Raw genomic sequence first — 72089 nt, 5'->3', positions numbered from 1 at the left:
TAGTACAGTGTCTTAACCACAGGATCATCCTTCCTTTCCTTTCCTTGTGCAACTAAACAACAGTAACTAACTTTTTTCATGTGTGTACTTGTTTGGTGCATTGAACCCCAAACACAGTCCAAACTTCAAATGTGAAATATTACAGTTCAACTTACAGTCTGAAACTCTATTAAACAGAGCTTTAAATGGATGAATGCACTATAAGGTGGGTAGAAAGCTGGCTAGATTGTCGGGCTCAACGGGTAGTGATCAATGGCTCCATGTCTAGTTGGCAGCCGGTATCAAGTGGAGTGCCCCAAGGGTCGGTCCCGGGGCCGGTTTTGTTCAATATCTTCATAAATGATCTGGAGGATGGTGTGAATTGCACTCTCAGCAAATTTGCGGATGATACTAAACTGGGAGGAGTGGTAGATACGCTGGAGGGGAGGGATAGGATACAGAAGGACCTAGACAAATTGGAGGATTGGGCCAAAAGAAATCTGATGAGGTTCAATAAGGATAAGTGCAGGGTCCTGCACTTAGGACGGAAGAACCCAATGCACAGCTACAGACTAGGGACCGAATGGCTAGGCAGCAGTTCTGCGGAAAAGGACCTAGGGGTGACAGTGGACGAGAAGCTGGATATGAGTCAGCAGTGTGCCCTTGTTGCCAAAAAGGCCAATGGCATTTTGGGATGTATAAGTAGGGGCATAGCGAGCAGATCGAGGGACATGATTGTTCCCCTCTATTCGACATTGGTGAGGCCTCACCTGGAGTACTGTGTCCAGTTTTGGGCCCCACACTACAAGAAGGATGTGGATAAATTGGAGAGAGTCCAGCGAAGGGCAACAAAAATGATTAGGGAACTGGAACACATGAGTTATGAGGAGAGGCTGAGGGAGCTGGGATTGTTTAGCCTGCAGAAGAGAAGAATGAGGGGGGATTTGATAGCTGCTTTCAACTACCTGAAAGGGGGTTCCAAAGAGGATGGCTCTAGACTGTTCTCAATGGTAGCAGATGACAGAACGAGGAGTAATGGTCTCAAGTTGCAGTGGGGGAGGTTTAGACTGGATATTAGGAAAAACTTTTTCACTAAGAGGGTGGTGAAACACTGGAATGCGTTACCTAGGGAGGTGGTAGAATCTCCTTCCTTAGAGGTTTTTAAGGTCAGGCTTGACAAAGCCCTGGCTGGGATGATTTAACTGGGAATTGGTCCTGCTTCGAGCAGGGGGTTGGACTAGATGACCTTCTGGGGTCCCTTCCAACCCTGATATTCTATGATTCTATGATTAAAACTTACCGGTAATTACTCCAAAATTTTCAGCTCAGGCTTATAATGAAAACTGTCTTACACCCTTAACTATAGAGTCATTAGTATGGCTCCATAATACATAAGTGACCTAGAAGCATGTTAGTGCTGCCCTAGGACAAGTCTAAGTCATACAATGGCATTTTCCCTGAGTAGGTGTATTTAGCTCATTTAATCGAGGATTTGATTGATTGCACCTCTCTTTTTGGCTAGCATGCTTGTCAGGGATATAAAGGGTTGACAGTGTATTAGTCATTTGCCCAGAGAGAAAGCTTTCGTAATGAACTGAAAACCTGAAAATTGTGTTTGTGTTTGTTTAAGCTTTCCTTTTCTTGTACTAATGAAATTTATGCAAACACCACATAAACGGGTGAAACTGATAGATGTTGTGGTGTGGGATGCAATAGGGCAAGGTGTTAAATAATTTATTACATGTCAACTTAAAAAAAAAAAGCCACAACCTTTTTGCTTGCATGTTATTCTGAAATTATCCATGCCAGGTAAATTAATAGCACATGGGAGAAACAAAGCAGTACAAACTTGTCACTTCTATATTATTTGTGTGTCCTCCAGGTAATGGCAAATCTGAACATGATAGCCCGAGAGGTCTGTACACAATAAACATTGATTTCTTCATCTTAATAAAAATAATCATGCAAGCTGGGGGTGAGGGGAGAGGACATGATGACTCATAGAACTGGCAATGGAATAAAGGATACATTTAAAATGTGTTTGGCACAGAGCCTTAAGAATGAGCGATCTTGGAATCTGAACTTCCCTCCTTTCACCTTTAAAATAGTGGTCTTGATCCAAAGTCCATTGAAATCAATCGAATTGTTGCCAAGAAGCTAACATCATTCTGGGATGTATTAGCAGGAGCATTGTAAGCAAGACACAAGAAGTAATTCTTCTGCTCTACTCCACACTGATTAAGCCTCAACTGGAGTATTATGTCCAGTTCTGGGCGCCACATTTCAGGAAACAAGTGGACAAATTAGAGAAAGTCCAGAGAAGAGTAACAAAAATGATTAAAGGTCTAGAAAACATGACCTATGAGGGAAGACTGAAAAAACTGGGTTTGTTTAGTCTGGAGAAGAGAAGACAGAGGGGACATGATAACAGTTTTCAAGTACATAAAAGGTTGTTACGAGGAGGAGGGAAAAAATTGTTCTTAATCTCTGAGGATAGGACAAGAAGCAATGGGCTTAAATTGCAGCAAGGGCGGTTTAGGTTGGACATTAGGAAAAACTTCCTGTCAGAGTGGTTAAGCACTGGAATAAATTGCCTAGGGAGGCTGTAGAATCTCCATCATTGGGGAATTTTAAGAGCAGGTTGGACAAACACCTGTCAGGGATGGTCTAGATAATACTTAGTCCTGCATTGAGTGCAGGGGACTGGACTAGATGACCTCTCGAGGTCCCTTCCAGTTCTATGATTCTATGAATACTCCCAGTGACTTCAATGGGTTTTGCATTAGACCGTGAATGAGGCATACAGGTTGGAGTGCAAGTTGCATTGCGGCTGCTTATTCTGTATCTTTCTGTGGATAAATGAAGAACTTCAGCTTCCAGAGATGTCAAAGCAATGAGTTTTGTGAGCACTAGAGTCCTGATTTTCTACTGCTTTGTACCTTGTGTAGGCTTTACACCAGTATGCAATGGGCCCAATTCTCCTGTCATGCTTGTGTAAACCTGAAGTAACTCCATTGACTTTAACGTCAACTGGCGTGAAACTGGCCGAAGTGAGTCCAAGGAGTATAAAGTGGGTGTAAAATGCTACCAGAATTTGAATTCTCCATTCTTTCACACCAGTGGCAGCCTTTAACCCTACTTTGTACAGGTATAAGTTACTATACAAAGTGAAAGGCAGTGGTGGAGAATCAGGCCTTAAAGGATGAATCCTGCATTACAGTTCTAAGAATAATTGATTGTTTAGCTTACTGGGCCAATGGGAAAAACCCCAACAACAACTACTTTTTTTTTTTTTTTTAATTTTAGAGGGGTCAACCCGAAATGAGAAACAGTCAGTTCTCTTGGTGAAATAAAAACAAACAAACAAATTTGGTTTGAATTGACTGAAATGATTCGTTTGACTTGAAACAAAACATTTAATTGCATTTTCAGGTTTTCAAAACTTTTTATTAAATTCAGGCAAATTTCAAAACAAATTATAATCTTGAAACTAAAAACTGAAATACTTTGTTTTGAAAATGTAATGAAACATTTCAATTTTTTCTCAATTTTTTTCCCCAGATGAAACTATTCACCAAATTTGCAAATAATTTTGATTGACTTGAAACTGCATTTTTTTGGTGAATAAAAAACTCATCTGAAAAGTTTCACCCACCTTTACCTATGAATAATTCACATTTGCCTGCCACTGCTGGCAGTCACCTTGCTGGCTGGCTGCTGCCTGTGGGTCTAGTACTCCTGCTGCACGTACAGATTTGAGGGATCTGGCAGGCTGTCTGCCTCTGTGAATAGTCATCACAAGGCTGGGAAGGGGAGCAGGCTGAAACCTGAAGATGTCCATTAATTTGCCTGGCCTCTAGTTAAAGGTGTATGGTTCACACTTAAGAGATGCATTCCGAATGCATCCGATGAAGTGAGCTGTAGCTCACGAAAGCTTATGCTGAAATAAACTGGTTAGTCTCTAAGGTGCCACAAGTACTCCTTTTCTTTTTGCGATTACAGACTAACAGGGCTGCTACTCTGAAACTTAAGAGATGGGCTCCCAAAATGCCCCTCATGGATTTGAGTCCTCAGTGGGCAGCAAAAATAGTCTTCCACTCCTGGCTAAAAACTTTAAAAGCTTATTGCACAAAGCCTTGGGCACCAGACACCAAATTGCTGTCTTTAAATTTTATATGTCTGAATTTATACTGAATAGTTTTTAACAGGATTTTTACCAGTAGGTTTATTGTTGCCTAGATCTCAATGAATGAGAGACCATCTTCTAAACTAAAATAATCATTTTTTCCCTTTTAACCATATCTCAACTGAATCTTGTCTGGCTGGCAATGTGCAGATTTGAATATAGCAGGGATCAACATGGACAAGTAACCTATAAATATGTTAACACACATAGGGTTACATTACAAATTATTATGAGAAAGCAGCCATAAATCCCTGACTCAGAAAAATACTTACGCACTTGCTTGATTTCAACAGCAATCCTGACATGTTTAAGATTAAGCACTTATTTAAATGCTTTGCTGGACTGCTGGGTGGGGGGGGGCAGCGGGGGGGGGGTGTCTAAATTATCTGTCAAATAACGACTCTATTCATATACTGATGTTTTAAACACAGGACAATCCTATCTCCTGAAAATATGTAATATGTAAACAATAAATAGCCTTTGTAAGTAATTCTGGGCCTCCTTCTCAGACTAAAAAAGAACAACATAAAAATAAATAGCAGCCTAGAATACATATTTCGCCAGAGCCATTTCTTAAAAAAAAATCTAGAAGCCACAATTTTTGATTTGTTCTGAATCTGGCAAAACAGCATTTCCCATCTCTAGTAAAAATTCCTATGAATTTTTTGTTAGTGCATATGTGCAATAGGCACTTTTCAGAGTTAAATACCTTGGCCAGTTCACATACCCGTTTCCTTTCCAACATGCACACAGAATATCCAGTTATACCAATGTTCAATGTGGACATTTTGATCTACTCTTTCTCCTACTGAGGTCAATGGGAGTTTTGCCAATGACCTTAATGTGAATAAAACTGAGTACACAGATTACAAAATATAATATAGGTTTCAGAGTAACAGCCGTGTTAGTCTGTATTCGCAAAAAGAAAAGGAGTAGCTCACGAAAGCTTATGCTCAAATAAATTGGTTAGTCTCTAAGGTGCCACAAAATATAATATAGTTTACATCAAAACCTGACATTAAAAACCATGTGAAGTCTCCAGCTTCTATTTTGTTCCACTCTGATCACTTAAAAACATTCTAATGGACTGTTTCAAATTATATTAAAAACATCTATTGTTCCTCAGCTGATTTCTTGCATGCCAGTGCTTATGGAGGAGTTTAAACCCCTTCCAAAACAAACTGTTGCAGTGATTTAAGTGCTGGAATCAAGAGTGACTGCGCATATAGCATCAGTTCTTGCATAGTTCATAAATATTTAAAATGCTAACATTTACTGTGCAATCACATATAGCAACTGCACAGGTTAATATTTGAAGAATAAATTTGTGCATATAAAGAGAGAGGTCAGCGACTCTTGTTTATTTGATCACATTTTATTTTCCATGAGTTATGCAGACAGAAATAGCATAGGAGAGGTAAAGGAAAAGGAGAGACGTGGGACAATAGGATCCAATGGTCTTTCAAGAATTAAAACAAACTAGTATTTTATTGCAATAAATCATTTCTCCCCCTCTGCCCTGACCATTTTCTTTCTTACTAATATTTGAGTGGACTTTATTCCTTGGAAAGGTGAGAGACTGATGCCTCTGGAGACTGAAATCCTCTATCCACAGAACATGTCAATCACGGGCAACAATATAAACAGTATAAATCTTCCCATACTGTATTACCCTACCAATGTACCTAAACCTTGATGGGGACAAAGGGTGCATAGGAGTGGCAGAATATCCAGTCTCTTTGTCCATTCAGTCCTGGCCGTTCCACTGAGACTGCCAACAAGGGTATCAATTGATTTTTAATTTTACACATTTCTGGAGTGTTTGGTTAGTATTTTTTAAAAAATAAGTACTTTTTTGGGGTGGAGGGGTAAATCGCAATTTTTAATGTTAACTATTGTGGCCTCCCAACTGTATGAGAAACTATACACGTGTATATAAAAACTTGCTGCTGAGGGGGTGGTATACAGCTTTTGATTGCTGTGAATTTTGGTTCTGGGCAATTTGTGAAATGTTATTCCTGTATGCAGTGTAAGTATAAAGAAGCAAATCTTGTTCCTATTTATATGTCCAAAGTCTGCAAAGCAACAGTTAGCACACGGTTTTGCTGAACTTGCCTTGAGAGAGAAAATGCAGGCTAGAAAGACCATTCATCCCCTCCAATGTGCCTTATGCGTGTTTTGCAGGGGTACGGGAACAATTTGTATAGTGGGGGTGCTGAGAGCCATCGGACCAAACTGTAAACCCTGTAAACAATGGAAACCACTTCAAGCCAGGGGATACTGCCACCCTCCCAGCACCCCTAGTTCCAGCACCTCTTGTGTTTTGTGGTGATTTTCTTCACAAGAGCGCAAAGGGGAGGCTGGGGTTGTGGGAAGACATACCCAACAGGCCTACAGCTTCTTGGTTTCATGAGCCCAAAGTGGCAGCGACAGCGATCGCTTCTAAAACCCATGCACTGAGGAGCAGTTAAGCCTTGACCACACTGGTGCCACTCATCTTGGGGTGACGAATTCCGTTCCCCGATCCTCATAGAGATTTACTACGTAAAGAGCTCTTGTTTGGACTTTGCACAATGGTGAGAGAGCTATTACACGTACATGCTCAGAGGGCCAGTGTAGCTTCAGCAGGCACAAATTTGGCTTCCTATGCATAATTTACTGTACTTCATCAAATGCAAGTCCACCCTTGTCTTCAATGGCCTGATCCTAAGCCCTGATCCAATGGGAATCTTTCCATTGTCTTCAATGAGTTTTGGATCGGGCTCTAAATTCTTTGAAATGCCACGTCTATGTATTCGCTTACAATAGTCTTGTCTCTTACTTAGAGAAAGTTTTCATGTTCTCCAGCTCAGTTTCAGGGGTTTTACAAAAATGATTCAGTCCAAGGAAAAGAGATAAAAACATTTTACATTCTTCTTTTACTCTAGATTAAAGAAATTAAAAATAAATGTTGTTCTGGATCCAATCCAAACAGAACAATGTGATAATTTCTTAATAAAGATGCATACACACTTAATAATAAATATAAACCTGATCTTCCAGTCCTTAGGTAACCCTCTGAATGAAGCAATGAGCATTTCACCCAACTAAGGACTGCAAGATCAGACCCTTCATTTTGTTAACAGGGAATCATTCACGTAACTCTTCCAATCAAATAGTACAATGAACTACAATGAAACAGGTGTAAGCAATTAGTGGTCAAGTCCCACAGCCCCTTATACTGGAGAGTTGTCCTTTGTCACCCAAGGAGTTACAGATTTCAGTAGGACTCGGTGTGAGTAAGGATTCCCCCAAGTAAGGATCTCAGGATCAGGTCCCCAAACAATTAATAAACACACTGTGGAATAGAATGTAAAGGCAGAGTGATGAATTCTAACCTGCTTTACACCTCAGACAGTTTTGCTGCAGTGAGAGGTCTTAGAATTTGTAAAGGCAAAATTTGGATCAATATATTGACATGTATAGGAAGTTTAATTTTTAATAAATTTGTATATAATCAGTTTAAACAGTAACAATAATTAGTTATGTCTATTTTACGTAACTATATGTGTGTATATAGTGGTTTAATTTATTATCTGGTAAAAAGAAAATGCCAGGGTAGTTTCCACATTATTTGCACATTTCATCTAATGGTTCATCCCTAAATAACATATTCTTTTCTTGCCCTCACCATATCCATTCTGGCAAGAAATTTCAGCTGGAATTGCTTTACTGCTGCAATCAGCAATTATCAGCAATGAAAAATCATTCCAAACAATGATACAAGATGAGCTGAAATTGTTTGATTTTTCATAATATCTATGGGAAGAAGGGGACACTTGCACTTGATAAAATAGCAAAGGAAGACATCTTTGTGGTATCTTTCTATCTGTATTATAAATATATACACACAGTGAATATTTCATTTAATACATATTACAAATTTTAATTAATAATGGATATTTAAAGTGACTTGACTGAAGCAAATACTCACCAGCAACCACACACCACATCACAGAAACACTAACCCAGGAACCAATCCCTTTAACAAACCTCATTGCCTACTCTGTCCCCATATCTACTCTAGTGACACCGTCAGAGGACCCAACCACATCAGCCACACCATCAGAGGCTCATTCACCTGCATGTCTACTAATGTGATATATGCCATCATGTGCCAGCAATGCCCCTCTGCCATGTACATTGGCCAAACCGGACAGTCCCTGCATAAAAGAATAAATGGACACAAATCGGACATCAGGAATGGTAACACACAAAAGCCAGTGGGAGAACACTTCCATCTTCCTGGACATTCTATAACAGATTTGAAAGTAGCTCTACTTGAACAAAAAAAACTTCAGAAACAGACTTCAAAGAGAAACAGCAGAACTAAAATTCATTTGCAAATTTAACACCATCAGTTTGGGTTTGAATAGGGACTGGGAGTGGCTGGCTCATTACAAAAGCAGTTTTGCCTCTCGTGGAATTGACACCTCCTCATCTATTATTGGGAGTGGACTACATCCACCCTGATCAAATTGGCCCTGTCAGCACTGGTTCTCCACTTGTGAGGTAACTCCCTTCTCTTCATATGTCAGTATATTTATGTCTGCATCTGTAATTTTCACTCCATGCATCTGAAGAAGCGGAGTTTTTACCCACGAAAGCTTATGCTCAAATACATCGGTTTGTCTTTAAGGTGCCACCGGACTCCTTGTTGTTTTTATTGGCTAAAAATTCCAACATTATAAGTCACGCATTTGACTAGAAGCAAAGAAGCATTTCAAATTAATCACACATTTCAACAAGTCCAGGCAGGAAACTGACACAGATCAGTTGCCTATTATGATGAGAAGTTTATGGTTCTCTCTCTTAAGGCACTTCATAGAGTTTAGAATCTGAGGCCAGAAGCAACCTGTCTGACCTTCTTCATCCTCACTTCAAACACTGCACAAGCCCTGGCAAACATAAACTACACACCCAGTCTCACATGTTGGGCTCAACCCTGCTTTATTCTGGTAAAAAACCCATCAATATCCCATCAGGATATCCCATCAGGAAGTTTTACCTGAATAAGTGCACAACTCGGCTCTTTGACTAAATGTAGGGCATAGAGGGAAAATTGCAATTGTAAATCCTAATCCTACTCTCTACTCTGTATGTGAAAACAGCTACATGATGCTCTGTCTGGCCATGGGGGCAGGGGAGATATATAGTCCCTACTGCATCTGGTGCCTTGTGTATCAGTCACCAGCCCCAGACCGGAGGATGGGGCACACCTACAGAGGTTTTGTCTACATGTCACGTTTGTTAGGCCTCATGGCCAAAGCTGCTAAATGTATTATATTTTGTCTCTTCTTTCTAAATGCTGGACAGGTAATCTGCCAAATTCAACAGCTAAACTGAAAACCTTCCGAAATTATTTAGACGCTCTACTGCAGGGATGATTGGACAGGCTGCCAATTCTAAAGAGGCCCTGATTTGGTGAAGGGGTCTGGTTTCTGACTCAAGCATGGAGCCTCCATTGCTATAATCAGCAGTTCAGAGGGCCCTGAGAAAGTACCAAATCACAGACTCCCTGTAGCTGATGACTCAGTCCCACCCACTTCTCTAGGGAGTCGTCTTCCTCCACTACATTCTAATGGCGGTCCCATGAAAATGGAAGCTTGACAGCCTGTACTGTACCTTCACACTCCCACAAGGCGTAGCAATGCAAAAGCAGAGCTGGCAAGCCCAGCATAAAAGTGGTCAAGCTGGGCTGGGGAGAGGAAGTTTATCTGTGTTGGGTTTTTACATAGTGCCCCTTACCTAACATCTGAGTGCTCTCAGCACCTCCTTGCACAGACTCCTTCTGTCGGACTCCTGCAAAGTTCCAGCCAGAACTAAAAAGTTACCTTTCCCTGTGTAGCTCCGCGGAGAGGCCAGCCTAGCCATGGGGGTTAAATTCCCACTCTGATACCCTTGTGAGTGTAGGGCTATGTGATACCAGTTGCAACCCCCTTGTACTTGTTGGGGTAAATCAAGCCCTGCATGTGTGATAAACTATTAATATTTATCTTTAACTGCACACACACAAAGATTTTTTTATATTTAGCTCCGCTCAAGCTTCACCATGTGGCCAACAAGTGCCTTGGATATTGTTTCCAAATATAATTACATAAAGGGTCATTTAACTGGTCCTTCCCTTTTGCCTGAAAGAAAGACTCCTAGCACACCCATCAGCTTTAACCAGGTCTGTGATTGTCTACAGAGCAAAGACCTGCATGATGGCAGCCTTTAACATCTTCCAGCATAATAACACCGTATCTACAACTGGCCTTTCTTCCCTTGAACCTGGCAAAACATCACTTCAGTCTAAATCCTGAAAACACAGACCTTCCAAACAAGTTCAGACAGCTATATTTTATAGAATGTCATGAAAAGAAAAAATAAACATAGGTATGATATAATTACAGGGTAATAAAACTATAAACACTATCAATACATTAATTTTATATTTGTTTTTTTCATGCTTGGTGTACCAGCCTACAAATCTCCTCTGCTTTTGTACTGAACAAAAAAAGATGTGTTGACTATTAAAAGTCTGGTTGTCTTAACTTTTTCATCCATAAAACTAACTGAGGCAGGTATACAAGAAAAACCATCATTCAGGGAAACTCATCCGTAAGAAGAATAAGTGAAGTATATCAGCACAGATAAAAGTGCCCACATGATCTATAAAGACTTCATCAACCCAAGTGTGAAAAAGCGCTGCAGGAAGAGAAATGCTGATTTTAAATTAGGGATGGCCAAATTGGGTCAAGTAACATCAGAGCCATCTCCCAATTCCGAACCCACTGCCTGTTTTGTAAAAAGGTGCTTTGCGGAAATGTTCAGATAAATGTTTTTTTTTTCAATGTACAGTTTCTGGTCAGGACCAGAGAGGTTGAAATATCAAGAAAGAGACTCTCCTCACAGTATATCCAGACCATGGTGACAAGCCATTTGCCCCAGAATCAGGGTGACCTAGCAGGTTAGGGGAAATGAGCGTACGCATCATTCCTCTGAAGGTTTCGAAGGGGGAGGCAGGTCAGCTAGGCACACCACAAAGTGGGTTTCAGGAGTGATTTGCCATCTGACTACTTAAAGAGAGGATCACATTCAGGCATGGGTAGTAGGCTGTAGATCCTCCCTGAAGACCTGAAATCAGGTAGGTGGGTGCTGGGGCCCACTGGCAGAAAGTTGGGGATTGGGAAGGGTGGGACCTAAGAAGTCTGTTGGAGGAGGCAGCTCCTGGGGGGATCAAGGACAGACTGTTTCACAGCTTGAGGGGGGAGAGGAAGGAGATAACTTGAACAAGCTTCAGATAAGCCTCCAAATGCTTGTCCAAACCTATCACAAACTCTGAACCTCTGGAGATTAGCTTATTGCTGATTCAAACAAGCTCGGCCAATGTCATCCCTCACATAACTCCACTCAAGTCAGTAGATTCACATCAGGGATGAATCTGTCCCACTTATTTTGATATGCTTAATTTATAATACTTGCCCCAAGAAAAGGAGCATAGGACTCCTCCATATCCGGACATATAATGATATCAAACAGAAAATTCATGTGTCGTTTTCTTGTTATAACAAATGCAAAGCTGCCACAAGCCGCTCTATCCTTTATTTAAAATGATAGTTCCTGAATATGAAAATCAGCAACCCAAAAACTACTCATGCCACCTATAGAAGGGCTATAAGTAGATTACACATCACTGAGCTGTAATAGTATGCCTACAATTAACTCTTTGCTACACTGATTTATGTGCATTAAAAGTGCATTGTAATTTTGCAGAAGACATCTCTCATGCCAGTTTGAGAAAACATATTACAAATGATTAAATGGATTCAGAATAATGTAGAGATTTACATATTTGCCAAATTAGAAGTAATTTTTGAATAACTGACAGCTAGTAGAGAAGCTTTTGAATGACAGCAAAAGGCAAAAATCCCTAAATAAAATAACTAATTTTCAGAGCACAAAATGTTAAGGATTGCATTGTCAGACATTCAATGTCATTCCATCTGGGATAGCAGACCAGTAGAGCAGCAGATCTAGAGCACTCTAGAGATCTAGAGTTGCTCTTCCACGTAATTGTTAGATTTGTGCAAATCCAGAGCAAAGCACTACATTCAGTATATGAATAAAACTTCCAATAGCTTAAATTGCCTGTTTCTTTAAGACATCTCCCAGAAAACTAACCCTCTGTGAAAATGTCAGATCATCAGGTGGAGCCAGGACAATCTATATCAGCTGTGGATCTGCTCCCAGATATCTTTGATACTCATTCTGCTTTGAGTTGCAGTCAGCATGGTCTTCTTTTTCTTACACTGCATCATGACAATATTACATCACTTAGTGGCAATATATGAAAAAGTGTAGGTAAAGTGGTGGAAAATGTGCTGTTAAGCTATACATTTCTCTCTCTCCCTCCCTCTCTCACACACCCCCTAAACTAAAAATATCCCAAAATGTCACCAAGAGCAGGACTGCAATACTCTTGTTTAAAATTAGCCTATTTGATAATGAGTTCTATAAAAGAACTGTACAAATTATAGTTCTCTTCTATCATCCACATTCAGAGCAATTATACTTCATAGCCTTAAAACAAAACCTAGAGCATAATGAGAATTATTGTCCATTTTCATAAGAGATCAGTGGAGGAAAAAACAACAACCTTACCTCCAGCGAAAATCCTGGAGCCACATAAGAATGGGAATGAGAAGCTTTTACTCATTTGAGAATTCTTCTAATAAGAAAAAGTTCTCAGAATCTAGAAGCTAGTTCCTCCTCGAAAAATCAGCACAGTGAGGAAAGCTGTAGCTTACTGCATGAATCAGCCAAACATCTGATCTCTAAGGATAGTAATGTTTGAAAATAAATGCATCTGGAATCTCCTCTGTGAAATAGGAAGTAGAAAAAATAATGCTCAGGAGCACTTAAAGTAGTAGAACTGATTTGTTAAAAGCAGCAAATAATGAACACTAGGCAAATAAAATAGAATATTTTAATAAGAACAAAATGAAGTGCTAGGAACAGCAAACAACAACACTTTTTGGTACAGAAGGAAAGGACAAGGAAATTGCAGAATTATGTGTTCATCAGATCCTTGAAAATAATAGTTGCACAAAAACAATTGTGTATTGTACCTACTTTAAACAAGACATTTCTTGTCAACTAGAATGCTCATCTCATATTACATCTGAATAATGTTAATATTTAAAAACAGACTGACAAGCACCAGGAAATTCAAATCAAGGCTAAAACTCCAGGACTCATTCACATTATTACAGCAAAATAAAAGCCCAGTTGAGCTCCTCCACCCACAGACTTATTCTCAATGTAATACACCTTGCACAACTATGGCACTATATACAAATGGTAAATGACAACTGACAGCTATCATATAAACAAATGACAGAATGCCAAACCGAACTTCAGGCTCCCTACCTTGTAACACTGGCATCAAATAGATTGAAACATATTTTTATGCATTGTAGATTTAAAATAATCTTCTGTAGAGTTTATGAAAGCTGCACCAATTAACCCAAGTTACCAAGAAGTCTGGTATTTAAGAGCTTTTCCGACACGTTGGGTAGCCAGATGTTAAAAACCTGTGTAACAGAAACCACACACCCTCCCCACTCTAGGAAATCCAAGCTCAATGCTCAGTGATGCAAGCACTCCATTCGTGCATCTCTTATTGAAATCAAGTGTGTGCAGGATCGCACTATTTGGTTATCACTTGTACATGAAAAAAACCACCCCTCCAATTCCATGTTCCCCACTCTATTTGGATAAATAGGTCTGTATGGTATTTTATACCCATTCCAAACTATCATTTTTTTACTCTATACAGTCTATTATAGAATCACAGAAATGTAGGGCTGGAAGGCACTTCCAGAAGTCATCAAATCCAGCCCCCTGCACTGAGGAAGGACCAAGTAAACCTAAACCATCCCTGGCAGGTGTTTGTCCAACCTGTTCTTAAAAACTTCCAGCGATGGGGATTCCACAACCTCCCTAGGAAGCCTATTCCAGAGCTTAATTACCCTTATAGTTAGAAAGTTTTTTCCTATATCTAACCTATATCTCCCTTGCTGCAGATTAAACCCATTACTACTTGTCCTACCTTCAGTGGACATGCAGAATTACTGATCACTGTCCTCTTTATAATAAGCCCTCACCATATGTAACGCTGAGGCAGGGAAGGTTAAATAATCAGCCAACGGGGTGACCTGGAAGCAACCCTGAAGGACATATCACAAGGGTATTGCAGTGGTAAACAGGAACATTCCTTGTTGATAGTTATCAAAGCCAGGTCAAGTAGACTCGACTCTTTAACATGTTTGCCTGTATTGCTGGAGGAATCAACAAAAGATGCTAAGTGTGTCTGTGTATACACACCAGCTTGTCCGATTTCACTCAAGATCAGCTCCTGTATCATATCACAACACTGAGATATATTTACAGTGAAAACAATTATGAGTTTATACCAAAGATCAAGATTTAAGATAGAGTGAGCAAGGATAATGGAAATAGAAAAGTTACATAGAAAACAAAATCATACTACAATTCCAAGAGACTAAGCTTAATTTTAATAGGCTAACCATATATCTAAAGAAACTTATCTCATCCCAATGTCCTTTGCAGTGTTTCCAACCAAGGCATGGCTGAGATTCTATTTTTGTGAATGGAAAATGTGCTGTTCATTTACTTCCTCAGTGCAGGATAAGGATAAGGATAAGGAGGTGCCTTCTTTGCCGCCTATATATACTTCTCAAAGTTCAACAGTCTTTGCACACAGGCAAGCTTACCGCCCCGTACTCCATGGCTTGTTCTTTTCCTCTTTACTTCTTTCCTGTTGAGTCCATCTGTAAATGGGGCTTCCATTGTGTTGGCTTACAATGCTTAATCTACATGGCTGACAGAGAGACAGGTGAATCAGCATCCTTTGTCTGACCAAAACCTGTGTGTCAGCTCTGCCTTGGACACAGACTTTAAAACATATTTTCAGTGCATATACACAACTCCTTAAATATCATCCATCCATTCATCACACAATGATCATGAAGACAGGCAACACACCTTTCTCAGAAGCCATGTGGTCCTTGCCTGCATCTTTAAGAAGCCACATAGGCTTCAAGAAGAGCATGGGGAAGATGCAACTGCAGAAGAGATGTTACTGCTCTTTCAACAGGCACAAACTTATGGGAAGATTTCAGTCAGAAACAGTGTTTTTCCCAGAAATTGAAATGGGGGCGTTTTTCAAAAATACTGCGGGGGGGGAAAAGGGGTGAGGACTGATGAGGGGTGAGACTGTTAGGGAGAAGGTGGGCTGTATAGCATCACAGTAAAAATGTTTCACAACCATTTTATTAGATTTAATTCATGCTTTTAAATCATCACACAAATTAAAGTTGGCTGCACAATCCTACTATGAAGCACAATATCGACATCCTTCTTGATTTCTTCTTGTCATTTTGGACAACTTTGTTAAGGGTCTTCTCAAATGCACTGCATTCATTTTTGGTGGATTCTCATGTGTCCAGTACTTCCAGTCCTTCACGATATGCTCATGATCAGGCAAAAGGCAATGTCTTTCAATTCTATTCAATGAGGAAAAAGAACGCTCAACTGTAATTTGCTTACGTTTTCAATGGATATCTCTCTGATACAAGCATAGCTTCCATTGCTGAAAAGAGATCTACTACTGTTGTAGCAGATGCCTGGATGGCATTGGTTAATGACCCAAGTGGTTTTAACAACAGACTTACAAGAGAGAATGGTGATTGACTTCTCTGAACTTAGTAGCAAAAGTAGTCCACCAGCCTCACTACTTAGATCCGTCCCATCTTGGTAGAGACTCTCCAAAGCCAATAATAATGGTTGCAGTATTTTTAAGACAGCCAAAGGTTGCTCATGAGAAACCCAGCAGGTTTTGAACTTCAGTCCCAGTGCATCTTCTATATTTTCCAAGACATTCAATCCTTTTGGACTCTTGCTGAAAAAAAAGAGTAAAAAAAAAAAGAGTATAATGAAGACATTAAATTTATAGCTTTTTAAATGCCTTTTGAAGATTCGGCAGCTTGTACTAGTGCTCGTTGGAGTAGATGGCCTCTGCAGTGTATATAGAAGAGATTAGGATTATACTTTTCTCTGAGCAAAACTTGTACTGCACTATGTCTTCCAGAGAAGACTGCAGCTCCATCAAATGCACAAGCAGCCATCTCTTTGGGGTTCAATTTGCAAGCATTTAACTCTTCCAAGACGTGGGTTGTTAGAGATGCAGCCGATGTCTTCTATAACCTGAACATCTACAAATTCATCTACTGGCCTACCACTGACATCAAGATAACGTACGCGACTTACTACTTGACACCCAATTGTATTGGTGCATTCATCAGCCATGTATGCACATTTTCCGAATGCGGTGAGAGTTCTTCACTTTTTCAGTGGCTGAGTCTTTCACTGTTGCGCTGCATGCTTCTAACCAGTCAGTTCAGTTTCTTGCAGAAAGGTAGTGACCATTTGCTAGTCTTGGTGAGAACCAGTGTCCAACTTTACAAATGACAATGCACTTAATATTGGCCTCCAGTTTGCAGTGTGTGATATCTCTTGCTTAAAGAGAAAGTATGATGTGACATACTTGTTCGCATAAACTGTGTTGTGTCTCCAGCATTCTTAACAGCCTCATTAAGTACTTCTAAAATTGGCTTTGATAATGACGGGTTCATAAGACTTTCTGCATATTGATGCAGTCCAGAGGATTGGTGTTTTGCAGCCTTTTCACATAGTTTGTCAACATTGGCTTTGCTTATCGGTCTGGCAAACCAAGCTCCTCCACTTTTACTATATAAATCCATGGTATGCTCTCATCTTGAATACTGTGCACAGTTCTGGTTGCCCCATCTCAAAAAAGATATATTGGAGTTGGAAAAGGTACAGAGAAGGGCAACTAAAATGATTAGGGGTATGGAACAGCTTCCACATGAGGAAAGATTTAAAAGACTGGGACTTTCCAGATTAGAAAAGAGAGGACTAAGTGGGGATATTATAGAGGTCTATAAAATCTTGACTGGTGTGGAGAAAATGAATAGGCTCCTTCACATAACATAAGAACTAGGGGTCACCCAATGAAATTAATAGGCAGTAGGTTTAAAACAAACAAAAGGAAGTACTTCCTCACACAACACACAGTCTACCCATGGAACTTTTTGTCAGGGGATGTTGTTAAGGCTAAAACTAGAACAGGGTTCAAAAAAGAACTAGATAAGTTCATGGAGGATAGGTCCATCAATGGCTATTAGCCAGGATGGGCAGGGATGCAACACCATGGTCTGAGAGCCTCTGCTTGCCAGAAGTTGGGCATGGATGACAGGGGATGTATCACTTGACAATTGCCTTGTTCTGTTAATTCCCTTTGAAGCACCTGACATTGGCAATTGTCGGAAGACAGGGTACTGGGCTAGTTGGACCATTGGTCTGACCTAATATGACCGTTCTTATTTTCTTATGTAAAAATTAATATACTAAAAATATTTAGTACACCACCAAGCCAGACAAAATTGATCACTTGAGCAACACAGCTCTGTCTGCTGGATACCTAGGCAGAGTAGGTAAGTTCATGTAAATACAGTCTGGTCCAGAAGCCTACCCGCCACCCCTGGCTCACCACTAGCTGTCAAGGTAGAGCTCATTCAGACCTTGCTTACAAATCATAATTTGAAATCATAAAGCTGGCCAACATTGCCAAAACGAGTGCTCCAACACCGTCAGAAAAACAACAGCTGTGTGAAGAAGCTAGTCTTTGTTCATACTTTTCAAACCTATTATACTTGCACCTGAAAAAGTATTTTCTCATACACCATATATGCTTTTAAAGTGTGTATTAATGTTTAAATTTCAATTCAAATTTCCAAGCAATGATGAAACTGGCAACACTGCATGCAACTAGTTGAGCACTGGGGGCGGGGTGTTGGGGAAGTTCTGGGGCGGTGTAGGGAAATCCCTGGTCAGAAATCTTCCTGGAGCCAAGGAAACTATGTCATACAAAGCAGTTGCTCCTCAGTTTTGCTTGCTCACCAAGCCCAACAGCTCCTATCAGGAGGAGATGGGGCTGCCATTGTGTCTGGGGTACAGGGATAGCTTGAACAGAAGTTGCTATTCTGCCTCCCTCTCTCCACTGGGCTGGATTTTGCCAATCTGCTAAGTTCTGGCACCCTCTGCATCATATAGGAGAGGGTAGCATGGTACTGAATGATAAGAAAGGAGAAGAGATTTTCACAGGAATTGAAAAGCATTTTGCACCAAAAATAAACTTTCCAGCTCAAAGTTACAAGTTCCACCCGATAAAGTGACTATAAAGAGAAAATGTCTGTGTTCCCAGACAATTTAAAAATGGTTTTCACTCCTTATGGGGCTGTTCCTTGCTCCCCTGCACAAGTGGGTGGGCTCTGACTCCACCCTACATAAGCGTCAGCCAGTGATACTGAGCTGGCCCATGGCAGGGTGTAGGCTGCTGCTGGTAAGAGGCATCTGCAGATTCCCCTTTACTTCCCCTCAGGAGCAGTCACATTTCCTTTCTTCAGTGCCACTCCTTGCACAAGGCACAATCTAGCCCTTGAAGAACGCATTTTTCAAAATTAAAGAGGGAATTTCTTTACTTAGAGACAATCTGTCTTTTCTCCTCCTCTAATTCAGACATTTCAGTTTATCACTTAGGTTCAGTTCTCTATTAAAGACTATGACATGATGATTACTAATCTGTTGGTGAGATCTAGCCCAAGGCAGGTGAAGGTTAAGCTGTGGACAAAAAACCTTTTTTGAACAATGATCTCCAGTCGCAGAACTCCACTCTGAACAAACAGAGACCCACATTCACCAAGAAGCAAGTGAACACACTAAGCAGAATATAAATTTTAACACTGAGGTTCTCCAGTGAGACTCTTCCATCAAGTAGAATTAATTCATAAGAGATGGGAGAGTAGTCAGAAAGAAATATGTTTCCCCACTTCTAATGGCTAAAGTCAGATGGGCAGTTATCAGATGTTAAGTGAGGGCTCAAACACCTACCAGCCCGTATATAGATCTTTTTTCCAATGAGTCATTTCCACTCCCTTCCCCAGGCTAGAGTCCAAAAATTTATCATTTTTAAAAAGCCATGGAACATTGCCAAGTAAAGAATTAAAGCAGTCCACTCCCCAAAACGCAGCCATCAGCAACGTGAATAGTCCAAAGTCTAGCAACTGCACTAATTTGGTCACTTGACAGCTGGAGAGTTTCCAGGGACTAATAAGGGACAGTCATATCCACTAAAATGTACGAAGGCAAAAACTTTGGCTACTGTGAAATATTCCATCAATATCTTTAATCTCTCAAAATCCAGAATACTAGTGCTGATTCCCTGGGACTCATAAAATTATGCTGATCCTCTGCACCTGAAAGAGTCATTCCTTTCACTTTTTCCTCCAGTTCAAAAGAGATATATTTAATCAAAGCGGAGTCTTTTCTTAACCACGATCCAGAGATTATACTGCAAAACACTCAGCAAAATCTTACTTTTTTCTTCCTGCTTTGGTTTGATTAAGTCTTTCACAGCTCACAATGCACTCACCAGCAAACTGTCTGTCACTAGCATTGAGGATTCCTTTGAGGTGGCTGAAATCTTGGTTCTATATTGCCAGATGGATGTCTTCTGCATAGACAAAATGCCTGGCAGTTGTGGTAAGTGCTAGGAAGTAAACAGTGTGTTTGCTTCATGAAAGTGGGCTGTCAACCCGGCTTGGTTGAAAACACTGGAGAGAACTTTGGGTGAGATAAGCTTCTTCTTTAGACAGGAGTTCTTCTTAAGACAGTTGTTAGTTAAATTTAATCTCTAAAAAGTGTGTTATGGTTTTATTTTATATGTAACCACTGGTTTCCAGTACTATCACTTGAATCTCTGTTCTTTGATAATAAGCTTATTCTTGTTTTCACTTTCGCACTGAGAGACCCTGGCCTCAATTTTAGTGGTTTCTCAATCTGTCAGCTGATCGGGATGAAGGTCATATATATATATATATATATATATATATATGTGTGTGTGTGTCTGCACACGTACACATGTGTGCACATGTGCTATGTGTTCAGCAAAGTGTTGGTTGCAAGCTGAACCTTTTAAACTTGTGTGTTCTTCTGTTCCTTTGGGAACAGCAGGTTTGGTAATTCTGTGAGTGTTTGGTGGATAAGGGGCTGGACACGATGGGAAGCATTGAGAGGACTTGGGGGTTGATGTGTAACTATCACGTCCTGTACAGAGATAGTGAGGCCTGCAGAGGACTGAAAGGCAGCGTTTGTGTTGCCAAAGGCTGTTGGTTTCAGGGAATTGACCCACAACAGATCCAGACAAGAATCCTTCATGCTAAGGACAAGTGGTAGTAAGGTGCCTCACAACCCTGGGTTATCCCTGGGGACTGTCACAACCATGAGGCTGTCCTGCCCAACATAGCCCCTCCTGACATCAGGCGAGAAGTCACCCTGCAGAATCTGCTCCTTAAGGTGCAAGACATGCCATATTTACCCCTCTTTAAAGATGTGTTTAATCCACTGAGCCACTGTCTCATGTCAAGGCCTCCTACTTGAACAGTTCCTCCAAGGAACCTTGATATTGCCTCCAGGCAAGAGCAAGCTTCAAACATTGCTGATGCCTATCTTTTGACAGCTCCAACAGTCCAGCCTGTGGTTTTGACCTTCCATGTCATCTTTGGGTAAAGCTCAATGGTTTCTGAGTGATCAAACGTGCTGCTAATGACCATAACTGGGTTTTTTGTGACTCCCCACTTTGCGACTGTGACCAGTTAGAAGATGCAGACCACATACTTGCAAGCTTCATCCATTGGCAAGGGCTGCCTGGTTCTCTTATGGATTTGCACAATATCCTTTCTTCAGCTCTTAAATGATTAAGGCACTTAAACTAACACACTTGACTCAGTCATCTATGTAGATACAATTGTAATATACATAGCACCGTACCAATAGCCCTCAGCTTCTCCTTACCTGTGATGATGGTCTTTTCTCAATGGAAAGTTTCCTTTAGAGGGGAAGGTCTTGCAGAATTCTACTGCACTTCTGCTGGCAGTAGAACCAAGAAACTTGTCAGAAATCAGGGCCTGCAGCAGAGCTAGTTTCCAAGCATTCTCACCAGTACAGCTGGCTGCACCTGGCTGCCTAATTACCCACACCACCAGATTAGCTGCAGAGGCAGCAGGCTGGCTCTTAAATCAGCAGCAGCAGCTTGCAGGCTTCTCAAATAGCGCCCCTCCCCAGGCCCTGGTGTAAGGGTATGGCCAGAGAAAAGGGATGTGGTTGGGACATCCATATTTTCCAGGAATCCTTGGCTTCCATGACAGTCCTTTGGGGCAACTGATGTAAGCGGAGTTGCCCAGAAGCTACTTGAATTTATGAGGGAGGCTCATCTGGAAATCAGACAAACCAACAGAATAACCATTTGCACCTCTGATATTTGCACCTCTGATATCTGATATTTCAAGCCCTAGACTGATCAAAGAAAGTAAAGACAAGTGTACTACTCATGTAGGTAAAACAAGTTCAGTGCTCTTAATTCCCAGACTAATTTATTCCTTAGATTGCAAGAAAACATACAAAGGAAACTGCGTTTGAACTAAATGTATTTAATTGTTGCCGAGTTACATCTGCACGAATTCTGAGTGGATGATATGAACCAACTGTATATTATTTTCAAACACACCCAGAACACAAAAATGACTGGACCGATTTCACTGAACTTTTCTTTAAAAAACTGCCTCTATGCAAAGAGCAGGGGTGAGAATCTGGTGCCTGTAAAAAGTTGAGAGCAGCATTAAATAGGGTCTACACATGGAGGATTCCCTGCCACAGGAACAGAGGAAGACAGCTGTTGTCTGTCCTCTGAGAACTCCATTGCAAGCTCTGAAGTACGGAGGCATGTTGAGGACAGAGCTGGGGTTGGAAGGCATGTGAGTGGCAGGACCAAAGCATTCAGCACTACAGAGATTCCAGACAGCACTGCAGCCCATGGGGCAGCCTAGATAGGCTGCCATAACTTGGACAAGGCCCCGAGGACTAAGGTATTCCAGGGCTGTCCTGGTCCCCTGAGCAGGTCAGAATCAGGAGGGCACAAGCTGTCTCAAAGCCAGCTTCATTCTCCCTGGGCTGCGAGTTCTGTACTGTGCCTCTTAAAAGGTGCAGCACTGACTTTCATCTGAGATATGAAAAACTGCATCCAAAAATTTTGTTTGAGAAAGTTATGGGTAACAGAAAAAGAGGAAGACTCCAATGAAAGCTGCATTCCAATCTTAACCCCCTTGTCTTTTGCTGTTAATATACTGGTGGGAGCTCACCAAATACTACTCAATATTACAATATTTATTGAATTTTGTCTTTTTTCACTTAATAATTAAGTCAATGAATAATTTTAGTTTTGCAATACTATTTATCTGATACATTATTTAACACATATTGGCAATGGTCATTGACCTATTTATGCAACACTGGTTTTGTGGTATTTGACCAGCTCTGATAATGAGATGAGCATCAACATTAATGCAGTTTAAACAGAGAAATATGAAAAAAAATTATGTACTTGAAATATGATGATGAAGGCATACTAGGTTTGAAAAGAAGTTGGCACAAATGATAGATTCGTACAGACTAGGGGAAAGCTGGTTGTCAAATAATGCAAACCAAGGCAAAGAATGCTGAATACTGTCTTAAATGTTTTGAATTGCTTGTTTGGACTTGCACGAGAAATTTGAAAACTGGGATGCATAGTCAGTATGAAGTAACACTCAGACTAGGTGCTTTACCTCCTCCTCCAGCACATTTCATCATTTTCTATTCATTGTAATTTTTAACAACCTAATGACAGGCAATCTTCAAAGAGATACAGAAGAACTTTGAGAAATAGATTGGGTACAAAGAATAGATTGCATACAGTCATGGATGCAGGGGTGGATTAAGGCAGGATCATTGAATCTGTGGGATCAGGGCCTGGCCATGTGAGGAGGCTGAACACAGGAGTGAGTCAGTGAGGAACAAAAAAGATTTTATGCTGGGGGGCTGGGAGGGGAAAATGAAGGACTCCAATGTGGGGAGGCAGATTGGAAGGAAGAGTTCATTTCAGTGGCCAGGAGAGGAATATTAAGAAAATCTGGGGGTGTAATGTTATTGGTCTGGGGGCTGAAGTTTTGGTTATCTAGATCCTGTTTAGCTTTAAGCAATGGCATACAGTTTATTTGAAAATAAATGTGTGAGATTTTAAATGTTAAAAGGTGTAAGATAAATGCAAGCACTAGTGAGTAAATACTCTCTAAACAGATGGACAGAATCATCTGAAATACAGTAAAAGGAAAAAAAGATCCTGAATAGTGAATATATTGACTTTCACTTTGACAAATACATTAAAGTAACACCCTAGAAATAGAAATACTTCGCACTTCTATAAGACTTTCACCCGAGTATCTCAGAGCAAATTACAAACATTAACAGCAGCTCTCATTCCCTAGTACAATGCAGGGGAATGTTTACACCCAAGTAAAATCTATTTGCAGTGGAATTTTTTTTAAATCACAGAAATATTGCTTTTACCAAACCTAAATTCGATCCCTACATTGATTCAACTATGGCCCTTTAATCAAAGGCTGCTGGAAGCTCTTTGCACATCAGAGATTTGTGTATGTGTGACAGGGTAGGAGATGGAGGCAAAAAAGCTGAGCTAAAAGATAGTCTGCTTGCTTCCTAAAAACACACACATGTGTACATCAATGTTTGCCTCTCAAGTGAACTGAGGAGCTTTTGCTGGCTGCAAGTCTATAGTGAAATTCACTTCTGTGCCAACATAAGGCAAAGGGGTGAAAATCACCCATGCCATACATCATTAGCAAAACCAGATAGTTTGCAGTGGATCAACATGTAAAATATATGTGGGAATAATGGAAAAATTCTGTCATTAAAAGGTAGCCTAAGCCTGTTCACTTCTGCATAAAAAAGCAAATGTGATAACATTGTTCCCTTTAGAAAGGAAAAGCCCTTATATTTTACAGGCTCATAGAGTTTATCAGTGGTGACTGGCTTATTCCGTCCCAGCTTCCAATGAATAGATGAGGAAGAGGTGAAGAATTATCAATTCTGGAGATTATAAATTCACAATCAATGGAGAAAAATGTAAAAACACAAGAGCTAACAACAATAGGCTGTGTACATCTATCCATTATTTGGAAAGGCAACACAGTAACATTGGGCTTTCTTAAGGGACTTATTGTGCTCAGCCCTACACAGGTGCACAAGGTTAGGTGAGGGGCCAAGGACCTCTTCAAATCCTGAGCGTGCACTGATGACCTGCAATGGCCACTGTGCCCAAGAACTGACAATGCCGATGCTGGCACCAGAAAGGGGTATGGCCAAAGTCCTGACCCACCAGTGCATCAGCCAATGAAGTTGACTTGTGATAGGGAGGCATGTATGCCATGCTCCCCCACCTCCACTCCTGGCACCGTGACCTGATGAGGCACAATGTCTATGAGAGCTCTTACTTTGCACTGCCTCCTGCCATGGCCTCTCTTAAAGCCACAACTGAGCTCTAAACACATATGGATACTGAGAAAGGCAGATGGACCAAAACCAAAACTGTTTTTCCAATCCCCTCCCACAACCTGAGAGACACATCTAAACCAAGACCAGGGATGGTCCCATTAGATCAGGGGTGCCCCACCTCATAAAGCCCACAGCCAGCTTCAACACAATATACTAACAGCTGATTCATCAGTGTTTTGTCGTCATGCTTACATCATTTTAGTTTACACAAGTGTGTAAACAGAGAATAGTGTACATAGAAACAACCTGTCTAAATACATGCTAAACAAGCTGAACTTAAAATATACATCAACACAAGTTACTTTATATCTTATTAAAATATGTAGAATCTGTTGGCCCACACCAGGTTGTGCTTAGGTGTATGTGGCCCTCCTGTGTAATAAGGATGGGCACCACTGATTTAGATGACCCCAAATAAAAAATTATAAACCCGAGCTATGAAGTTTTGTGGTTGAACTCCACTGGTTGAATATTATTCATCTACTACATTGATGAAAATCACAATTATTCATTAATTTATTAGAATATTATGTGATGAATAAATGGTGGTGATTAACGACCATCTTCATCAAATAATGTATTCAATGTTGATCTCTTCTGCTTTGGACTCGGGCTCTTGTTTTGTCCTCTTTACTCAGAAAGCCTTGTGTTGTGTGGAAGGTGTCATGTATGTTCAGGGAATTACAGATTTGGCCTTCAAGAGGAGGAGATGGAGAATACTTTCAGTGGTTCTGACTCATTTTATTTCAAGAAATTCAGGGTCTGATCTTGCAATTTCTCCAAAACTCTCTTTGACTTCTGTCATAAGTATAAAGGGAAGGGTAAACACCTTTAAAATCCCTCCTGGCCAGAGGAAAAACCCTTTCACCTGTAAAGGGTTAAGAAGCTAGGATAACCTCGCTGGCACCTGACCAAAATGACCAATGAGGAGACAAGATACTTTCAAAGCTGGAGGGAGGGAAAAACAAAGGCTCTCTCTGTCTGTGTGATGCTTTTGCCGGGAACAGAAAAGGAATGGAGTCTTAGAATTTAGTAAGTAATCTAGCTAGATATGCGTTAGATTCTGTTTTGTTTAAGTGGCTGATAAAATAAGCTGTGCTGAATGGAATGTATATTCCTGGTTTTGTGTCTTTTTGTAACTTAAGGTTTTGCCTAGAGGGATTCTCTATGTTTTGAATCTGATTACCCTGTAAGGTATTTACCATCCTGATTTTACAGAGGTGATTCTTTTACTTTTTCTTCAATTAAAATTCTACTTAAAATCCAAGGGTTTGGGTCTGTGTTCACCTATGCAAATTGGTGAGGATTTTTATCAAGCCTTCCCCAGAAAAGGGGGTGTAGGGTTTGGGAGGATTTTGGGGGGGAAAGACGTTTCCAAGTGGGCTCTTTCCATGTTATATATTTGTTAGATGCTTGGTGGTAGCAGCAATAAAGTCCAAGGGCAAAAGGTAAAATAGTTTGTACCTTGGGGAAGTTTTAACCTAAGCTGGTAAAAATAAGCTTAGGGGTTTTTTTCATGCAGGTCCCCACATCTGTACCCTAGAGCTCAGAATGGGGAAGGAACCTTGACAACTTCCATGGGAGCTCTATACATGTCCTCATCTCTTTCCCTGCAGCGTTCTCATCCCTTTTCCCCACAGCAGAATAGAGGACAATTATTGTCCCTGCTTTGGTCTGAGAAAGAACTACATGATGGGGCCCCCAATTTTTACTAAGGCAGTTAGAATTAATTTATGATAATCTGAGGTATCGAGAGGGCAATTGGAAAAGTCAAATCTCCTTAATGGCACAACCCAGTGGACTCAGAAACATGCCAATTAAGGAATGGTCCTGATTATCAGAGGCTCATAAGAATACATTGTACTTAGAGATAATTGCCTGTTTCATGAATTATTGTAAAAAATAAGCATAGTACAATCCATTTGACTCCCTGAGTAATAGACACCCGACAAAGAAACTGTACTTTCACAACTCTGGGTGCTTTTTCACATTCTGATTGAAAATTGATTTAGGTTTATGAAATTAAAATAGACTAAGTCCTTTGAAGTGTAATAAAATAACTAAGATAGAGTTGAGGAAGCTGAAATCACACACTAGTTTTCTTGAGCAGATTAGCAGACATTTGAAAACATGGATCTGTACCACAATTATGCCTATTATTGATACACATTAACAGAGCAGAAGAACATGCCATAACAGCTCTGAAGAACCTTTTATCAGTTCACAAAAGATCAGTTTTATACAAAGGAAAAAATATGCTAAAGAAAAAAAGGAACTGAGACTAAAGCAGAGTGAAAAGTGAACATTTTTCATTGTCTATTCATTTGAATTCAAAAAATGAATTTCTATCTGATTGTTTTCACTACCCTTTTTATATTTGCTTTCTATGGACATTTGAGCAGTCATGTTTTACTGGCACTAATACTCAAGAAAAATATATATTAAGCTCCAGTATCTGAAAATGCATGATGGGCAAAATTCAACCCTGTGCAAAGATCCAGCAAAAGGCTCGTCTATTACTTATGCCCCACATAAGCCCTCAAAATAGGGCTAAAGCAATACATAGACCTGTGGTGCACAGGGATGAATTTTACCCTGACAGAAAATTTTCAATTATATATTCTATTTCAATATTCAAAATTTGCAATTTGTGTGTAGTAGTTAGCCACTTAAGTCATTAAGCAGAATTAATTCCATGAGACCCGTGCTGCTGACCAAGCATGCCAGTTTTGAAGCTCAGATACCAGAGCCACAATGACTGGCTTGCAAGCTATTCATGTAGCAGAACAGATGTTTGTAAAGAAATTTGTGACTAATTTTATTACATTACTAAACTGAAGCACTCTATCAATAGAATGATACCAAAGTCAACTTGTACATTCTTTTAGCGTTTTGTTGTCATGCTTACATCATTTTAGTTTACATTCATTCAATAGTACATTCATTCAACGTCCCAGAACTAACTGAGTTGACTGGTCTTTATTTTTTTAAGCCTTATAGTAGCATCTTCAACATAACAGAACTGAAAGTAAATTACTTTCATGCCAGTCTACATGATTATGTTTACTGTCTTGCCAAATTACTATTTTTATGAGGACAGAGTGGACCACAAGATGGCTTTACTGTTATTCAACTATTCTCAGTATTAGTCTGGGTAGGGTAATATTAAAAAACTAAATGAACTTGGAAAGCTGCCTGTTTAGTTATAGATTTAGGCTCCAGTCCTGCAAAGAATTACAACCATGTGAGTAGTTCCACTCATCTTACTCTACTACCCTGGTGTCTCAATGGGACTAGGTGCTTGGAGTTAGGGCATGCATTGTGTTTTGGTCCTTAGCCCCCAATCCAGCAACCCCTGGCTCTAGTGAGTGATTCTTATCCATGCAAGCAGCCGCACTAACTTCAGTTAAAGCAGAGGCAAATGCTTGGGAGTTTTGCCATCAACTATAATGAAGCCAGGATTTCACCCTACAAATTTCAATTTAGGATACAACTCTCCAAGCCTCTACTTTGAAAATACCTGTATTTTATATCAACCACTTTATTAAGTTCAACTGACTCACCCTTTTAATACATACATTTGATTAATTTCAGAGATTGGGATTTCCCCTTTCTAATCCCCATTTCATTAATTTATGCTTACATCCTTTATGCTTACATCCTTGTTTTCTCAGGTGCTTTGTGGGTTGTTTTTTTCTGAGGGCTGCAAAGACAATTTAATGTGCCTATTTTCTGTAATCTTCTGAAATGACACAGCTGAGTGAAATTTTGCCCCAAACTAACAATTTGTAAAAATAATGGATTTTGTAAAAACAAGTTAATAGAAATCTTCCCAGGATTGTTTTAAAACTGAATTTCAGTGGAGATGGTTTCCTTTAAAGAAAAGAAAAGAAAAGAAAAGAAAAGAAAAGAAAAGAAAAGAAGAGCAAGGATTCTCTTGCAGAGTATCTTGCAGATACCAATCCAAATATTGCAGCATTGTGCTAGTCAAATATGTGAAAACATAAAAGCAAAAAATATTAACTAACTAAAAGCTATATAAAAGTGAAACTAACCAGTTTCATTTATCAAGCTGAGATATGCAAAAAGAAAAGAAACAGCCTAAATGATTAAAAGTACCTCATTTTAAAAAAAACTCTGTTTTAGTAATCTAAAGGGGTATTTTAAAAACACAGATACAGAAGTTATATGATTTTTAAGGTGACAATATTCCTTTAATATGTAGCATAGTGAAGTTATGCACACCTGAAGACTGAACATCATAAAAAAGGGCAATGACTCTTAAAACGTTTTCACTGTTACAGCACACATATGTACTTAGGGATTAAGAACAGATTTCTGTATTAATTTTAAATTCTAAAATGTAGTGGGTAACTTGAATGGGAATATTTCCCCAATATGAAATAACAATATTTATCAGAAATAGGGAAATACACAAACTACTATCTAGAAAAGAGCAGTAACTTACCTACTAATATCTAAGGTACAAAATTCATGCCTACAGTGTGCCTTATTTAATCTAATCAAAGCATAACTATTTGTTGTACACAGCCTAATCAGCACTGGTAAGTAAAGAACTGAAAATTAGTAAAGCACTTAAACACATGCATAACTTTAAAGATGTGAGCATTCTGATTGACTTCAGTGGGATTACTCACATGCCTAAAGTTACAAAACCGCTTAAATGGTTTGCTGGGTTGGGGTTGTATGGAGGATTTACCTGAGCCAAGCATGACTGCTGAATTGGGGAATGATCTCCAATTTTCATGCATTCAAAACTCTCACTGACTTTCCATGTTTAACTCATGATCCCTTCCCCTGGCATGACAAAGATAACAACTGAAGGATTAAGCTATATCCTCCATTCTCTTTCTTATGTGCTAATTTGCTGACTTCATTCCGAAGCTTTGGTTTCTTTCTTCAGGGATATGTACATTCCTTGTTGACGACCTGATCTTCCTGAGTCCTTCATTAGGAGGCATGCCATATAGTATATCCGTAGGGACTTTCAAATAGCCATGTACTGAATGTCCAGAGCCTGCAACACTGAAATCAGTGAGAGTGCTGTCATTAGCATCAATGGGAACAAGACTGGACCCTGAGCAAATCACCCATGTTTCTCTAGGCAACAAGTGTTCTGCCCTAATCTATTAAAGAAAGAAATATTTTTAAAGTTTTAGTGTAAACAGGCCTTCATTAATTTACCTTGATTTGCAAAATCTGTTTTGGTGTCTGGAGACTCATTTTAGTTATTTACTGTAAAATTGGTATCTAAACATATGCAGCACGCACTATATTGTTTTTTTTATTGATTTAATATTCATAGGCACTTTTAAAATCTGAGTCAGACACTGATTATTCCGGTTTAACAAAAACTATGATGCCTCACAGGGTGTTAGGGCAAGAGCTTATTCCTTTCTCCAAAACAAAGATTTAGCTAAGGCCTGAGCCTGAAAATCCTGACTTAGTTACGTCAGTGGTCTTCAGCAAGGCTCTGATCCTGCAGTACTGTAGCCAGTGGGGGCAGGAGCAAGTCCCTGCTCTGAAGGGACTGCCTTCCAGAAAGATTGTAATTGAGTCTTTATGCTCATTCAGTCCAGAATCTCCCTGCTGCGACTCCCAACAAAGATACCAATTAGTGCCAATTATGATGTTGCTCTTGTCCACTAGGAGCTGAGGAGGGTCCATCATCTTTTTCATACAGAACAGGATTCAGCTGTTAACTACTTTCAGTCACCATCAACCTAGATAAAATTCAAACCAATGACTAGATCTGACAGGTTCTATATCCTATTAGGAGTCCCCAACCCATCATGATCCTGCCTCCTTCCCAAAATATTTAGACAGGTCACAAGTACAAATGAAAATAAAATGTGGGATTACATTTTTTTTAAAAAGTCATTAAGTAATGGAGCATTTTTCATCTCTCAACAAACAGCTGCAACTAAAATTTTAAATGGAACTTTGTCAGGATAAAAATCATATACATAAAAAAATTTCTTCAGCTGTGTTACCAATATTAATACCTTAATGATGAAAAGTTAAATTAATGTGAGAAATCTAATTGACTTTTTATTCATTTATTATGTTTGTTTAGATTTTGCACTTCATAAAAACATACTAGTCAGTTTCACTTTGGTTCATGATGAGTTTAACTTTCTGGATCTCATGCATTATACCAATGCCTCAGTGCCTGGCTTTCAAATACTGAACAGGAATTTTTAAATCCAAACCAAAACCTGTTTTCATTTACTTGATCTTAAAAAAACCCATTTCACTGAATACTGTGTTTCATAAAACCTCCTTTTTTCCAAACAAAGGATCTTAATTTTGCTTACCTCATCTATGTGAATAATTCTCGGTCAGACAAATGACTCCAATGCAGTCCATGAAACTGCTTGCGTCAGTAGATATTGCTTATATGAGGTTGCAAATCCCAGATAAGGACAACAGAAGATAAGAAAAAATCTCCTACCTCATTTTTGCTCTCTCTACAAAACTGAAATGCAACATCTCTGTAAACTTTGAAGGTTAGAGGTTTAGAGACAGATTTTGTATTGTATATAGAACTATAATAAAACATAATGAAGCAAAACATAATGTAAGCGTAACGAATTCCAAAGTTTTTATATTTTAGGGCCTGATCCTGCAAACCCTTTCTTATTGGAGTGATTCTGCAGCCCTTGTTCACATACATGCTGTTTACTCATGCAAGCAGTTCCATTAAGTCAATGGGACTACTCAGCAGAGCTACTCATTGTGAGTACAGATTGCAGGATCTGATCTATACATAAGGATGTACAGGATCAGACTGTAAGATAAAAAAGTATAAACTTCATCCTGATTACATTATATTTTGCTTCATTATGCTTTTATGACAGTTTTATATACAACATCAAAATCAGTCACCTAACCTCTAACCCCTCTACAGATTATACAGAGACAATATTTCAGTTTAGGAGAGAAATTAAAAAAAAAAATAGGAGGCAGTTTTTCTTACCTGCTGTCTTCTTCATCTTCTTCTTCATTGTTATGGCCCAGTGCCAGCACTTAACAGATCAGAGACCAGGACAAAGAAAAGTTAATTACTGTATGTAAACCGAGTTTTTTCTATGACTCATTTGTTCTCAATGAGGTCTCCTGCATGCTAACTGTTAAACAGTACAGTCATTACATTTTTTTGACAATTAATGCAAATTCTACAGCTTTGCTGTCTTCATAAATGACAACACCCATCAGTGTTAAAACTTGCATTTTTTCCAATTATCAAAAGATACATTGATATTAGATTTCGGACTTCATCTTGCACTCTCTACTCAGATGAAATTCTGTTTGACTCTATTGAATCTTTTGTCTGAATTAGGTCTTTTGGAGTCAAAATTGTTGCAAAGTAATCTCTTTTTTCATTATGATATATATGTGTACACACATACAAACACACACTCTCTAATATGAGGACATTTCTAATTTCATACTTCATAAATTTTATACACCGAGTTTACAGCTTACAAAAAAACCACTCAGTGAAACTAGAGACAATGCCCCTGGCCTCATGTGTAAAACAGAGGAACTAACTATGTTCCCACTGCAGCCAATGACAAAATTCCTTTCGGCTACACTGGTGCCCTATAAATTCCCTTGACTATTTAGAAACACAATTTCTAATTCCTGCAGATATAATTCATAATTTCTTCCGACTGAGCTGCATAATCTATGTTGTGGGTGTGTGTCTTTCACTTTATCCATTTTGTGAGGTATGGGTCCTTGAGGAGAGACCTCAAAAACAAAAAGATTCTTTCTGCTCTGGATAGATGTTAAAGATTCCATGGTACTTTTTGCAAGAGAAAGGACTCACTCTAGTGAGCGAGGCTAAATTTCTGTGGCACTACTTAAACATCTTGTGCTACCAAGACCCAGCTTGTGCCTATATGAGAGTCACTCCAAACACCTATTTATAATCAACACGACCATCCTATCAATCATTTGGTCTTTGATATTTTTGCAGTGTAACTTGTTTTCTCTATAGTTCATATATTATGCTAGAGTTTGTTTAATGGAGCTGAGTTTTCTTTCTTTTTACTCTATTAGTGTTGAAAATATTTTTTGGGAAAAGTCAGAAGAATTATTTATATGCTTGAAGGAATCTGAAAAGTAGCTGGAAGTCACTTGCTTCTCATGTTTATTTATTTAGTCTGAGATGATCACCACATATTGAACACTCACCATACAACATTACATTGCTCCAATCCTTGAGTTATTACTACACATTTCAAAAAGTATAATTTACACAATTGCTGTCTTGAGGCTGCATTTTTTCTATCACTGATGAAAGATCACAAGGGAGAGAGCAAAGAAAATGACTGTTTCATGGGATCCCATATTTATGCATTTTCTTCAACCACAGATTGTTTTGGCAGTCTAAACAGTAGCTTGTAAAGCCTTCTTTGATGTCACCAACATGCTCGTTTTATATATTTAGTGTAAAACAAAAAGAAATATTTCTCAAAATAATATCACACAAATAATTATTATTTCACTAGAGATGGGCATGAACAAAAACATTCATGATCTGAATTCCTCAAAATAAGGAGGTATCTGAAATCCAAATGCAGAACAAGACTTGAACCCAAAGAAGAGCAAGGATGATAAAGTGGTTAGGGCATTAGCCAGGGACTCAAGAGACCTGCATTCATTTCCCTGCTCTGCCTGTGAGATGTTGGGCAAACACTTATTTTCACTGTGTCTGAGTTCCCCAGTTGTAAAAAACGGGACAATGGCATTTCTGTACTTCACAGGGGTATTGTAAAGATGAATGCATTGAAGACGGAAAGGCGCACAGGAACTCCAGCAATGAAGGCCATGAATGTATCATAGCTAGAGTTTTACCAATAATACTTTACAATACTTTTCACTTACAAAGCTTTTTTATCCGCCTGTTGATCTCAAAACATTTCACGATGGGCAAGTATTATCATCTCCATTTTACAAATAGGAAGTAACAGGTCAAAGAGAGGCGCAGTCACTTGCCCAATGTCACAGAGTGAGTCTGAGCAGGCCCTCACATTGGTAGCCACGTCATTTAAAAACTTTCAAAGACATTAAATATCTGAATAGGACTGAGGGCCGAGTCCTGCTTGCCTGCATTCACTGTCAGGTGGCTACTCTAGAATGGACCGAAGGTTTTGGCACAAAGTAAATAAATGCTAGTGCACTGACCACATGAAGTATTTCTACAGATCTGAACATTTCTACCTGTTCTAGAGAGATTCCCTATATGTACAATGGAGAATTATGCTGGAACCAAAATAATTTAACCTGAGAAATGTTTTAAGTGCAACCATTGGAAATACAGTCCTAAACTTGGCACTTTGATACTGATCAGCAACGCTGCCATACCTGCACCAATAAAATAGAATGGGAAATGCTTGTCATTATCCATCTTCCATTTTTAAAAAAAGGACTTGATTCTGCATTCTCTGTGCGATCAAAACTCCCACTGAGTTCCTAGAAGTTTTGGGTGTGCAAGGAATGCAGAACTAGGTCCAACAATGATCAAGAAACACTTCGTTTATTCAGGGCTTCCTAGAAGTTCTGTTGCTCAGACATGGCCTCCCACTTCTTTCACCATCCAAGTCTTTTCCTTAATTACTTACATGCTCCTTGATTAGCACTTTACTGATTACAAATGATTTCTTTTTCTTGCATAGTCAGAACATATCCAGGCTGACAAAGGTTTTTCTCTGTTAAATCAGTGTATTCCCATCTCAGTATTACCGAATTACAGTCTGAAGATTCTTATATTTTAAAAACACTGATCCTGTGGTAAAACCTGTGGGACAGATTTCAGAGTGAGAGATCTTCCCACATCATTCCACTGAGGGGGTTGGAAGTGGGGTTTCCTCCTCTATGGAAAGAGGCTGCAAAGCTGATCCTTAAAGCCAGTAAATCTTTGGTGTGTGGGAGACCAGGGTAAACCTTACAAAGGCCTTGTTCCTCCAGAGTGGCACTGAATCTCAATCTGCCACTCCCTGCCCTGCTCAATTACAGTCATATTGTCAGGGCTTCCATCTTGCTATGGCTGCCTGTAGGCTCAGAACAAAAGGTAAATGAAGTCCCAAACTATTATCTTTCTAAACTAATTTCTATGGGACTGAAGAGGGGATGACGCAGGTGTATAATTAGTTGAGCTGGTTGAATACAGCCAAAAATAATTGTCAAATTATTTGTTTAATGAAAGACAGCAAAATTCCCTGGATAATGTACTGAAACAATAATGTTAAACCAACTCAACTAATATCAGAAACCACGCAAAAAAAAAAAATCCAACCACAAACCACCCCTGAATGTGTGTGGTTTCCAACGTGAGTTCCAGTAGATCAGGAAAGATTTGAACGGAACTCCCAAAACTTAGGAGGTTCACATTCTCTAGTCACTTCCAAAGCATCGTGGCTTGTACTTAGAGTCAATGACCATCAGCATTTTGACAGGTGTGTGTGCACTATTTCATAGCTCGATGCCCACATTTTCAAGGGTTGGACTCCTTGTTTACACTTGCACATGCAATATAAAAATATCTCATATCTGCACAAGCACTTTAAATAGTCTAATACCTGAGGGTGCACAAGCTGTAACATTTGTACATGCAAAGCCGAGGGTCTCTGGTTTCAAATTCTAACATCTGTATACCTGTAGGGGTCAAACCATTTAAAGGGCTTGGGCAGGTAGAAATTCTCTTAGCACACAAGTGTCCAGACCTGCAAAGTATGTGTCTAAGTATCTGTGCATACACACAGTGGGTGGGTAAAAGCCTAAATGAAAGCTTACTCAGAAATAATGTGATGGTAATTACCATTAGAAATCATTTTATTTTCAAATAAGTACCAGAGTACATGAGGTCTATACCTTGACACAATACCAAATATATTGAATGCATTTATCCAATTGTTGTTTTGAATTTTTCATGTGAATCTAGTGCTCATGAAAAGTGGCACATTGCTAGACTTGGAGACTGAAGTCCTATGTACACCCAAAGAACAGATACAATACGTTCAGTGGCCATGCAAACTTTCCCACACTCATAGGCGCCGACTTTCCAAAGTGCCAGGGGGTACTCGACCTCCAGCTCTGCCCAAGGCCCCACCCCCATTTCACTCAAGTCCCCACTCCCGCCCTGCCTCTTCCCGCCCCCATTCCACTCCCACCCTACCACTTCCTGACCCCACTCCACCCCCTCCTTCGAGTGCGCTGTGTCCTCACTCCTCCCCCGCAGAGCCTCCTGCATGCCGCAAAACAGCTGATTGCAGTGGGCGGGAGGCATGAGGAGGGCGGGGGAGGCACTGATCCACAGGGCCCACCAGCGGGCTGGAGGCACTGGGAGGGGGGTGAGGGAGAGCTGATGGGGGGTTGCCGGTGGGTGCTCACCACCCACCCATTTTTTTCCCCATGGGTGCTCCAGCCCTTGAGCACCCACCAAGTCGGTGCCTATGCCCACACGGTTTCACCAGATTTAAGGCATCTTGACTAGAAAGGACAGACCATGGTCTCTCTCCTGGAACTGTCAAAAAGGGGACCAAATAAGTGTAATTATGGTGGTACAGTACTCTTCATGATGGTGATAACGATCAAGTGCAAACTGGACTGAGACCATCAACTCATTTCACCTAGGCCACTAATAAGACATTAAAGGGTGAAAACTTTTGTTGAATACTGAGCTGAGCTTTGAATTTTAATCAGTGATCATGTATGGCATATCTCTGTGTTTGTGTATCTATCAACACACACACAAAAACTATGTTAAAAGAATGCTATTAAGATTACAAACCATGGGTGATGCGTTGCATAGGCTGGGGAAGGCTATGCCTCCCTAAACAGCCCAGCATGGCCATGGCCATGCTCCTCCCCGAATCCCCCTCCTGATTGCCCTTGCCCCTTGGCCCCAGCCCAGGCAGGCTGCCTCTCTTCAGGGAAGCTGGCTGGGGCTAGGGGGTTGGGGAATTGGGGTGGGTTGGGGCCACCCCACACTGGGGGGCCCCTGGGCCCTAGGGCTGTGCTGCCCAGCGCTGGGGGGCAGAGGGGGCTGGAAGTTTTGGGGCTGCTTGCCCTGTGCTTGGGGTGCTGGGGCACTGGGTCTGGGGGGGGGCACGATTGCCTGCCCACCCGGCACTCGGGGGTTGGCTGTGCATCACTCATCTGCCCAGGGCTCTGGGGGGCTGGCAGACACATTGAGAGGGGGATCAGGCGGGGGAAGAGGGGCAGGTCCTCGGCTGGGACGGGGGTGGGGCTGGCCAGGGGCTAACCTCCCCCAACCGGTGGTTCATCCACCGCCCATGTTGCAAAAAAACCTCTCAATTGTTAGGAAATGCCAGAATTAAGGTTGTCTGTGCAACCTTAATTCAGCCCCCTTGTTTGTATGTATTATGATGCAGTTTTTAAATAAATGATCATCTATTTTTTTCCATAGCATGCATGCACACACGACTCATTCAGCACACAGAAAGGACAGTGTTCACTTATGGAATGGGTAGTTAGGCAATATTTCTTTTTAATCTCATTGTTCAATGTGTGGACCCATGCCTTATTTACCGCATGCTATTTCAACTCCTACTTTGAAGACAGAATCATTGATTTACTCAGGGGCTTTTCTTTGGCACTCATCACTATAGTATTTGAGCACTTCAGAAACTTTAATTTATTTTCACAACACGAGTAGGTATTGTTATACCCAATTTACAGCTGTGGAACTGAGACATAGATAGATGAAAGTAAAGAATATTCACTATATTTTGGTGCCCAATTTAAGACATCTAGGACCTGATTTTCCAGAGTATGTATCATTACATAGAATTTTATATGTTGAAAGTACAGCTCCCATTGACTTCATTTTAAGCTGAGAGCACTCAGCCCTTTGGCAAATCAGACCCCAGTCTCTCAAGTAAGGCATCAAGAAAACGAGGAACACACAATCAGTGATCACCTGTGGAAAGTTTGGTTTAAGTGACTTGTCTACCATGAGATAGGAACTCTATGGCATAAGCTGGGCTGGAATCCAATTCACCAGGGCAGTATTAAACTGCCTTAACCACATGAGACCATCCTTTCTCTTCTTGCAACCCCCCCCCCCATTCCCCTTCCAACTTCTGCAATAAATGGAGCAGGGGTCCTACCGACAACAATCACCTGTCTCTTCCCTTCTCGCCTCCCCATTCGGCCTCTACTTGCCCTCACATTCACTGCCCCATCTCCACTGGCTTCCTGCCCAGTCTCACTCAGTGGGCTTCTCATCCAAATTTGTGTCCCTCCATCCCCATTCACCTCCCTTGTCCCAGGATCTTTACCGAGCCAGTGCGCATTCGTCCCCCTCCCGCCTGGCTCTTTATCTGATATGTCTCCCCTCCCATTAATCTCTTTCCTCCGCCCACCGGTTCCCAGTTCTGGTCTCCTTGGCCAGCCAGTCCCAGTCTCCCACAATGGCTCCTCATCCAATCTCAGTCTCCTCACTCCTGCCCCTCCTCAATTCCCTATGAAAATCTCCTTGCCTAACCAGTCCCAGTCTAATTTCTCTACCTGCTCCCAGATCCAATTCTTGTGCCTTCTGAGTATGAATCAGCAGTTTCCTCCTCCACACTGCCTGGGTCCTGCAGGAAGGTCATTGAGAACAAAGGAGAGACAGGCTCCTTTATCACAGTTCTGGTACCCAGTTCTAACCTTGGCCACAGCAACCCAGAACTGCAATTGTAGGGAAGGTCATGCTCAGCCCAGGCTGGAGCATGCCTAGTGTGGAAAGAATCTTCAGGGAAATTATGTGCAAAGTTCTAGCCTGTGTCTACTGAGCTTGTGAGAACTGTGATTTCTGGAAGGATTTTAATTAATCAACTTTGGGAAGATTGTCACAGGGACAGCAAAAGGCACATTCCTGATTCAAAGGTCACTCCTCTGCCAAATTTAAGTCTCTGCTCCAAAGCATGGGGGTGCTAAAGCTTCTCAAATAATTGTCACCAGAATTTTTTTAACACAGGCAAAACAACATATTTTTCCTTAGGCTTATTCTCAGAAATTAATAATCCATTTTAGCTGAAATTTGTCCCCAAATGGTAGGCATTCAGCAAGGGAAATTTTAGCTAAATGGTTAAATTTTGCCAATTTTATAAGTGACTTAAAACAGAATCTTACAATAGGAAATGACAAGAAAACTAAATAATAGGTAGGGCCATTAGCCCTGCCTATAATATGATACATACACTTCATCATGGTCATTAATCATAATATATGTAATTGATAAAAAGGTATTTCTTAATTGGAACTAAATATTTTTCCCTAAGTTAGCATATTACATTACCAAAAAACACTTCACTAATTTACCTTCTTTAAAAAATCTCATTTATAGCTTGCAAAGGTGAGAACCTTAAGAGGTTATAAAAATATGAAATGACATAAAAGTCTGCAGAATGGAAAACTGTTTCTTGTATTTACTGAAATAAATCTGTAGAGTGCTCAGATCCCATGGACATGGCCTTAGTGAAAGAACCTAGATAGACTGAAGAGCAGTCTGTGGATATTGAAAACTGTACCTTCTCTCTTTGAAAAAGGCAGAAGCAATGGTTTTATGTAAGCCATTTGAATTGAGAGCGGAGCTTGCAAGAATTTCCAAGTTTTTTTTTTAACTTGACCCATTTACACATTAACATGAAACATCTCCGTTTTCTCAGACATCTACTGTTTGGGAACCTGTCATATAATTTGTCATTCTCAATGAGTCTGCATTTAACTGTGGGTGTAAAAAATACAAAGACGAGGTGTGCCTGGCGAACCCAGGATATGAGTCACTTCAGCCAACATTTTGCATTATATCCTTCCTACGTAGTAATTAAACGAAACAAGAAAGGAAAAAAGAGAAGGGGTAACAGAAAAGGGAGGAAACAGATTCCCTTAGGGTTAGGCTTTCCCACCTGTCCATAAGAATGATGTTTTCCTCATCATTTAATTTAGAAGAATCATGAAAGGGATTAGTAAGAAAGATAACAGTAAATTAATCACCAGGAAGGAGGGTGATGACAATGTCATAGATTGAATAAAAACTGCGTGTCTCAAAGGGACTTGCCTTAAAGGTTTTCCTTTAAGGTTAGGAGAACTCAGTTTGCTAAATTTCAACCTATTTGAACAACACAGTATTTGAATGGAATTATCTGAGGTTTGTGTTTTGTTTAGATACCTGGAGCATGGGGTGAGCACAACGTGTGTGTGTGTGTGTGTTTGTGTGTGTAAGTAATTACTATCATCCAAAACTAGTCACCTGGAAAGATACTCAGAATCCAGACAATTAAAAGGTAAGGGCAGTTTAAATGAATTTTTGAAATGTTCAGATTGGTGTGGAGCATACTCTGAAGTGCACTTTTGAAATCTTGCTACCAATTGTCAATGTGCTTATATGTATTTTTGAAATGTTAGTGTTTTTGTGCATGTTTACCATTGTTCAGTCAGAGACTGTACCAAGATTAGGGCAAAATACTTTTTACTGGTGTCAAATATATAGCATGCATCAGTGTAAAAGATAAATGTTCTTTAAAAGCTGATATTTCCTTGAGACTTTCTTATAGTTAGACCATCATACTGGAAGACAACACGAAGTGCAGGATTACTTGCTAGGTAATAAAACTGTCATCTAGCTAGCCATCTGTCCATCCACTCAATCAAGTTCACACGCCACAGAATCCAAGCACTTTCTGATTTCCCTCTGGTGTGAATGTATTGGGCTGTTAGGCCCTTATAGACTTCAAATAGATCAAGTGACATGGAGAGATTCCTAAAAACAGATAAAAGATACCACTTGAGTAGTTAACAAATATTCCTGTTCCTGCATAGTTTAAAAAATCATCAACAAACCCCCCCTGCTGTAGGATAATCCCTGCCATCAGATCATCTCTCCTATATTTCTTAAAGCAGATTTGCCAATACTCACAGACCGACCAACCATCTCCCGAGTTATAAAGTCATTCAAAATTAATAGAATTTACTGTACCCTGAACCACTTAATTATTTGCCTACTGATTGTGCTATAAAATCTACAACAGAAAAATATCTTGTGACAAGGACAAATAGCAACAACATACTACATTTGAAGATATAGTTCAAGGAATCTTATTCATGAATCCTTCTATAATTTTAGGCAAATCATAGCAGAAAGTATTTTAGTCTTTTGGGGCCCAATGGAATGTTAATAATGCCACAAGTGGCATGTGAGTAGTCCCACTAGTGCATGTGAGTAGTCCCATTGACTTCAGTGGAAGAGCTATTCATGTGCATAGAGTTAAGCATTTGCTAAGTCTTAGCGTGGTCACGATCTTGATTTGCATAGCACAAGCTTCCATTTAGTCAAAAAAATGGTGTAGTTTTAAAATTAAATTTCCCCTGAAAAATAACAGGGTTAATACTATGGGAACATTTTTTTTTTAAATGACAAAACTTGAAAAAAATTTGCAAACCCAGAACTTCACCAGGTTTTCTCATCCCTAGTTTCTTTATGTATCTGTTCATCTGACTTCTTCTGGCAGTGTATTTGAGATGTTCAATCTGGCAGGTAATTCTGTTCATTCCAGGAAAAAATACAAAGGGGGAAAATGCATACAAATGTTATTCTACTCTATTCATGCTCTGTTGTGTTGGCTTTCATATTTAAACTTAGCAGCACTGTTTTACAATAATTAGTTTCCATTACATATTAATCTGTTTTGTCAGCAGTAAAGAGCAGCAAACAACAAACCATACCATCCTCCAGGACTCCAGGGAGATAAATTACATCCTAGTTATTAATCAATAATAGTAACTCTCCTAGAAAAGTGGGTGCTTATAAATGTATATGAAGGAAATGTTTGCCTTTACTATAAAAGGGTAAAGTTTGCTATGTAAACTCTAGTGCTCTGCTATTTTTCCTTCTCTGCAGTTGTAGTTCTAGACAAACATTTCACTTGAGCTAAGTTACAACTTCATCCATCAAATATTATATGTGACTGCTGAAAAGCAGTCTTATTCACCATTTTAGTTGTAAGTAACCTAATTATAGTGTGTTGAGCTACAGTAGATCTGTGTTTTCCTTGAATTTCAGGATACTATCATATTTCTCTCTTAAGCCTGAGTTCAGACAATTGCTCATACAGTGTCTGCACAAAAGACTTGGCAGTACAATACAATACAAGCTTGTCTTTACTTTTTGTGGTGGGCCCATAAAAGATAGAAACCTGATCTCTTCTTTCAGCTTTTACCGGTGAAATGGTGGATTGACAGAGTCACTACCATGCTGCTCTGGATAGAAATAAAGAGTCAGAAAACCTATAAAGGTATAATAAGGTGTCAGTTTTGCTAAATCCGTACGTCCTAATTGCACCTACAATGTAAAGGGAAGATTTTTCAAAGGCACAAATGGCAGGTAGGTGCCTAATTTCCATTGAAAGGGTCAATGTAATACACTGAAAGTCAATGGGAGTTGGGTGCCTAGTTGTGTTGTTGTGTCGTTGAAAATACCACCCAAATATTTTGTTTTCACCTTAATGAATTTAGTCCCAGACAAGGTACATGTATTGAATGCAGGAGATCTTGGTGCAATGATTAATCCAACAATGGGTGGAGAAACTGCTTCATGTATTCGTACTTGAAAGCTACTACAAACAGCTAGTTAAAATATAGCTGGAAAAGGGAATCGTGTGGTACATAGTAGCTTTAGGATACAGATATTTATTATTAATTATTATTATTATTATTATTTAAAATCACATGGTTTGCTTCTATCAGCAAAAACTGTTCTAGGACACATCATTTCCTAGCAATGCCAGGGCTCATCCTCACAGGTATTTACTATAAGAATTGCTGCACCATCAGCATGTGTCTCAAAATCATTTTGCAGTTGGAATTGGGAGTAAAAGACCCTCCTTTCTTCCAATACCACACAGAATATGGTACTTTTCCAAGTTTCCTTCTGTCAGAGATAGCATTTTAAAAATATTATTTACAAGAAAACTATACCTTGAGGACAGTTTCCCCTAATGTGCTACTGTGGCAATGGGGACACTGAAGAAGCAGCAATGCAGCAAAGACTGTTGCCTGTCCAGCATAAAAAAATGTATCAAAAGTAAATTCACAAACTAGAAAATAAAATAAAGCAAGAGGAGCAACATCTGGCTTGCTGTACTACAGCTAGAATGGATGGGAGTTTTATCAAAAGGTACTAAGTTGAGATGGAGCTTTTGATAAACAAGCAAAGAGGGCATGCTACACGACTTTAAAACAAAACTTTATTGCTCAGCTAATAAAGCAGGGAAATGTTGGCTAGATTATTTGTAGACAAGAAAGACTCTAATCCAATCTCAGCTATTTCAAATAATACAGTAGATCTAGCTAGCACATTTTATAAAATACATTTTATTAGCACCTGTATCCATCAGAAGCAGCAGGCTCTGACAGCAAAATGCTTGAGTTTCTTGATTAATTAAATCTCCCCATTATTACTAAGCCAAATCAGGAATAGGCTCTGGGTCAACCTGTGACCAGGGTGGAATTGTTAGAAGGAATCAGGCCCTGATTCAGAAAAGCGCTTAAGCATGTACTTAATGTTCAGAATGCACTTATGTGCTTTGCTGAATAAAGAGGAAATTACACAAGTTTAACAACTTTTTCAGTGATTAATTTTTGCAGAGATTGACAAGGGTTACCAGCTGGTAAAATGCTATTTGTTAAATTGTTGTGATATAACGACACCAAATATTTTGTCTAGTATTCATTCAGCTCTAGGATTAAATTTAGGCCTCAAAAGAGTAACAAGTTATGGGCCAATAGCTATTAAAAAAAAAAGATTCTAAACATGCAAACTACAAAGTCCTGACAAGCTTTATACTGGACTAGTTTTTTAATGAATATAGGACAACTTCTAGATGGGCTTGCAGATATAGGCCCAGTAAACCAGGATGTTTGGATAGTCTTCCTGCACGAAGAAAATGCCTTTGACAATGTGGAATGGGCCTACGTAAAGGAGGTGGTTAAAAACCATAGTTATTTTTGGGTGCCCAATTCAAGACACATTAAAGGGAAGTGATTTTCAGGAAGTGCTGAATACCCACCCTCTGAAAAATCAGTCCCCTTTAAAGGTGTCTCACACAACTTGAGACACTCATAATTACTAATGACTTTGGAAAATCTTGGCTAATTAGAAAGCCATTCCTGAAACAGCTAATGTACATTCTGCGTATGGGTAAATGTAAAGTGACATATCTCAAAAATAATTTCTTTCAGAAGGATTTCAAGGAGGGTTGCCCATTATTCCCCATGATTTTTGCTTGGAAGCTGAAAGCCCTTGTTATGAGATTGAAGTTGGCATACATATAAATAAAATTTGCCTAACTGAGAGCAAAGCAATTTTAGATGGGCATCACTCGAATCCCCAGCAACATTAGGTAGAAATTAAACAAGCTCAGGCATTTCAGCTTCAAGTAAAATACAGACCCTTTCTAAATAGTCAGATCTAACCAACCATTGACTAGGCAACCAGTTCACGAAACATCCTCAAAATATCTGGAAAAGGTTATCTAAGATACTAAAATGTAATGATCTGCCCTCAATAATATCTTAATCACAGGAACTCTCAATAATAACCATCAAAAACTTGAAGGGCCTTATTCTCATTTATACTAAGGTCACTATGCATCATTCTGGCACTGCAAAGGTAAATTACATTTACACTCATTTTAAGGCCCCTTTACACTTCCAGAGTGGTGCAAAGCAGTATTAGTGTAAATAAGAAACAAATCCTAGTTGAATCAAATAAAAAGAGCTCTATTTGAAGCGATTAATCGAAAGTGAAAAAGATAAACTATCAGGTTGAGATTTTCAAAGCAGTTTAGAGGATTAGAACATATCTTACATTAAGAATGAATTTTTTTACTTTCTGTTATATAGATTATACCGTCTCACTTGGGAATACTGGCAAAGTGGTGGATTTTCCAGTCTGTATTAATTTCTAGACTCTTAGACTGTCTTGAAAATATCAACCTAATTAATACATTTAATTAATTCTAATGAAAGAGGTATCTAACCTCTCTAGACTGCTTTCAAAATCTCAATTTAATATTTTATGAACAGTCTAGAAATTAACATAAAAATGAATATAGACTTGAAAGCCCAGTATATTGCCAGTACTGCCAAATGAGATAGTGCAAGGTATATCACAGGATGTTCCTAATGGAAATAGAGAGAATATTTCAAAACTTCAAAGTAAAGACAGTACAACTACACATTAACCTTCGATTCCAAGTATGCTGCAGGTAAAAACATATAAAAAGGCACAGCATTGACAGTGTATAATTAATAGCCAAGAAAAAAGTCCTGCCCAATGTCTGGCAGCATGTAAGCAAATACTGTGCTACCTTACAAAGCAATGTCACAATCTATGGGGAACCTACCTTGCACAACCTCCCAAGGTCTCTCCTATCCCGGGTGAGTGCCCTACCCACTCAGCTACTGGTTATGCTGGGCACTTGTTCCCTCTCATTTTGACTAGCAGTTCCATCCTGGATCTGAGAAACCGCCAGATGAAATTTTTGTTGAAACGGATACATTGCTGCAAAAAGTTTCCATTCTGATGAATCAGCATTTTTCAATTACCAAAAAAATGTCAATAATTCCCACCCAGCTCTACCTCTAACCAGGGACAGTACTCCCCTTCTCTGTGCTGCGGGGATTATGAAGCCTTTTACTGCCTGCATGTTGTTGTACTGGAGGGTGAACATATTATAAGGAACCAGGAGGTGGTTACAATACTGTATATTCAGAGACTCTTAGCTGCCAGTGGAAATAGAGACAAAGTAGGAGAGATCATATCTTTTACTGGATCAACTTTTGTTGGTGAAAGAGAGGGGCTTTTGTGCTTCCACAATGGAAACAAAAGTCACACTGGTTGGGTAAGCACAGTTACTAGTAAATTGAAACATATTTACAATAAAGAGAGGTAATCAATTATTTTGTTTTAAAGCAGACAGTGAAACTATGTTTGAAAAGTCTTCTAGACAGAAGTAGGACTTTGGTTTGTTGTGTGGCAAGCATTTGCTTCCAGTAATGTACAAAAACCTCACCAGAAGACACGGGCCTTTATACAGCGTCAGGTGTTTACATTTCAAAACAAGATCTTTCTTTCTCTCTCCAAGACCCACAAACTAAGCACTGCATTTTGTACAAGATACCGTAACTCCAGCTCCACTTTTTGTCAGCCTCTAAAGGAACTGAAATGGATCTGCTAGAGACCTCATTAGTAGATGGTTTGTTTTTAAAGCTTAGATTTTCTTTTAACTATATATCAGAAACATGTGAAATCAGGGGGAGTTAGGCACCTAAATATCTTTGACGATCTGGGCCTGAGAGGGTTGTCTAAGCAACATGGAGCCAAAATGACTCACACATCCCTCGAAGCAATCACTCCAGGTTAGGGTTGAGGCAGATTACTGAGGCAGTACAGGGAAGCTCATTCCGTAATAGTTCTGGGGATAGTTAGAGAATGTCATATTCCAGGGTTGCCAGTATGACACTGTTCACTCAATTAATTTTTAAAAATATAACTCGAAGCATTTTTTAATAAAAGTGTTCCTGGGGCTTAAGGCTATGCTCACATTTTTACTTTCTACAAAAGGTAAAAGATTCCTCTTTTAGGACAGGATGTGATGATTTACCAATTAAAGACCAGAGCTTTGAGAACTTTTTTCAAGCTCCAGCTGATGCAATGCACAAAGATTAATGACGCTGAACAGAGAACAAAATTGGCTGGGTGAGGAGCACACACACACACCACCTCCAAACCCAGACAACATAAAATGAAAATATCCTACTCCAAAGATCAGAGGGGTAGCCATGTTAGTCTGGATCTGTAAAAGCGGCAAAGAGTCCTGTGACACCTTATAGACTAATAGACGTATTGGAGCATAAGCTTTTGTGGGTGAATGCCCACTTTGTCGGATGCATATCCTACTCCAAAGAATAACTTGTGTCTCAATAGAATCATAGCATATTAGGATCAGAAGAGACCCCAGGAGGTCATCTAGTCCAATCCCCTGCTCAAAGCAGGACCAACACCAACTAAATCATCCCCCTTGTAACAGTGCTGGAGAGTTACTTTAGTTTCAGCGCTGAACTTAATCCTGGTCACTAAGTGGTTGTAGGACAGAACAACGGTCCCGACTAGAATAAATATTGCAGGGTAGGAGACATTCCTCAACATGGTATATTACAACAGATGCCATCTCTATCACTGCCAGTTCTGCCCTCCACATCTAATGTCACTTTTTGCCAATGAAAGACTCTTGGGATACAACAAAGGGGCTCCCACTGTAGCACTTCCCATGCCAAAATTAAAATAACTATTCACTGCTCTGAAAGTTATCCAAATCCACCATTAAGAAAAATTGTTACTGCTAGGAAACAGCACGGAATATGCTATGCTTTATGAATTTTTAAAAATGAGAGTGTTGAAAAATATCCTGTACTCCGTCACAGCAACCTTAATACAATAGAGGAGGGAAACAGGAGAACCCAGATTTTAATGGAGGGTGAGATTTTTCTAGAAATTGCCACCAGATTATATGGGACTGGGAAAATCAAATATAGAAAGACAAATCTTGAATGAGTGATTTTTAAGGAATTTTTTATTAATACACCTGAAAATTGCACAATTTCTATATAGAAACTTTGAAGATATTGGTTAGCTGTGTTTGGCACGTCTGCATTAACAGAAGCAAAAACAATTAAAACATTTTTAAAAAAAGAAAAGGAGTACTTGTGGCACCTTAGAGACTAACAAATTTATTTGAGCATAAGCTTTCGTGAGCTACAGATCACTTCATCGGAAGCATGTTAGTAATCAGACATGGCTACATTGCAGACAGTGTTGTAGCCGTGTTCGTCCCAGGATATTAGAGAGAGAAGGTGGGAGAGGTAATATCTGTTATTGGATCAACTTCGGTGTGAGAGACAAGTCACTGGGGGGCGGGGGAGGAGAGAGAGGAGAGAAGCTTGGGGAATGGGGGTGAGTGGGTTATAGATTGTTGTAATAACATATAAATGCAGTATCTCTACGCAGCCCATGATTTTTAGGATCAAGCAAAGTTATAAACGTATGGCTTATTACAAGAATCTACAATCCACTTAACCACCCCCTTCCTGTTTCCTCGCCCCAGAACTGGAGAAGTGTTAACCAGCCACTTCACCTTGAATGGTCCCTTGAAATATGTGTTAACTACTTATGCCAAATGCTCTGTTCCACCTTGGATTTAGCTGTGACTCTCTGAAGACCTGAAAAACAGCTCTGTGTAAACTCGGAAGCTTGTTTCTCTCACCAACAGAAGTGGGTCCAATAAAAGATATTACCTCACCCATCATGACTAACTATGCACAGGAAAGCACTTCTGAAGGTAAAAGTTGCTGGTTTTATATGGGTCAGAGAAGTACGTAATTCATGCTCTTAAAGTGTGGTTCATCTTCACCCTTGAGTGTATGGCCAGGCATGCTGGTTTGAAATGCTGCAACTTTTTAGGGAAGGAAAACAATGATGAATATCTAGGTAACCACCCTCTAACATGCAAATATGCCAACAGCTCACTCCTACACTCTTATTCTATTCAAGTACTTCCTTTCTTGGATCAGTTTTTTAGAACTTGTTCAAACTTTGTTTTTGTGTATTTGTTAATGTGCAGATAGCAGGAAATTCCTTTGGTCTTGCGGAAGCTGGCTTTTCTTCTCACATCTCTCTGTCTGGAGAGGTGTGTGGGCAGGTGGGAAGGTGTAGTGTAGAAAACAGGTTGAGAGACATTAGACATTCAAGTTGTGGACATAGAGGAACATACTTATTGAACACGGTTGGTATGTGAATATTAGTTACACTTCTCTGAGCTTATTTTTTATTATTTGTATTATGGTAGTGCCTAGGAACTCTCAGTCATGGACCAGCACCCCATTGTGCTACACGCTGTACAACCACAGAACAAAGAGGCTGTTTCTGCCTCAAAGAGCTTAGAACCGAGATAATCTCATTTTACTTGTAAGACTTTGCTGCCTATATGACATTTCAAGAGAGGAAACACACATAATTTTTTCAAATCAGCAAAATTCAATCTGATGAATTATAATAATCTCTGATTGCATTATCAAGGGTACGTTGTCACTTGACAACTGCTGCTTGTTTCTACTACTAATACTGGACCCAATCCTACAAACTGTAACTGGAATTTACAGGTGCATTGTTTTAATTTCCTACTCAACTCCCTCACCCTTCAGTCTATGCTATTGGTACTATAACCGTATTTGTTTAATGGGTTTTTAATAATATTTAACATTCATATATTCCATATATTTTACACATAGCCCACCAATCCTGACAAACACTCACTGTCTTATTCAAGCAATTTTCTTTCTCAGGGACAATTACCACCTTGACCCCTGTACCCATGTTACACTCCTTCCCTTTGCTTCTGTGTCACATAGGCCCTGATCTTGCAACCACATACTCATATGTGTACTTTCACTCACATGAATAGTCCCACTGGAGCCTGACTTCAGTGGGAGCAGCACTGGGGCTAAGGGCCTATGATCTACCTGTTTACTTGATATACTGCAACATCTCTAGGGTCCAATCCTGTTCCTACTGAAATCACTGAGAGTTTTGTCATTGAGTTCAATGGAAGCTCAAGCAGGCCCTACGTAGACAAACAAAACAGGGTGTCATATGGTGAGGCAGAGCGGTGCTTCTCTTTTAATAAGAGTAACACTTGTTTGAAGAACTAGAATAGAAAGTAACAACTCAAACTGAAAAAAAAAAAAACCCGAACAAGGAAGAAATGAATCTTTCTAATTCCCCTTGATTGATGCTCTAGAAGTTTCAGGGGACATTCCTCTCTTTTTTCTAGTAGCCACACAAAGAAATACTGCTTGAGCAACTTTGAAAACAGACTGCAAATTTTATTGCTGACTCTTTGCCCACAATAAAATAGCACACTTTTAATGCTGATTTTACAACAGACAGAGTTTTACTGAATAATATGGACACTTTCACCCAGAACGGTAACATCTACTCCAAAGGCTATTACAATGGACAGTGCTGCAGCAGATCACAAAATATTAGATTTACTTGCTCTACATAATAAATAAAAAAATAAATAAAAATTTAAAAATATCACCAGTGTCCAAAAGCCACATGGTATTCTAGAATACTTTAAAGTATATATGATCCTTAAAATGGTGGTGTGATGGAATGAAGATCTATAGCCCAGGGATAGATGAAAAGATGAAACTGTGGACATGTCAAGGTACCCTAGCAGCATATACTTCAGAAGTAGAGCTAGGGTTCATATTAACAAGGAAAGGTCAGTTGGAGGACGACATAGCTGGAAATAGTTATTTGCTCACAACTCAAGTGAGGTCATGGAAGTATTTGGAGACTGGCCTCTGAAAGTGAATTCCTGGAAAGAGGAATGAAGGTCTACTATCAGAAGATGTTCTCCTGAAACGTAAGAAGAACAAAAGATAGATGAATCAGATTACCTGGAGACACTCTTAACATAGTACATGTATAGATGAATTGAAGAATGAGTTACTAGGACCATATTTGGGGTTGGGAAGGAAACTTCCCCCTCTTTCCCCCTCCCCAGGGTAAGACTGTCAAAGATCCTGGAGATTTTTCAGCTTCCTCTGCAGCATGGGTCACAGGTCACTTGCAGATTTAAGCCAGTGTAAATGGTGGATTCTCTGTAATTTGAACTCTTTAAATCATGATTTGTGGGCCAGAGGTTAGGGGTCTATTACAGGAGTGGGTAGGTGAGGTTCTGTGGCCTGCAATGTGGAGGAGTTCAGACTAGATGATCGTGATGGTTCCTTCTGACCTTTAAAGTCTATGAGACCATGTTAACTGCATCTTTTATATTTAGCTTTCATGTTATATTGTGTATATGTTACTGCCTGTTCTATTGTGCGCTTAGCTTCTTTTCTTTAAAATCTTTCCCCAGGTTCTTTTGTTATAAAATAAATTCATCTGTTCTTTTACCCTAGTTATATTTCTTTAATAGGAAATATAGAAGGGACCTTAACACTTTGATCTACCTTCAAAAATATGCTATGATTAAACAATGCATATGGAGAATCAGCATGTTTTCAGTGTGCCACGTCTAGCTACAAAAGTGGAGAATGGCAGCCTAAACTATTACAATGCTCTCTGAAGAAAAGCCTTGTTACTGATGGTTTCTGTTAGCCAGGAGACATCTGAGGCAGATGTTAAGACTGAAGAGAACAATGACCTGGTTGATCTGTACTCTTGGCTAAAGACCTCGCAAGTTAATGCTGCTGAGAAGCAACCGAAACATACTGGGTAAAATCCTGGCCCCCACTGAAGTCGATGGGAGCTTTGCCCCACTTCTTGAAGTGTGCCCCAATGTGTGGGCTAGACTGCGCAACCGTTACTCACTAAAGCAAGTAATTACCCAAGGGGCCCCACTGGAGTCTAACCTCATATGTATGAGAATGTGATGTAGAAGACTCCGCAGTGGAGACTTTTCCTCTCATTTCCATGCTACAGCTGGTCATGTCCTAAGGGCATGTCTACACTTCAGTCCAAAGTTGACCTATGTAATTACTGCGGTGGCCGATGTCCTCACTGCCCTCCTTCTGTTGGTGGTGTGCGTCCTCACCAGAAGCGCTTCCAAAGGCAGTGTTGGGGGGGTGGGGGCTGAGACCCAGAGCCCTCAGCTCCATGTAGCTCCCTGCTGGGAGCCCAACTGCGCCCCAGGCTATTGGCTCCCCGCTCCCAGCCAGGAGTGGGGGTCGGGGGGCAGCTGCCTGGGCTTCTCAGCTCCCTGAATGGGGAGCCTCTGGGCACCAATCCAGCTGGGAGTAGGGAGCCAGGGGCAGCCGGGCTTTAGCTACCTGGCTTTCTTGTCAAAAGAAATTGACAAGACAGCCAATGTAAGTAAGGCAGTGTCTACACAGACACTGTGTTGCCCTAACTACACCGACCTAAGCCCTAGGCCTCTTGTGGAGATTGAGTTATTGTCAGTGTAATACATAACTCACATCAGCGGGACAAGGCTGTAGTGTGTACACTGACATAATTAGGTTGATTTAAGCTGCCTTATGTTGACCTAACTGTGTAGTGTAGACCAGGCCTAAGTTACACATGGTGCATAGAACAAAGCCCAAACAAATTAAGTTAGAAATGTATTTGTGAATCAAATTACAGCTACAATGCAAGACATAAAATAGGTTTAATTTTTCCTTCAAGCTTTCTACAGAGTTTGGATACATTTTACGTCACTCAGCAATGACTGTGTGGCACTCCGACATTAACTAATTGTGCTGTATTTATACATGTACATTGCCTAAAAATCTTGCATATAGGGGAAGTTAACAACTGCCTCTTACTGCAGTCTTGGAAATGGCTACAGTCCTAAAGGTATAATCACTGAAGACATTGATATAAGTTCTCCAAGTATTTATTTTGGCTTTTAGCAGTGGAAGCTGCATTAACAGTGAAAACAAAATGACATGCTCATATGATGGGTGTGGACATCACGAGATTTGTAGATGCCTGGTGGAAGAGGTTGGGAAATACTAGTATCTGCTTCTCCTCTCTCCCGCTCCCAGAGTGCTTAGACACATGTCCAGAAACAATAGGGACTTGTAAGAATTTCGGCAAATTTCACTTTAAATTGTGCAAAATTTCTCTGAAATTTTTCTTTTGTACTATTGTATCTAAATAACAGATATTACTGGTAAGTCACAAGGAGAGTCACTTATAAATATTTATTAAAGGGAAGATTCTCAAAAGTGCCTAAGAGATTTAGGAGCACAAGTGCCACTTACTTTTGGTGGGATTTGTGCTCTGAAGTCATTTAGCCATTTTTGAAAATCCCACCCTAACTTATTAAACTAATTGGCAGCTAAATGGAACAACATCAAAGTTTATTAAAGCAAAATTCTGGAAAATGTTATTGACAATTCTGCAAACATCTGCTTACTTCAAGATGATACAGAATACTTTAAGTAAACATGACACAATGATGACACAGATTGCTTTATAAAAAAACCCTCCAAAAGTTACAATCTGTGGAAATCAGAATATCCGCCTTTGTATACAACAGTGAAAGATCTCCCACGATGAAAAAGAAAAAAAATATTCTTTTAGTTGCCCTCTAAAGTATTTTCATAAAGACTCTTTCATAAATACTTATGCACATGTGTAACTTCACAAATGTAAGTAGCCTAACTTAATTCAATATATGAATTCAGAGAACCCAGTTTTTAAATACAAGCTACTTAATAGGATGTCCTTGGATCCTCTGAGCTGACACATAAGTGCTTGTTTTATTTGTCTTGATCATCTAGCTGGAGGAAATTAAGAAATCCATGTTTAAAAATTAACCCTAGAGATATATAAAATATGTAGCTCCTTTCCACTGTATTCTATTAATTGCTGTATATGACACCACATTGCCTTCTGTTCTCTGATCATAGGATTAAGGATCTTAACATATACACACAAGGAGATGGAGGTGAGGTTATTGAGAGAAGCTTAACTCTGAACAGCTTGACTTTTGTGCACTAAAAATCTCATCTATAAAACATTACATTTCAAATTTAAACAATACAGAGGACAAAATCCTGTAGTCTTAGTAAGGTCCTAATAGTAAAGACAACCCTTATGTACACAAGAAATCCTCTCTGATAGAGGAAGTCTGCTCGTGTATGGTTTACTTGCCTGAGTAAAGGTCTTCCAGGTCACATACTGAGAGAAGATTTCAGGATGCGTCCCGTAAGTGTAGATGGGGGGAAAGAGGGAGGTTGTACTTTACTTCAGAAAATAAGCAATTTTATAAAAACAAGGAAGAAGCCTTTTTAAAAAAGGCCATTAGACTTTTAAAAAAACATTTGAAATGAAGAAAAGTTTTAAAAATATCAAATTAAAAATAACAGGAAAGAATGAGAGCGAGAGGGAGCCCCCATCTTTCCTACAGAAAACCCTCAGAGTTTAAAGTTTACTTGTCTTGAGGCCAGTTCTCAGCATCCGGGTCTAGCAACAGCAGCTCTTTTAAAAGTTCTTTGTGCCACCCACACAAGTTTTCAATATGTTATCGATCAGTTACAAATAAATGTAAGCAGCTAATGAATTAGGGCTAAGTTCATCTCCACGGAAGACAGGAGTCATACTGGGATGAATGAGGCCCAATCCTGCAATTCACGGTGTGTCTGCTACACCCATGCAACACATCAGAATGATAGTGCATCCTGGGCAAAAATACCCCACAATTATACAGTCTAATGTGGCTAGCAAGCGAAGCTCACTGCACCAATCTCTGCCCTGTGGGGTTTTCTGGTTAGTTGTGCTCCAGAGACTGGAACACTCTGTCTCTGACAGAACACCTAAGAGCTAGATACCTAACATGATGTTTAGCTTCCAGTCTACGGCTCAAGTCAGCCAAGAAATAGTAAAGAACAGTCACTGGGCCCAAATGAGAAAAGACCCCCATCCCTTTTGAACTCCCATCCAAAGGTGGGGAGAGGAAGCAACAGCTGAAATAAACTTAGGCATTGCAGCAAGTGGGGGAATAAGTGAGCTGTATGAATGGTTCAGGTGTAGTTCATGGGATGGCCCTAGCCTATCCTTACCCATGACCTTCTCCTCCTTCTATATCAAAGAGAAAACCATTTTAATTGGACTCAGAAGTCAATGTTCCAAATTCAAGTCTAGTATAAAAGGGTGCAAGCCTCATTTAAGCCAATGGCATTCAAACCGCTTACCCAAAGATCAAATTTAACCCAATGTTGCTATGGTCAATAAATGATAAAAAGAAAGAATGAGAAGGTTACGACAGAAAATCAGGGAAAGAGAAACATACAAAAAGGGTAAGGGAGAAAAAGAAGTGAAATACTAGTTAAAACATGAGATCATGTTATATTTTCCTTTTAGTATCAGTTGGCTGGCCTCCCAAAGCAACTAAAAAAAACACACAACAAGCCAAAGACATTTTAAATTAGATGAGTCTGACTTCTCAATCAACATTACCTGCCTGGAGAGAAAGTTTCTGCATTATTTTTCAAGTTTTGGTTTTACGATCCGCTGCAATTTAGCTAAATTTAAAAGTATGTCCATTCTAAAATGAATACTATGGAAAATAATCAAGTTCATTCCAGGAACTGTAAGACTTTGGGGCTTAATGACTCAAAAAGCATGTGTTTTTGTGTTAAGTGTTAATGCATGTGTTTTATTCTCTCATCCATATTTTAGCCATCTTTACACCAAGGATGTTTGATCAGCTTGAAATTAATGGTATGCTCTTAACCAAACGAGCTTTTCATTCCTTGTGTATTTATTCATCACTCAAAAAGTCTTAAACCAACAAACTTACTTTTTAAATGGGAATTACTCTGGTTTTCAAAAAGAACTGTCCAGGGGAATCCCATATAAATGACAATACTTCCAAGAAATGTCTGCTTAAGAATTTACATCCAGGGATTGAATAATTAAATTACTGTTTATAAAATGCCTGGAACCTCTCCTAGGTGTTATGTTTTTTTCAGTTGTAACCTAAAGCAGAAGCTACACTCAGAAAATTGGTTCTGAATCATTCCCTTCTTTTGAAAAATCCACAGGAAGGGATAAAATTGAAATGCTGAGATTGTCTGGTGAGCAGCTGGGTATTGCATTGGAAGGGCCTGATCCAAGCCCACTGAAGCCAATAGTAGGCTTTCCACTGACTTCACTTTACACTGGATCAAGCTGAAAAAAGCAGTGCCAAGCAGAAGGACCCTCTTTCTTCTCCACTGCCCACCAGCCTGCAGATATTACGTTTTAACAGCCCCTGTAGCATGTGAACTTTCTTCCCAGTTAGTTTTGGGTAGAAAATTAGTCTGCTCTAAGATTTGAGAGCAGCATCAAACAAAGTTACCCCCATGTACTGAATTTTCAGAAGCAGCTACATAAATTGCATGTCTATATCCCACATATATGTACAAACAAGTATATGACCTTGTAAGAGGGACTAGTTATCTTACTTCCTACTGGCATACAAATAGGGAATTTGTTTATGCAGTTTCAGTAGACAGCATCACAATGTTGCTCTATACATAAATTAGGTTCAGTTTCTTATAGAAAATACATTTCAAAATACATTTTCATGGAATGCATGCTCCTTTTCATGGCTTATCCCTGACATTATGAAACACCTCCATTTGACTCCAGTAATGGCTTGCTTCTGATCACAGCAAGAAAATGCTCATCAAAAGGTGGGAGTTAACTCAAAGCCTCATGTGTGGAAAATAGTCCCCAGAAAATAGATTAAGCAGAAAATCAATTTGGTAGAAAAGTACAAGACATTCAAGGTGAAGGCTCAGGTGTACAAAACTCAGCACTCTGCATCACCAGAAATAACTAAAAGGGAAAATCCACCTACACCTCACTAGCTTTTATACCCTTCATTTAAGCTGGCCACATTTCCCATTGCAGACTAGAAAATGAGAAGTGTCAAAACACCTCAGTGTTCAGAGTCATGGGAGTAGGTAAAGCAAAAATACCTTCCTATCATCTGGTTATCCAGCAATCCTGGGCAGATGTCTCCTTGATTCAGTGAAGCCCATAGTATGGGCAGTAAAGGGGCAGGAAAACTCTCAAAGATACATCTCAGAGTTTCCTGTCCATTGTTCCCTAAGGGAGAACAGAGTCAGTGGTTTCAAAGATTAGAGGGGTGAGACATCCCAACTCTACAAATCCTGGGGATCCACAGAGAAGGGCACCCCCAGATCTGTGGAGTAAGGAGCCATCCAGGTTGACAGTTTATGACTCCAAGCTGCCGTTCTGGCCCATCCTTCCAGCAGCATAGCTTCAATCATACTTCAATCATACCGCCATTGGCTGGGCCCCTCTGTAGCTGCTCAGTCGTGACCGGGGAAGAAACACAGAGGTAACTAATACATAGCTATATTAATTCCCTTCTGTATTTCCTCAGAGTCCCCTTCCTTTCCTCACCCCAAAATCACATGCAGTGCCTTCTGCATAAAGCCCCAGTAGAGTGCCATCCACAGAATGCAAGGAAAGGAGGATAGGTTTTGGTCTATCAAGTATCCATTTGATGGACCAGGAGTGAAAAAGACAGCAGACCCTGAAATATTATGATAGAGAAGAAAGAGCACTGATACTACACTCAGATATTTTGGACTTGACAAAACTTAACACAAGTGAAGACGGTGATTTTGCTCTGTGATTCAGTTTTGGTTGATGAACCAGGAGAACTTGCTAAGCTTGTGACAGCAGAACAAACAGTAGTGGCCACAGAAAACAGGAGTGGCCATGGACAAATTTACCTCTTCTGGATGTATGTTCTGTTTTCATTAGCTTTGACATTTTAGAGATCAGTCTACATTACAGATGGTATTTGCCAGTGGCTGTGGGCTGGATAGATTAAAGTTTACTAAAATAACAAATCAAATACACAAATGGTGGTTTCTACAGTTGTACGGGCTGCTTTTTTGTGATTAGTTTTGATTAAAGCTAAACAAAACTCTTCAGATATATTTTGGCTTCAATTAAATCTACTTAGTTGAACTTATCCCTTTAGCAAAACTCAGCACTAAGGTTTTTCCCACTTTGGTGGAATTTAAAAAAATATGCCATATTAACCAGTTTACCCACCTGGATAAGAAAACCCTACTACCAGGACTTTTTCAACTCTATACCTAATTCACTTGACCATACTGCCCCCCCAGGCAATCCACATCTTCTCTGAATCTCAGTTTCCCACCTGTACAGTATAATACTAATAATACTCAATCACTACAGGCCAAATCCTGCTTGACTGACTTCGTTTTCATGGACTTCAACTGGAGTTGTGAATACTCATCAACTATAAAAATGCAGGCCATTCATTCAGATACCTAACTGTAGACATCCAAGTTTGAAACGTTTGTCCTAAAATTACTTATTTGGGAAGCACTGTGACCTAGTAAATTTGGCATAGGACTGGGAGTCAGAAGACCTGGGATCTAACCTTGTTTCCAAAACTGATTTGCTGTGTGACTTGTGCAGGTCAGTTACATCCACAAAACCTCAGTTTCCTCACCTGTAAAATAAGATGATACCTACCTTCTATAGAACATTTGTGAAATGCTACCTAAGTACAAAGCATTAAGGTCAATTAGTGGTAGAGGTGGGAATGGAACTCAGGAACCCCTGCCTCCTAATCCTATATTCAAGGTGCTGTCGATGCAGCAGATTGCTTTTCAAAAAATTCACAACTGTGTATTTTTGTGGGAAATTGATAGTTTAAGTGCCTAGATAAAATTATGTGCAAATTATTTTTTTATGTAAATTTCAAGTCCTTCCATTCATTTCAATGGGTATTGGTTCAGACCCATACGTATATAAATGTACATACAAAAACTTTCACTAGATGTTCTTCAGCGAGTTAGAGTTTGTTTTATATGCGGTATGTCAAGAAAAATGTTTTGGTCAAATTGTGCTCTGGGAAATGACTGAGCAGGGCCCTGAGGTTCCACAAGTTAACTTGTGGGAATGGGTAACCTACGAGTTCCTCACTGAAGTCAGTTAGGACACTAATGGATTTCCCATTCCTGTGGTTTGGGACTGTTTCCTTTTTTAAAGCAGTCATCCTTACACACAATGTTCTGTTTACATTACATCTTACACAGGCTAGATATCTTCTGGAACTTTAAAGTAGTACCATAAAAGAACAAATGTAAGAGATTAAATTTAAAAAAAGAAGTAGTGACAAAGAACTGATAGCTTCATCAGAGATGGTATACACATGGCAGTACTAATACAAGAAGATACAAGTAACAGCAGAATTAGTTTGATGTTACTGAATTCCTAGACCTTTTTATTTACAGCATGGCAAAAAATCAGTGAACGTCAAATCCTGCAGCCCTTTCTTAGGCAAACACCCAATGAAATCAATGGGCATACCTAAGTAAGGTCTGCAGGATCAAAGGGGCCATAGAGCGAGCTGGATCTGTCCCATCATATTTTAAGAGACCGCTTGTTCAGTGCAAGAATAACATCCCTCATCATTTCTGAAAAGGACATTAAATTCTAAACTCCATAGGTTGCTAATTAAATTTTATAGTGATTTTTGGAAGTCACTGGGATTTTTCCTCTGTAATAAATCTCAATATGGGCCATATATTCCTCACTGAGGCACTGTTTTCATTTTAACAGCTCTACTCTTTTATCCATTCAGTTTTCTATTTCTTGAGACCTTTGGGCCCACCTGAAATTTATTCCATTAAAGCTATCCATCTAAAAAAGGCTTCACTGCATTTTTGTAAGTTTCCTTTGTCATACAGAATTTAGTAGTCGGAAACAGATTCTTGAGAGAGCAAAGATGTCTTGACAGAAGAAAAAATATCACTGGAGGAAAAATGAAGTAATCTTCTCTAAGTTTAAATAAAATTGGCTCAACTTTACCTGTGTTTTGCATCAAAGCAGCATTTATTCTGACCTCACAGCAAACAATAAAAGTGCTATTCTACCATCAGCCTACTGAAATGATAGGCACAACATAATGAACGGCTTGCATATCAAAGGCATGCTTTCTAAGAAGCTTGACCATTGTTCAATTATCTGTTCCTCAAACACCTACTGTACAGATAGCTGCTTCAGTTTCATTGTTTATTACTTTTTTAAAATCACCTGCCGCTCTGCAAGTTGACAGCAGATTAATTCCAAACCCAAATGTTTGTGTTTTAAAATTCTTTTTATAGTAATTCACAAATGGGAGTATCAACCATTCAGGCATGGCTGGTGTGTGGTCTTTATACCCTTATTTTATGGACAATTTATTAAATTAGCTTGCGTACACTACATTTCACCAAGAATTTGTCCATTTGTCCATTGCCAGAATGACCCATTGTGCTGGACAATGTAATAAGATTAATACACATAAGAAAAGATAAAACAGGCTCCCACAACTCCCCCCCATAGATCTCTATATGGAAAGGATTCTTCCGATAAGGAAAGGGGAGCTTAGCTACCTCTGGGGAACTGTATTTCTACTTTTATCCCTTTCCCTTTTTGAACACATATGGACATCTATGCAGAGTCTGTGGTCTGTTGGATATAGGCAGGAGAGACTGGGTGGGCAAGGGAAACAGGAGGGGTGGGTTAGCTGTGGGGATGTACCAGGTCTCTCTCCCCACTGGGAGAATCTCTGAAGATGATAACACAGCAGATAACAGAGACCTCTGTATTATTGCTACAGAGTTTGGGGTTTCTGGGTCGAGAAGCAGCAGCTCCAGACAATCTCTGTAGCAAGCCTGGAATCAGAGCTAGTACTGGTATGTCTCCTGGAGCTGGGAATCACACCAACCGCTTGACGCGCCAACACACCCAGAGTCATGGAGATCAGAATCTGGCACATTCTGCACATCATTATATGCATGTGGTATAAAACTGTTGGGGGTCGGCTATTAAATATATATTTAAAAATAATACAACCATGAAACTGGGAAATTGGAGGCGAGGATCTCACTCAGAATTCCTATCCAGCAACTTTATGCTGGCCAGAGTGGTGTAAAAGGACTCTAAAATCCCCAGTATCCCCTCACAAGTCTTCGTGCAGGGGGCATACTGGGTGTGTAGTTGGGAACCGGAGGGATGTGCTAGGGGCTGGATATGTTGCAGAGATTCTGGGTAGCCCTAAGGCCCATACATCAGGCAAGTGAGACTGGCTGTGACTTAGGCCTCAGGGATGTCTAAATTATGCTGAGGGCCTCTCCAGCCTCTGGAGCAGCTCAGTATCCAAAAGGCATTAAGGTGCTTGAAGCCACCTTAGTTTCTCCCCTCCAGCCGTAGCTCTGTGCTGCTCCTGTTACAGGGATAGCAGAGAATCTCACCCTCTAAATTCATTTTCCAGCTGTCTCACTGTGTGACCTTGATCAAATCACTTAGGCTACATCTACACTGGAAACTTCAACATACTGCTACGGGAGTGCTCCCACGGCAGCGCTTTGAAGTGTGAGGGTTGTCACGCATGAGCTCTGGGAGAGAGCTCTCCCAGGGCTCCTGGTAATCCATCCCCACCAGGGTAATAGCGCTGAGCACTGGGAACGTGGCTCCCAGTGCTCAGAGCCTGTCCACACTAGCGCTTTAAAGCATTCAGACTTGCTGCGCTCAGGGGGGTGATTTTTCAGCAAGTTAGAGTGCTATAAAATGCAAGTGTAGACTCTACCTACACCAACGGGAGGGATTCTCCTGTTGGTGTAGGTAATCCACACACACTCCCCCTCCCGACCCCCAGAGGCAATAGCTTGACCAACAAAAGAATTCTTCCATTAACCTAGCGCTGTATGCTCTGGGGGATAGGTGAATTTAACTATGCCACTCAGAGGTGTGGACTTTTCACAACCCTGAGTGACATAGTTAAGCTGACTTAATTTTCTAGTGTAGACCAGGCCTTAACCATTGTCCCCCATCTGTAAAATGGAGATAATAGTTATCTAGACCACAGGAGAGCAGGGAGATTTAATTAATTTATGTCTTTAAAGTATTTTGAAATCTTTGGACGAAGAATGCTATAGAAAGTGAAAAGCAGTACTATTAATATGTACTGACAGTTGGAGGTTAGAATTTTTTATCTTTATAGGGGAACTATTGATCACAACAGTAGGGCTATTCCCTAGCTCTCTTAGAAAAGTCTCCCTAAGTCTTTAACTTTCAGAAGAAATAGCAGAGGAGACCTCAGTTTAATGTCTCATCTAAACAATCACTTATGTATCAAAATAAAGTTCCAATCACAAGATTTTTTAGACATTGTTACTAATATAATGGTCTAGATGACCAAAGTGCTGAACAAACATTACTCGGTTAATCATGAGGTACTAAAATGAATGCCACGTAACAGGTATGGTATAATTGTTGCAATCGCATGAATCAAATGCCAAATTTAGGCAAGAAAATTCAAATATCTTTTAAACATATTCCTTTTCCCTATGGGAATTTTTCATACAATTTTGAGAAGTCTTTAAACTTGTATTGGTTGCTACATCAGGAAGAAAAATGAATGTGACTATCTTATTTTCAAATTTCATGTATCTTAAACGTTTCTTTCTAATACAGCATTTTTAAAATACTCATGTCCAGTGCAGTTAGCAATAAACTCAAAGGCAGAAATATAAAACTATTTAGAAGCACCAATGTTCAATAGAAAAATACCTTTTTAAAAAAAATACTTTGAAAAAATATTTAGCATTTATCTTCAAAGCATTTTATAATCATCACAGTACCACATGCAAGAGTAAGCAAGTATTATCCCAATTTTACACAAACTATGAGACATGCAAATAATATTTTGGTGTGTTGAAAGGGCTAAAGAATCTGCAATCATAGACTTAAATTACTAATAAATCCTAATATCACTGACCCAAAATGAAAACGTGATAGAGGATAAAATCATTTTGATACATTCCAGTTTCTGATCATATGTTGCTGTCATTGTTTGTCATATAAATACTCCTATTGATAGTTAAAAGGTAGGTTTGCAGCTGGATCCTGCAATTAGCTGAGCAGACTCTCTGCCCTTGCTAAGGATTTCCCTTAAGGTGTTAAGCCTGCACTACCTGTTGTCAATGGAACAAGTGGGCCCAGAGCAATTGTTAGTAGTCCCTGGAAAGCTGATCGGTCATAGTTACCAGCTATCCTTGCTTCCAGATGTTTCTCCAGATGTCCAGGATCCTAATTATAAAGAAGCTGGAAAAAGGCAGATAGTGTGATTAACTATTTTTAAAAAATGACAACAGACTTATAGCACGAAAGATGCTAAAATACATACTCCCCTTGTATTACTTTTCCATGTCAGCAATTATTGCAGTTACCACAGGGATGTGTAATGCGATCAGGAAGAGGAGGGGTGGAAGCCCACAAAATACGCATTAAGAAATGGCCCACACGATGGAAAAATTTTGAGACCCCCTGTATTACAACCTATGGAGTGTGGATTTATGGAAAGTTGTTAGTAGTGCTTTTGGGACAGATCGTGCCTGGCCCTAACGCAGCTAAACAGGTGATTAAGAACCCCACCTGCTGGGACACCTCCCCATTTCTTCACTTGAGCGTGCAGGTGGAGGAGAATAGACTGCCTCCAAAGTGAAAGTATGCTACAGCCAGGAACAAAAGCTATAGCCGCTTTCTCTCCACTAGCAGCCCAGGGGAAACAGGGGAGCCATTGTGATGCTGAGTTACAGTTTTTCCCTGGCACGGTGCAGCTACGTCATATTTAGGGCACCGAGCAAAGGTTCAGTGTCTAGCACAGCTGAAATTCCTCTCACAGAAACAGCAGAAGATTTTACCTAATTTTCTTACCTAGTCTATATGTCGTGGCTATTGACTGCTCCTCTGAAAGGGTAGATTGAATACATGCCATCTCTCTGGGAAGTAACAGACAACATTCTCTGTATTATGCTACCAGGCTTTTAAGTTAGAATGCCAAAGAATTTTATGAAAGGCAAAATTATGTAGGTCTCAAACTAAAAGTCTTCTATTAATATGCCAGCCACACGCAAGGTAAAGCAAGCGAATGGAACAAAAAGAGAGGGACAGATGTGAAGGAGAGTTACTGGTTAAAGAGATTTCTCAAGCTGAAACTGCACCCTTTTATTATAATAATTGGGTTAGAGAGAATGACGTTATTTTGAAAAGTAAATTACCAAAACCACATCTAAATGAAGTATTTTTAAAGGGGCATTGTCAGCTTTATGTCTAGTGAATTTACAAAATTAAGCTAAAAGTTGTATTAGTGCAATATCTACTAATTTTGTGGGTTTAGTTACATTTTCTTAATTTATAAAACATTTCTCCATTGTTGCTGTGCGAAACACACACACAAACAATAGAGGAAGCTAAGGAAACAGTGAAAATGACTATATGAAGTGCTAATAATTGCACAGTGCAAACAAACTGATATTTCTCTATTTTTCTTAACCTCTCATTTAATAATAGTATATGTTGTAATAATAGTAGGTAAAAGGTTTTCTTCAGAAATTAGTGTGCTTGCATTTGACAGTGTCCCTTTAATTTTTTTATTTTGTTTTGCACGTTGGATTTATGCTTACAGAGCTGACTGTCTCAAATGAAAGCACTACTCTCTTGAAAGGTCAGACTTTACTTTTAAAATAAGCTTCTGGACACTTTACAATTTCAAACCTGAACTCCAAGAAGATCAGACTATGATTAAAATGCCAGCTGAAAATAAATCCCAACGGCTCCACATTTACAGCTATCAGAAAACAAAAAGAAACATCATTTGAATTAAAAAATAATTTCTTAGGTAGACAGGTGAAAAAATATACGTGCTTGACATTACTATTACAAAACTACTGGAAAGGAACAGAGATGTAGATATGATACTTCTCCTATAGTATTCCACAAGCCTACCCCAAAACATAAGCTATTGAAAACTAGCATATTGCATGCTAGTCCTTACATACGACAGGATACTATACCGTATACATACATGCATGTATTTTTTTTTTGTTTCTCCCTGTCCTCCAAATGCCAACTGCAGTTACTACATCATCTAATTTATAATTCCAATTAAAATAAAATGTACATTTATATAGCACCCAAAGTGTTTTACAAATCAGTGGTATGGACCACTTCTCCCAAAGGTGGAATATACAGCGCCTATTGAAGAGAGCACTGCAACATCACCCTACAGTCCAGGAAAGGAAGAATATTGGATTCCACTGAAATTGAGGGAAAGAGAAGGTGTGTCTACCTAAGTTAGCATTAGCCAACATATTGTAGAAACCTTAGTTATTTCAAAAGCAGTCGCTGTACTAATTTCCGCCTCCTTAAACTCTTCCACTACTGCAGCTACAGTGGCGGTGGTAACACCTACTTGTCTAGACATGGAGTTACTCCTGATTAGCTCCAACTACGGACACCCTTATTCCAGTGACCACACCTGGGGCTGGAGCTAGGGTGACCAGCTAGCAAGTGTGAAAAATCAGGACATGGGGTGGGGGGTAATAGGAGTCCATATTTAGAAAAAAGCCCCAAATATCGGGACTGTCCCTATAAAATCGGGACATCTGGTTACCCTAGCTGGAGCTTATGAGGAATAACTCCCTGTGTAGACAAGTCCTAACATTAATAGACAGTGACCTCTGGTGTTTTAAACACCCTCTTATACGACCCCGAGCGAGCAGAGTACGGTCTGGATAATCAGTGACGGCCAAGAACCTAGCTATGGCTAGCTGCTACCATCCCTGCCGTGCCAGAGCAGCACGAGTGGGAAATACTAGGAAAACAAGCATAGGGCAGCCAGACCCATCGGATCTTTACTAATCCCAAGCAACCGAAGTTAACTGTGCAAAAGATTTGGAACCAAGCGCAAAACGATCTGAAGCACGTGGTGACCCACCCAGCCGCCCACCAGCACCGGGTGGGGGCAAACTTTTGTTCCGAACGCTTCTGCGCCAAACACAAGGGATGGTTTAGAGGAAAGGTGCCTTGTGCTTCAAGCAGATGGGGAAGCTGGCCTCGCTGTCGCCAGCGCACACCAGAAAAGGCCCCTGGATTATTTCCCTCTTCAACGCCAAGGCGCCTGCCCGAAACGGGGCAGCGGGGTATTTTTGCCGACTCGGAGCCAGACGGAAAAGCGCTACCAACCCTGCAGCACCCAGACTTTCCTTCGAGGGCCCCCACGCCGCAGTCCTGGCCCAGCCCGGCTCGGAACGAACCACAGGACAAGACGCTCCAGAGACACAGACCCCTCCAAGCAGCCGGCACAGGGCTCCCCCTCCTCCCCTCGCTCACTGCCAGCAGAGCCTTCCCTGGGCAAAGTCCCCGGGCTTGCAGCGTTAGCGCCTTGCAAGCGCCCTCCCCTCTGCCCCTCTCCTCCGGGCTTCCCCCGGTTATTATTGGGTGCGCAGCTGCCGCCCGCATAAATTTAGGCGTGTCGGGCCCTGGGGGTGGTAGGACCGGTGCAAAGCGCTTTGTCTGGCTCCTCACGCCCCCATCCCCGCGCAGCGGAGCTCAGCTGCAGGATCCCGCCCGCCTTCCCCTCCTGGCTGAACGGCTGCCGTGTGTTCACCTGAGCCAGGTTTCCCCTTGTGCGCGGCAACGAGGGCAGCGGATTTCTCGCCCCGGCTGCGCGCTGAGGGGCCGGCGGCGCCTGGCGCAGCCTCGCGCGCTCTCCCGCGGCCGCTTGGTGCAGCCGCTGCCCGCGGCAGGCGCCTGCCCAGCAATGAGCGGCGCGCGGAGCGGCGCGCGGAGGACCCCGGGGGCGGGCAGCGGCGCGCGGAGGACCCCGGGGGCGGGCAGCGGAGCGCTCGGCCCCGGGAGACGGGGAGCAGCGCCTCCGTTTCCTCCCGCCGCAGCTGCAGAGCGGGCGAAGCCGCGCTCGAGTGACTTTCCCTTCCGCCCCTGGACGCCCTGCAGGAGCCGGCCGCGCGGCGCTAGAGGAGATGCAGCGGCTACAGCAGGTAAGGGCAGGGCGCAGAGCCTGTAACCCCGCAGGGAGAGGGACCGGTGCCGCCGCCCCCCGCCTCTCACCCGAGCTCCCAAATCTCAGCCCCCCCCATGCACCGCTGCCCCGGGAAGAGGGCCGGACAGGTCTGCAGTTACAGACCGCAGAGGGCACCTCCGTTGTCTCTGAAGCGCAGTTCGAGCCTCTGCTTCGGTCAGGGCGAGCGCAGCCCTGCGGTTACTGCGGCTTCGTCTCGGCGCTCCTGCTTCTGCTGACGCGGACAGGGCTTTCGCTCTCGAGTGGAGTCCGTGCGTGGCCCAGAATAACCCGCCTCAGTTTACCCAGTTGGCTTGTCTCGGGTGCAGGAGATCGGAGTAGTACGCGCGAGTACGAGTCGGCTGTGCAGCTGTCCTCTCTCCTGGTGAGTTTCCCATCGGGGTGGGTTAGTTTCGTGTCGCTAAATACAGAAAAGGGCCGCTATTTGTTAGCGAGCTTATTTTTATTCCTAAAAGGATGCTTCTCTTTTCTGTCCCCGGTTTGGATTTTATGAATACCTTTAGACAGATAAAGGCAGGGGATCTAATCTCTCAGGAGGAATACAAATAATACCAATTTACTAGAAGAAACAGGGCTTTTGGCTGTTTGTGTATCAGGAGCGCATTCACGGATTTGCAGCAACCTATAACTTCCTTAAATCTGGTACTCCTCTGTGGCCAGTACATTACTTTCGAGATAAGTGCTCGGTGTAGACAAAGAGCATGATGATTGCACTAGTTGCTGCTGATTTTGTGCTTCTGGTGTTCCCAATATAACCTTCTAGGGTTTGTAACTTTCAGAATAATAATAATAATAAAAATTCCTAGACAAAAATGTGATACAAGTTCTCAGTGAAGGAACCTTTTTGTTTAAAGTAAACTTACACTAAATTCATTAAGCTTGAGCTAGGGGCCATTAAAATGTTGCATCAAACAAGTTTAGATGCTCTCTCTGCAATTGGTAACTCCAAATCGGTTTTGGATTCAAAGAACTCAGCTTTGCACACTACTCTTTGTTGTTCAAAGGAGCTCGGGTTATACTATGAACTATTGCTTCTTATCAATGTGAAACCTTGGGATTCTATGTGTGAGGCCCTCCACAACGCCCTTGGTTATATGTCAGTGGCCCATGAATACTGGTAGGGGAGGACTGGGAGATTATGACATGGACTACATTTGTTTTTTAGTGCTTTCTTAAAGAATTGAGTTATGCCCAGATTTACTGCATATACCTGGAAACACCTGGGGCTGTTTGTAAATGGAAGACCCATAATGATGCCCCTTAAGCGGTATTGCATCTCAAAGACTCAGGGTAAGATTTTGCCCTCACTGAAATCAATAGGAGTTTTGCCATTCAGATCCTGATTTCACCCTCTGTACCTTTGTCCACAGCAAACAACTTCATTTTTTTCTTTAAATTAGGAAATTTAAATTTGCAGAACTACTCACTGAAGATTGGGCTTATTCCTGAGAGTGAGAATTTTAGATGCTGAAAGGGGCTTATTTTTTTAACCTCTTGGCTCTTGTGAATTTAAATCAGACCCTTATTGCTATTTTAATATCTATATGCCTATTTATATTGGATTGCAGGTGACAGGGCAAATTGCTTCTTTTTTTGAAGCTCTCTGAACCATGTTTGTGCCCAATCTGCTCCCATTGAAGTCCACAACAGAATGGTTAGACTTCAAGGGGAGCAAATCTGAGTGCTGAATGTCCCTGTTTACCTTTTGAATAGAAATGGAGGAGTTCCAAAAAATAAATTCAAAATATAGCTTCAAGTGTCAAATTTGAGTCCACATTAAGGCTTTTTTAAAAACATACTTTAATTCAATTTTATAAACCCCTAATTGAAGTAAACTGATTAGTTCCTATGCAGCCTTAAAGTTTATCTCTACTCTGATGAAGTTAAAGACGTGAGCTCTTGCTGGCACAGTCAAATCATAAATTGTATTGTAATTTAATAAGCAAAGTTATGCCTGTTGGTAGTTTAATTTATCAGATGTTTTTCTAATTCTTTTTAATAAAAGTAATATTCCAAACTTAAAGCAAGTATCTGATTAATTGAAACATGCATATGCTTTAATGATCCTTAATGTTGTTTAATATCTCTTGATCCAATAATGGTAAAGTATGTTAACCCACGCAGCCTCATCCTGCAGTTGTTTTTCTCTTTAATTTTAAAAGGGTCTGCTTGTGAGTAAAGATTTGCATTATCAGGTTTACACAGATGTTTACCAGTAGCAATTAGCTGTATAGAGTGTTTTATATGAAACATTTCAGAGACATAACTAGCACATAAATTATGGCCCGGATTCTGTAAACACTTGCTATTGAACATAGTACTCATTATGATCACGAGGCACTCCATTGACTTCAGTGTGATCCTCATCAAATTCAATTTAATACCTCATGTATATAACCAGTATGGGGGTTATAACCAGTATAAGAAGCATTTCTCGGATATGTGCTTAGTAAGCAAAAATCTAAAAATTGTTAATGTTCCAAAGGTCTTGGGCTTTACTGCAGTTAATTTTTTTTCTAATTTAGGAATAAACTGTTTTCAAAAAGTGCATATTTTCAAATTAAATTATTATTCCTTTGTACAAATCTGTCTGAACTTATTTGAGATGTTGGCTTCAGAATACTGATTGTTTACTACATCTTCCTTCAGACTCTTTCTAATTCAAAACAACAGTACTCGAGACAGGTGTCTGCACTCCTGCATTTATAGTATTATGATGTTTTCAGTTTATATTAAAGGAGGACTGTCAGGCTGTTGGTCTCAACCTAACTTGACCTGCTTTCTCTCTGGCTGCATATGTTTGCTAATAATCAGTGTTGTTGTAGCTGTGTTGGTCCTGGGATATTAGGGGGACAAGATGAGAGAGGTAATATCTCTTAATGGATCCACTTCTCTTGGTAAGAGAGAGGCAGGCTGGCAAGCTTACACAGAGCTCTTCTTCAGGTCACATAAGCTCAACTGCTTGTCTCTCTCATCAACAGAAATTGATCCAATAAAAGATATTACCTCATGCACCGTGTCTCCCTACATTTGCTAAGGCTACTTGTCTTGTACTTTTTGGATTGTTATTTCCCCCCCAGAACACTTCTTACAATTAAAACAACAGCAACCCTATTTATTTATGCGCTACCCTTGAAAACTTATCTGATGTGCATGTACACTAAAGGAAACATACTTGTAAGAGAGGATTTAACTTCAAAAAGGTCATAAGTATGCTAAAGTAATGAAACAGCTTGACAGAGTTCTCTGAAGAGAGAGAGCCCAACTCTGAAACCCTTTATAACTGAATAGCCCCTTATTCCCTAAATAGTCACATTAACTTTCATTGTCACTGCTTGCATAGTAAGGGGATTTCCTTAAGCATCTTCAATATCAGGATCTGCCCCAAAGCATGTACTAAATGAGGAAAAGGCCTAACTCTTCAATAATTTGATACTGAATCATAGAAATGTGGGACTAGAAGGGCCCTTAATAGGGTCCCTAGTCCAATCTCCTACACTGAGGCAGGAATAAGCATTAGGCCGGGACTAATTCTTGTTGTAACTAATACTGGTCATATGAATAACATGGACACTCATAATTTTGGGTAAGAAGTATGAATTTTCTTCAGTGATGGCTTTTTAAAAATTGGGATCACAAATGTTAAACTACGCTAATTGCTTATTTAAAATTAATCTACTGTTAAATAGAATTATGCTCTGCAGTTGTACCCAGGCAATTGAACAGAATATGGCAACTGTACAGTTGGTTGATCCATTAGATACTGGATTACTGTTTTAGGAATAACACTATCTTAGCTGCCTAGAACATAGCATAATATTCTAAGAATTCACAAAACTTTAAGGCATCTATTCAGTTTTTCAAGTATGCACATAACTCATTATGATTAAAGGGTAGTACAGTGATGAGAGATTAGACTTGCTAGATTTGGGACCCTTTTGCAAAATAACTATTTTTAACTGAGAAATTACATGCAGTTTGCTTGCCTATACTCAGCACTCTGCAATTTTTATACAGAACATGCTGGTTTGAGAACAGATTCAGAATTTTTGCTTTCTCAGGTGGTATGAATTGTGGTGAAACAGTGGGCTGGCAGGGACAATGAAAGCGTCATCTCACTCTTGCATTACACCCGGCAGTGCCATCGCTGTTTAGTTTTCAACCCTAGTCATTCCTTTCCTTGAAAACCTCTCTGATTTCTAACAGTCTAAATCAGTGGCTCTCAGTCTCTCCAGAGTACTGTACCCCTTTCAGGAATCTAATTTGTCTTGCGTACCCCCAAGTTTCACCTCACTTAAAAACTGCTTGTTTACAAAATCAGACAAAGATACAAAAAAGTGTCACAGCACACCATTACTGAAAAATTGTTTACTCTCTTTTTACTTGTGTAACTATAAAATAAATCAATTGGAATATAAATATTGTACTTGCATTTCAGTGTATAGTAAACAGAACAGTATAAACAAGTCATTGGCTGAATGAAATTTTAGTTTGTACTGACTTTGCTAGTGCTTTTTATCTAGCCTGCTGTAAAAGTAGGCAAATACCTTGATGAGTTGATGTATCCCCAGGGGATACATGTACCCCTGGTTGAGAACCACTGGTCTACAGTAATGCCAAGAAGTAAACTAAGTTTTCTCTTCTTAGATTTACTTTGGAACTTAGAAATCATTTGTGGAGAATGATCTCTGCCATTCTCTGTTCTTGCGGGGAGCCCAGCTGTCAACACTCCTGTTAGCTGTTCCATAGGTAGGGTGACCCAGATGTCCTGTTTTTATAGGGACAGTCCTGTTTTTTGGGACTTTTTCTTATATAGGCGCCTATTACGCCCCACCCCCTGTCCTGTTTTTTCAGAGTTGCTATCTGGTCACCTTATACATAGGTAGCTTATTCACCAATATCACAGAACCTAGTTAGCAAGGAAAGAAAGTTGTTTAAGGGTGGAGGATGAGAAGAGACCAGAACTACATTTAAGAACAAGACTTCTTTTTCTTATTTTGTAGTACATTAAGCCAAAGATATACCATGGTACAATGCCCCTTTCTATTAATCAAAATCACTTAGTTGGATATTCTTCCTCTCATTACATTATATTATACTGTCTTACTTTAGAAATCCATTTGGCTCTCATAAAATCTCATATGTAAATTATACTACCTGCTATTTATACAGTAGAAAAAAGAGACTCACTAGTCAAGCTAGTTCCCACATTTCACATGCATAATTTTGGAGATGTGAACAATACATCTGGAGGGTGGAACTAAAGGAATCAAACACTTGATTCTTGGCAACTTACACTCCACACATAGAAATTTTCACAAGTAAAAGTTTATTTTCTTGAAAAAGCTGTCTATGAATTTTGATGTTGGAATCAGCAATCTGAAATAGCTCTGATGCTCTCCACTTTCACTTCTAATTGACATTGCATACCAGGCAGATGAATATGAGACTTCTACATTTAAGAAGGGGAGTAGCGAGAGGGATGTTTGCAGGTGAAAGCTGTTGACGTCTGCAAGTGGTACATGTGAATTAGTTGTGGTAGTTTTGTTTGTTTAAAAAAAAACAAGAGCTGCACAATGGGAGGAGATGGATTGCCCTGCAGATCAATGAATCTTCATCACATGCTACTGTGGACTTCAGCCTAAATGCATTCTGCTGTCCATTTCCCCCACGGATTGAACAATTAAAAATCAAAATGTTGTTCTCCATTATTGTAAATATCTAAAACCAAATTATTTCAAATATCTTTA

General features: G+C 40.1%; 1 long non-coding RNA gene across 2 annotated transcripts; it reads right to left on the bottom strand.

The window, feature by feature from the left end:
- Window positions 1–29274: 29274 nt before the first annotated feature.
- Window positions 29275–66025, bottom strand: LOC311521232. Of its 2 annotated transcripts, none has more exons than XR_014711828.1 (5): window positions 65908–66025; window positions 63174–63238; window positions 62504–62561; window positions 31800–31848; window positions 29275–29845 (listed from the first exon to the last, which is right to left on the bottom strand). It is a non-coding gene; the product is annotated as an uncharacterized lncRNA (long non-coding RNA). The 2 variants fall into 2 exon arrangements; XR_014711829.1 differs by lacking the exon at window positions 65908–66025 and adding an exon at window positions 65484–65608.
- Window positions 66026–72089: the final 6064 nt, after the last annotated feature.

Source organism: Lepidochelys olivacea (assembly GCF_965140295.1).
Source record: "Lepidochelys olivacea isolate rLepOli2 genome assembly, chromosome: 5".
Lineage (NCBI taxonomy): Eukaryota > Metazoa > Chordata > Testudines > Cheloniidae > Lepidochelys > Lepidochelys olivacea.
Note: the sequence above shows the minus strand (reverse complement) of the source record. Positions and strands in the feature narration are given on the sequence as shown.